Source organism: Callospermophilus lateralis, chromosome 6, assembly GCF_048772815.1.
Source record: "Callospermophilus lateralis isolate mCalLat2 chromosome 6, mCalLat2.hap1, whole genome shotgun sequence".
Lineage (NCBI taxonomy): Eukaryota > Metazoa > Chordata > Mammalia > Rodentia > Sciuridae > Callospermophilus > Callospermophilus lateralis.
The window spans coordinates 118578713-118633729 of record NC_135310.1 but is presented as its reverse complement, the minus strand read 5'-3'; the positions used below and the strand labels follow the sequence as shown (position 1 = coordinate 118633729).

General features: G+C 45.2%; 2 protein-coding genes across 13 annotated transcripts; one reads left to right on the top strand and one right to left on the bottom strand.

Moving 5' to 3' along the window:
* Positions 1 to 21823: 21823 nt before the first annotated feature.
* Positions 21824 to 30490, bottom strand: LOC143401407 (uncharacterized). 8 transcript variants are annotated; one of them, XM_076858850.1, is made up of 5 exons: positions 27388 to 27764; positions 26838 to 26912; positions 26629 to 26740; positions 25706 to 25841; positions 21832 to 22872 (listed from the first exon to the last, which is right to left on the bottom strand). In XM_076858850.1, the coding sequence occupies exons 1-4, from the start codon at positions 27432 to 27434 to the stop codon at positions 25746 to 25748; spliced, it is 330 nt and encodes a 109-aa protein (XP_076714965.1). In that variant the 5' UTR covers positions 27435 to 27764; the 3' UTR covers positions 21832 to 22872; positions 25706 to 25745. The 8 variants fall into 8 exon arrangements, 2 of the variants coding, with proteins under 2 accessions (XP_076714963.1, XP_076714965.1); XM_076858848.1 differs by lacking the exon at positions 25706 to 25841 and having other exon boundaries at positions 21831 to 22872; XR_013091642.1 differs by lacking the exons at positions 26629 to 26740; positions 26838 to 26912; positions 27388 to 27764 and adding exons at positions 29565 to 29721; positions 30407 to 30490 and having other exon boundaries at positions 21835 to 22872.
* Armc12 (armadillo repeat containing 12) lies at positions 28883 to 53376 on the top strand. Of its 5 annotated transcripts, none has more exons than XM_076858846.1 (9): positions 32934 to 33084; positions 35783 to 35830; positions 36414 to 37327; positions 38078 to 38223; positions 38444 to 38578; positions 51152 to 51325; positions 51456 to 51527; positions 52516 to 52575; positions 52931 to 53376. In XM_076858846.1, the coding sequence occupies exons 3-9, from the start codon at positions 37165 to 37167 to the stop codon at positions 53051 to 53053; spliced, it is 873 nt and encodes a 290-aa protein (XP_076714961.1). In that variant the 5' UTR covers positions 32934 to 33084; positions 35783 to 35830; positions 36414 to 37164; the 3' UTR covers positions 53054 to 53376. The 5 variants fall into 5 exon arrangements, with proteins under 5 accessions (XP_076714959.1, XP_076714958.1, XP_076714962.1 ...); XM_076858845.1 differs by lacking the exon at positions 52931 to 53376 and having other exon boundaries at positions 36414 to 36531; positions 37053 to 37327; positions 52516 to 52884; XM_076858844.1 differs by lacking the exons at positions 32934 to 33084; positions 52931 to 53376 and adding an exon at positions 28883 to 29329 and having other exon boundaries at positions 52516 to 52884.
* Positions 53377 to 55017: the final 1641 nt, after the last annotated feature.

The window sequence follows — 55017 nt, the reverse complement described above, 5'->3', positions numbered from 1 at the left end:
GTGTGTGTGTGTGTGTGTGTGTGTATGTGTGTTGTGGGGGGAGGGGGTTGTCGGGATTGAACCCAGGGCCTTGTGCATGCAAGGCAAGCACTCTACCAACTGAGCTATAGCCCCAGTCCCCAAAATCTGCTCTTTTTGCGCAGTCACATTCAAGAATTTGCGAAGAGTCTCTTCTACAAGTCACCATACTAGGTGGTACTGTAATCATTCATTCCCTGCTTGTAGGAGGTGATGTATATAAAAACAAACAAAAAAAGAAGTCAACGCTGAAACATCCTCATGGGCAGGTCCTGTTTCAGTCATTTGTCTATCCTTAGTGCCTAAAAGCTTTCCTTTTACAAGCTGCTAGGGAGAGTAATTGGAACAATTTATTTGTGCATTAATTCAACAACACAACGTTGATCGTAAGTGATCTACTAAGCTTACTAAGAGCAAGTATTAAACATTGTGCTGTGCAGGAAGTGAGAAGACACTGTGCCAGTCTTCCATGGCTTCAGCCTAAGAGATAGGGATATCCGCATCACATTTCAGTGCTCCTTGTGTTACAGGGGTTTTGACATGTCTGCACAGGGCACAGTGGAGGGCTGCATGGAGGGTGACACTAGAGTCAACTCTTAAAAGATGAAGTAGATATTTGCCCATCAGAGGGTGTGGGTGGTTTAGGAAAGGGACTCCCAGCAGGGAAGGATAGCTTGAGCAAAAAGCATGCAGACCCGGAAAAGCCTAGTAATTGAAGGAACATTGAGGAGCATTGTGGGCAAATCTGCAGGGTTGTGTGAACATGTTACATGCTCTGGGACCAGGCTCTTCCAGGAGGAAGACAGAAAAGCCCAGAAGGCTGCCAGGCTGTGTTGTAACATACCTTAGCAAACAACAACAGGCCCAGCTGCAACCTTTTTTCCCCCCTAGGCCAGAGTCTTTGGGGAACAGTCAGTTCTACAGTTTTGATGTCTGTTCTACAGCCTGGCTAGCTCCACCCACTCCCCCAGAAAACTACCCTGACCACGATACTTACCCTTCTCAGCATTTGGAAGTATGTGTGCTTGAATTTTCCCTAAACATCACTGCCTTTCAGAATTCAGAAATGACATGGGCTATGGCTGCAGACACCTGGATGTGGGATGAGCAGTTCTTTCCTAATGCATGGAACAGTTCTTTGCAGGGCCTGTCACCAAGGCTGGCTTCATGGGTATGTGACCTTTGCACTGACACAAAGCCCCAGTTTTGGAGGGGTCCTGTTTGGGGTTTAATTCTCTACTCTTGCCATCTTGAAATACTTAATAATTTTTTCAAGAAGGGGCCCTGAAAATTATATAGTCCTGTCTGTCATTTACTACCCCGGGCATGCTTGTGATATCACTCAAACCACATCTCATTTTTAAAGCCCTTGGCATTCACTAGGTTTGTTCACATGCCTTGTGCTACTTGAGTCTCAAAAAGGTGATGTGGGATGGGCTGGCATTACTTTTTATTCTTATTTATTAAATGAGAAAACTAAAGTTTGGCAACTCTCTCCAGATGGCCCAACTAGAAAGAGGCAGAGCTTACGCTGAACTCAGCATACCCAAGTCCTATTTCACACACTATGGAGCTACCTCTAGCTTGGTTTCAGAATCCTTTCAACAACAGCTTTGCAGCCTAAGGATATATGGTTTTAAGAGTCAGAACACAAGCCAGGTGCAGTGGCGCACACCTGTAGTCCCAGTGGTTTGGGAAGCTGAAGCAGGAGGATCACAAGTTCAAAGCCAGCCTCAGTGATGGTGAGGCACTAAGCAACTCATTGAGACCCTGTCTCTAAACAAATACAAAATAGAGCTGTGGCTCAGTAATTGAGTGACCCTGAGTTCAATCCCTGCTACCAAAAATAAATTTTTTAAAAAAGAACACATTTGGGGCTGGGGAGGTGGCTCAAGCGGTAACACGCTTGCCTGGCATGTATGGGGTGCTGGGTTCGATCCTCAGCACCACATTAAAAAATAAAATAAAATAAAGTTGTTGTATCCACCAAAAACTGAAAAATAAATGTTAAAAAAAAGTTATCTCTCTTCTCTCTCTCTCTCTTTTAAAAAAAAGAGAACACATGTTAAAGTAGATATCTGTAATATCACAACTATTACCTTTTGAATATTTTTCATCAGTTTTGAATAATTTCAGCCATTATATGTTTAAATACTGTTTCTGTCCCTTTTTCCTCTTTCTTTCTGGGTCTCCAATTGAAACAATAGTTGACCTTCTTATTTTACCACTTTATTCTGCATCTTCTATCTTTTGTCCTTCATGATTTGTTCTAAGCATCTTCTATTTTTCAGCTCACAAATTCTCTTTTTCAGTTTTGTTTTTTAATATCCTCTTAAACCCACTCATTAACTCCATTTGGTTTTTCTGTTTTAGTTCTAGAATTTCTGTTTGGTTCTTTAATATTTATTTTTTAGTTTTAAGTGGACACAATATCTTTATTTTATATTTATGTGGTGCTGAGGATCGAACTCAGTGCCTCAAGCATGCTAGGCGCGTACTCTACCACTGAGCCACAACCCCAGCACTGCCATCGCCCTCCCCCCCCCCCCCCCCCGCCCCCGCGAGGTTCTTTTTTTAATATATATATTTTTAGTTGTTGATGGACCTTTATTTTATTTATTTATTTATATGCAGTGCTGAGGATTGAACCCAGTGCCTCACACATGCTAGGCAAGCGCTCTACCCCGGAGCCACAACCCTAGCCCTGTTTGGTTCTTTTTTATATCTGCTATGCCACTTATGATATTTTCAAACTTAGCCTTTCTCTTCTTAAACATAGTAAACGTGGTTGTTTCATGATCTACATCTGATTCTCCACTGTCTATTTTGTTTGTTTTTTTGTTTGTTTCTTTGTTTGTTTTTTTGTTTGTTTTTGGTTTGGTTTTGGTACTGGGAATTGAACCCAGGGAACTCTACCACTGAGCTACATCCTCAACCCTTTTTAAAAGGTTTTTATTTTGAGACAGGGTCTTACTAAGTTGCTGAGGCTGGCCTCAAATTTGTGATCCTCCTGCCCCAGCCTCCTGAGTCACTGAGATCACCAGCATGCACCACCGTGCCTAACCATTGTCAGTTTTAACCACTGGTTCTTCCTTGTGTTTTTTTCTCCTTGTGTACCTTGGTTCTGTTTTGGGTATTGTATTTGAAAAAAAACATTCAAAGCAACGATATCTTCCTCTGGAAAAGATTTCCCTTTGTTTCTGCCTGGCATCTGAAGGTACTAACAGGGATCACCTTAACTCAATTTCAGGCCTCCAGATTTTCTGAGTCACCCAGAAGACTTGAAGCTGGGTTAGGGTCTGTGGGACTTTTTGTTTATTTATGTTTACCACTTACTTAGTGGTACAGCTCTTCAGGGTCCCAACCTTAAGATTGGGAGTTGTTTTAGTGACGTATTTCTCCATGGCAAACTATTCATAAATTTAGTGGTTTGAAAACAGATTTCAGCAGACTTTTTCTTAAAAAGCCAGATAGGACATATTTTAAGCTTACAAGCCAAATCACCTCTGTCACATTTACTCAACACTGGCATTATAGCACAAAGCAGCCATTACTATACATAAATGAATGACATGGCTGGGTTCCAATAAAACTTCATTAATAAAAAAAAAAAATAGGCAGCCATCCTCAGCCTTAGGGCATCTGTGGAAAATCCACAGCTACCATCATGCTTAATCATGAAAGGCTGGTGCCAGGAAACAAGACAAGGACAAAATTAAGTATGTCCACTGAAGAAGAAGAAGGAGGAGGAGGAGGAGGGGGAGAAGAAGAAGAAGAAGAAGAAGAAGAAGAGGAGGAGAAGGAGGAGGAGGAGGAGGAAGAATAGGAGGAAGAATAGGAGGAAGAAGGGGGAGGGGAGGGGGAGGGGAGGGGAGGGAGAGCGGGAGGGGGAGGAAGGGTGCCCATCTTAAAAAAAGTGTGCCCACTCTGACCACTTCTATTTAATATTACATTAAAGGATCTAACCAGGGCAATTGGGCAAGATATACAAATAAAAGGTACACAAATTGAAAAGGAAGAAGTAAAACTGTCTCTCCTCAGACATATGATCTTGTGTATAGAAAAGCCTAAGGAATCCATTAACCCACTATTAGAACTAAAAAGCAAATTCAATAAGACTACAGAATATAAGCTTAATAACATAAATCAAATGCATTTCTACATACCTATCAATTAATAATCCAGAATGAAATTAAAAGAACAATTTCTTTTATAATATCAACAAGAATAAAATATTTAAGAATACAAGGGCTGGGGTTGTGGCTCAGTGGTGGATCACTCTCCTACAATGTGTGAGGCACTGGGTTTGATCCTTGACAGCACATAAAAATAAATAAATAAAGGTATTTTGGGGCTGGGGTTGTGGCTCAGTGGTAGAGTGCTTGCCTAGCAAGCGTGAAGCACTGGGTTTGATTCTCAGCACCACATATAAACAAATCAATAAATAAAGGTCCATCAATAATAATAAAAAATTTTTTAAAAGGTATTGTGCCTACCTACAACTAAAAAAAATATTTTAAAAAGAATATATTTGGGTTGGGTTTGTGGCTCAGTGGTAGAGTGCTTGCCTAGCATGCATGAGGCACTGGGTTCAATCCCCAGCACCACATAAAAGAATATATTTAACAAAAGAAGTGCAAAATTATACTGAGAAAACTACAAAACATTGCTAAAATAATTAAGAGCTAAATAATTGGAAAAATAGCCTATGTCTATGCATTGACAGTCTTAGCATTGTTAGGACAACAATACTCTCCAGATTAACCTTCAGATTCAGTGCAATCTCCATGACAATCTCAGATGACTTCTTAAATAGAAATTGACAGGTGATTTTTAAATTCATATGGAATTACAAGGGACCAAGAAAGCCAAAACAACCTTTTAAAAGAAAAAACAAAATAGGAGGATGTATTTGTCAGCTTTCTGTTACCACAACAAATAATTGAGACAATTGGCTTCAAAAAGGTTTATTTTAGTGCATAGTTTTAGAGGTTCAGTTGACCCCATTGCTTTGGGCCTGGGCTGGGACATCATGGCAGAATGGCAGGAGCTCATGGACAAAACTAGTCATCTCATGACCAGGAAGAAAAAAGGGGTGTGGGGGGTGTGGGGTCTCACAATCCCCATTGAGGGCCCTCAGTGGGCTAAAACCTCCCAATAGGTGTCATTTCCTGAAGACTCCACCATGTCCCAATAACAGCATCCTGGGGAGAAACCAATACCACATGGACATTTGGGGAGAACTTAAGGTCCAAACTATAGCAGAGGACCCCCCCCCACACACACACACACACATACATATAAATGGAATAGAACTGAGAGTACAGAAATGATGCCACATATCTATAGTCAACTGATTTTCAACAAGCGTGACTAGTGAAGGTGCACATACAGAGAAATTGAAATTGAAATTCTCATCCATTGCTGGTGGGAACATAAAACAGCATGGCCTCTACGGAAAGTAGTTGGGTAGTTCTAAAATGTTAAGTATAGAATTACCATATTCTCAGCATTTTCATTGCTAGGTATATTTCAAAGAATTTAATACAGGGACTCAACAGATTCTTACACCCCCCCACACACTCACACACACACACTCCTCAGCATTATTCATAACAATAGACTAGAAAAAAACTAAATATCCATCTATCCATCTATCCATCAACTGGCTAATAGATAAGATATATTATATACACACAATGGAAATTATTCATACATGAAAAAGAATGAAGTGCTAATAGACGATACAATATGGAAGAACCTTGAAAATATTACACCAAATGAAAGAAGTCAGTCACTAAAGACTACATATTTTATGACTACATTTAAGTGAAATGTATACAATGGGAAATAGGACATAGGACTGGAGATGTGGGAGAAAGGGGACAGGAAGGTGACAGGTAAAGGATACCAAATTTATTTTTAAGTTGGTTAAAATGCTATCGAGTTGACTGTGGTAATGGTTGCACATAACAGTCAATATACCAAAAATCATTGAATTGTATACTTTAAGTACATAAATTGTATAGCATATGAATTGTATTGGGATGCTGCTGAAAAAATAAAAGCAGCCAGCGATGGGCCATACTTTGCTTACTGCTAACTTAAGAAAACAGTTACTGTATTTATTTGCTTCATGGTTTTGCAATTTGGACAGAATACAATGGAGACAGCTGGTCTCTAGTCTATGTGGCATCAGTTGGGTGGCTTGAACAGAGCTGAACAATTCCCTCCCAAGATAGCCTTACTCACATGGAAGGCGAGTGGGAACTCAAGCTATGATGTTGGCCACTGTCCTCAGTTCTTCTCACATGGTTTCTCCATGAAGCAAAGTTGGCTTTCTCAGAGAACGATTGACCAGCTTCTCCCAAATGGCAAATATGGAACCTTCCAGGTCCTCTTAAGGTTTAGGCCTGTAACTGACATAGCATCATTTCTACCAGGTGCTGTTGGTTAAAGCAGGTCACAGCCCAGTCTAGGTTCAAAGGAAGGGAACTACAGTGGTGTGATTTACTCAAATACATTAGGGGCCACAAAGTAGCTATCTGGGCTGGGGCTGAAGCTCAGGGGTAGAGCCCTTGAGGCACTGGGTTCAATCCTCAGCACCACATAAAAATAAAGACATAAAAAGATTCTGTATCCATTTACAATTAAAAAAAAATTAAAAAGTAACCATCTGTTAAAATCCCCCCCTCAGGTCTGCTAATGACTCACTTGCTTTCACAAGCAAACTGTGCTCCCTGACTCTTAAGACCCCTAAAGGCTCACCCCATAACTATACCATGATTGAACTTGAAGTCCATAATCTCCTCCACTAATCCCGTGCAGGCACAAATGAGTATCTCTAGTGATATGACTCTCAATCTGAAGACATTTTAGACTAAAGAGTCAAGATATCTGCTCACCACACACAATAGTGAGGCAGGGAAATAGATACCCCTATTAAAAAGGAAAAAATGGGTGACAGAGTATGTAACTCAGTGGTAGAGTGCTTTCCTAGCATGCACAAGGCCCTGAGTTCTATCCCCAGCACCAGAAAAGATAGTAATAAGTAAAAGGAGGAAATGACAGTTACATGGCAGCCGCTGATCCATAGCAATTCTGAAATCCAGTTGGGCACATGACACCAACTCCTTAGGTCCCAGTTCCCAGGCAAATCAGTTGGCCTTCTCACATGGCAATTGGTTTTCCCCACAGCCAAACTGCAGGAGCAGTCTTCTTCAGGCTCAAGCAGAAATGGTAGGATATCACTTCCACTACAGTATATTAATTAAAGCGGGTTAGAATCAAGGGGAGGACACAGGGCAAGAATTCCCACAGCCCATGACTCACTGGGGCCATGAAGTTAACAGCCTACCCCAGAGGTGGTTTATCAAGGTCTCCAACCTTGAAGGCCCTGAACTCTAATTTTGTAGTTTTAATCCCAAGATTAAGATTTTAGAAGCATAGCTCAGTCTCTCTGGTTGCCCCTTCAGGTTGGCAAATGTCCTCTGGCAAAAGTGATTCCAAGTGCTGGGCTCACCTCTGTGGTAAAGTTGCCAGATTTAACAAATAAAAATAGGGATATCCAGTTAATTTGAATTTCACGCAAGCAACACATAATTTCTTAGTAGAAGAATATCCCAAATGTACCATGATCATATATATGCTTAAAAAAAATTAGTTGTTCCTTTGAAATTTAAATTTTTTTGTGTGTATGTGATACTAGGGGTTAAATCCAGGGGTGCTCTACCACTGAGCTATACCCAAGCCCTTTCTAATTTTTAAAAACTATTTATTTATTTTATTTAGTTTTAGATAGACACAATATCTTCATTTTATTTTTATGTGGTGCGAGGATCGAACCCAGTGCCTCATGCATGCTAGGTGAATGCTCTATCTCTGAGCCACAACCCCAGCCCTTTAATTTTTATTTTGAGACAGAGTCTCACTTAGTTGGGATTCCTAAATCCTCTTGCCTCCGCCTTGGTAATTGCTGGGATGACAGGCATGTACAACCATGCCCACCATTGAAATTCAAATATAACTGGGACATATATATTAAATAAAATATTATATTTACTGGCTCATCTGAAATACAGCTAAGAATTTAACTGGAAATACTGCATTTTTTTTTTTTTCCTGGAAACTCTAACCTCTCTGGACTCTCGCACATTCCTGTATCTTGGTCTAATTATTTCCTACTCTCTCATTAGGTTTTTGAAGCTTTTTTTTTTTTTTTTTTTTTTTTAATATTTTTAGTTGTCAATGGACCTTTATTTATTTTATGTAGTGCTGAGAAACCAATCCAGTGCCTCATACATGCTAGGCAAGCACTCTACCACTGAGCCACAACCCCAGCCCCTAGGTCTTTGAAGCTTTTAAGGCTTAAAAAGATTTATCTAGTGTATATAGTTGTGGTTGACAGAAAGACCAGTCCAAATTCTAAATGGCTATTCTATACTAGTGAAAATTCCCTGATTAGGAGTTTTGCCCCTCTACTTAGAAGTCAGAACTCAAATTTCCAGCCTCTCTTGTAGCTAGGACATAGACATGTGTCCAGGCTCTACCAATCACATAATCCAAAGGAGACTTCAGTTCAGAAGAGCAAAACTAGAAGCTTGATGGTCACAATGGCAACAAGAGGTATTTTTTCAGGGAATATAAGGTCAAGTTTCTGAAGCAGAATTTGATTTTGGTGCTTAAGGCAGGAGTGGCTACTCTATTGTCAAGTTCTCAGCACTAGTTCAGCAATGGTACTAGCAGCCATTTTCTCTGCAGTACGGGTTTTAGCCATTGCCCCTGGACTCTTAGCATGTGGTCTGTTTCTTTTATCCTTTCCATGAGCCTGTGTGTTACCTAATAACTGGAAATAAGCCTTCTTTAAGCCCAGTCTAGTCATAAAGGATTCTATTGTTTGCAACTAAGATATGCTAATGATACCGCTGGGTTCTGGGTTCTAATCTTCCATTAAATAACCATGCAAACTTGGTAGAGGGGGTGGGGGGGTGGTCTAGAAAAGGTTCTCCAGGCTTGCAGAGTCTGAAGTTCAAGGACCAGTGATTGTAGGCTCAACAAGCCACTGTGGTTTCCCAGGTGACGGCTAGGTCTAAGCCACTTGTTCCTCTTCCTCACATGCTCAACTTCAGTGTAGCACAAGCTGCCTTCACTTACTTGGTTGTATTATTATTGACCATCCAGGAGAACCCCAAGAAGAAAGAATGATTTTTCACCCTTATTGCCCCCAAATCTAGCAGCATAGTTGAGCAGCTGGATTTCACTCCTGAGACAACCTCCCAATTGAAGAAGCTGCTTTGAGTTACCAAAAATCATTGAGAGCCTCAGGAGGGGGGCCCGGAGCTTGTCAGCATGTTTCAGGGATTTATAGATCTCATATGTCATTTCTAAGCCTTATTTAGAAAATGCTATATTTTTTTTTTTTATAGATTGAAGCATGAAAATATCTACTGCTTAAAATCCCAAGGCAATATGAGTTTTTTTGGTTTTTCTTTGCCTTGACAAAATCATTCTAAAATGCATTTGGAAAAATTAGCATGCAAAGATTAGAGGAAAACTGAAAAAGAAGAGCAATGTAGATCTACCAGATATTAAAACATACTACAAAGTTACTATCACTAAAATAGTTTAACTGGCATATGAAATATAATAAATATGTTTTAATGAAATTGGATAAATGAAATAACATCAAATAGAGAAATAGGACTGACTTCCTACAGGCATTTCAGAACAGTGTCAAAACATTTGAATACTCATTAACTTATATTGGGAAAATTGATTTTAGGAACTGGGGGAGGGAAGGATCCTTACCTCCTTTTTTTATGCTAAATGAATGAAAGATCTAAAAGTAAAAGATTAAACTATTAAGACAACATAAGAAAACATAGGTGAGTTTACTTGTAAAGGTTTGTAGTAGAAAAGGCTTTCATGAGCAAGACATCAGGGGTCAGAGAGGAAAAAATTGATAAATTTGGCTTCTAAAAATATAATATACCATAAATAAAATCAAAAGAAAAGTTAGTTATAACCTTAGAAATACAATAAATATGACAAAGGATCAAGTTCCTTAATATATAAAGTGCTGTCACAAATCAATTAGAAGAGCTGGGGTTGTGGCTCAGTGGCAGTATGCTTGCCTAGCACATGTGAAGCACTGGGTTCCATCCTCAGCACTACATAAAAATACATAAAGGTATGTGTTTATCTACAACTAAAAAAATTTCTAAAAAATCAATTAGAAAAGACCAATAACTCAAAGGAAAATGAGAATAAATGTGAATAGGCAGTTCCTACAAAGAAAAATAGGTGGTTTTAAAAATATAAAGGGAATCAGGCACAGTGGCACATGCCTGTAATCCCAGCAGTTTGGGAGGCTGAGGCAGGAGGATAACAAGTTCAAAGCTAGTCTCAGCAATTTAGTGAGGCCCTAAGCAACTTGGCAAGACCTGTCTCTAAATAAAATACAAAAAAGGACAGGGGATATGGCTCAGTGGTTAAGTGCCCATGGATTCAATCCCTAGTACAAAATATGTGTGTGTGTGTGTGTGTGTGTGTAATGTCCTGGGTTCAATCCCCAGTACTGCAAAACCAAAAACAAAAATAACAATAACAACAACAATAAAAATAAAGTGTACTTAACTGTCCTGCTTAAAAAATAACAACTGTGATTTAATACAATGATACACCATTTTCATCTACTGATTATTTGAAAGTTCAATATTACACAGAGCAGATGAGAATATGGGAAATAAGACAGTCATTTTTGTTTGTGGGAGTAAAGATCCTATAACCTCCTTAACAGGCAATTTATTATTTTATTTCATTTTTTGAAGTACTGGGAGGCACTCTGCCACTGAGTTACACCCCCAGCCCTTTTTTTTTTTTTTTTCTTTTTTGGGGGAGTACCAGGGATTGAACTCCCTTTTTTTTTTTTTTCTTTTTTGGGAGAGTACCAGGGATTGAACTCAGGGGCACTCAACAATTGATCCAGATCCCCAGCCCTATTTCAAATCTTAGTGCCTCACCGAGGCTGAGACTGGCTTTGAACTTTCGATCCTCCCATGTCAGCCTCCTATGCCGATGGGATTATTGGCGTGTACCACTGCGCCCTGTCCTTTTTAGTTTTTATTTTGAGACAAGGTCTAAGTTGCCCAGGCTGACCTCAAACTTGCAAACCTCTTGCCTTGCCTCCCAAGTAGCTGGGACTATAAGCACATACTGCCATGTCCAGCTTTTGGCAGACAGTTTAGAAGTTTATCAGATTTAAAATCCCAGGTGCTGGGATTGTGGCTCAGTGGCAGAGCGCTTGCCCAGCACATGGGAGGCACTGGGTTAGAGTCCCAGCACCACAAAAAAAATAAATAAAAGAAAGGTATTGTATCCATCTACAATACCTTTCTTTTATTTATTTTTATGCATGCTGGGGTTCTAACCCAGTGCCTCGCCCTGCTAAGTAAACACTCTGCTACTGAATCACAACCCCAGCCCTACAACTAAAAATTTTAAAAAAATAAATAAAAAATTAAAAGCCACATACTCAATGACCAAATAATCCACTTTATTTTAGTCTAGTTTAGTTTTGGTGGTGCTGGGAATTGAACCCGGGGGCACTTAACCACTGAGTCACATCCCCAGCCCCTTTTTGCATTTGATTAGAGATAGGTCTTGCTGAGTTGCTTGGGGCCTCACTAAGTTGCTGAGGCTGTGTTTGAATTCTCAATCCTCCTGCCTCAGCCTCCTGAGCCACTGGGATTACAGGTGTGCCCCACTGTGTCTGGCCAATAGACCCCTTTATTTTATTTATTTTTTAAAATATTTATTTTTTAGCTTTAGGTGGACACAGTATCTTTATTTTATTTATGTGGTGCTGAAGATTGAACCCAGTGCCTCATGCATGCCAGGCGAGCGCACTACTACTTGAGCCGTATCCCCAGCCCCAGCTGTATCCCCAACCTCCATTTTACTTTATTTTTTTTAAAATATTTATTCTTAAGTTTTAGGTGGACACAATATCTTTATTTTACATTTATGTGTTGCTGAGGATTGAACCCAGAGCCTCGTGTATGCTAGGCGAGTGCTCCTACCACTGAGCCACAAACCCAGCCCCAATAGACCACTTTATATCCTAGGAATTTATTCTGTGACTACACTCCTACATATTGGCAAATATATATGTGTACACATATATATTTATATTTATAAATATATATTGCTCTTTATATGTAGCTATATATCCATATATATACCAGTGTATATATATATGTGTGTGTGTGTGTGTGTGTGTGTGTGTGTGTGTATGTGTGTGTGTATATAACAGTATTGTCTTTAAAATTATGATTTTCCTTATAACATATGCAACTATTTAAAAGAATAAACTATATCTCTATGTGCTGACATGGAAAATACACAAAATATATTGGATGAAAAAGCAACTGGGCATGTAGCTTAGTGGTAGAGCATTTGCTTAAAATGCACAAGGTTTTGGCTCCATCTCCATCACTGCAAAGAAAAAATTATATATAAGCCAGGTACAGTGGCTTATTTCTATAATCCCAGTGACCTGAAAGAGGCTGAGGCAGGAGGATCATAAATCTGAGGCCAGCCTCAGCAACTTAGGAAGATCCTTTCTCAAAAAAAAAAAAAAAAAAAGTAAAAATAAAAGAGATGGGAGATGTTGCTCAGTGGTAAAGCACCCCAGGTACAATTCCCAGTACTAAATAAATAAATATACAATTTAAAATTACATATGTATATATATAAGTGGAAATTTATGGAAAGATATCCAAGAAAGTCTGGTTTTCTTTTCCAATATTGGTGATTGAGTATAGAGGTTCTCTACCACTGAGCTATACCATCAGACTGATCTCAAACTTGTGATCCTTCTTCTTCAGCCTTCTGAGTATCTGTAATTAAAGGCATGCACCACTACACCTATGTTATATTTCAGTTTTGATGATATGTATGCTCTTTAATTCCCAGGACCCCAAAAAGCAATACACTGAATGTACCCTTTGGATTTGCATTCAATATATATTGAGCACCTACTATCTATTCAGGCACTACTCTAGGTAAGCAAAACAGAGAAGATGATTTTGTTCCTGGAGCTGATCCTTGTGGGGCAGACAAGATAATGTGATAAAGGGTTGAAGATGGCATTAAAGATGGTACAGAGAGGAGACCACTGTACAGAGGTGGTGACACTCACACAGAGCTCTGAATGAAGAGAATTCCAGGAAATGATGTCAGAGAATAAGGACACTGGGGGACAATCAGAGGGGTTGGAGAAAGGTGTGGGGCAGGGAAAGTAACCCCAGAAACGTTGAAGACCTGTGTTAATCTGTTTTGTATTGCTATAATTAAATACCTGAGACTGGTCCTTTATTCTAAGAAAAGTCTTAATCTGCTAACAGTTCAGGAGATCCAAAGCGTGGCAAGGGCACCCTGGTTGTGCCACAATGTGGCAGAGAAGGGAACTAGCCACATGTAGAGAATGTAGTACCTATAATGGCCTACCTGTGTAACAACCTGCTCTTAAGGGAACTAACTCAGTCCTGGGAGAATTACATAAATCCCTTCAGAAGGCTGAGCCCCCCACCCCATGACCTAATGACCTACCACTAGTCCCCACCCACTTCTTAAAGTTTCCACTCCCTCAACACAGCAGCACTGGGGATGGGGCTTCTAGCACATGAACCCTGGGGGGACAGGCTCAAACCACACTATTTTTGGAACAAATAACCAGGTGTTTTGCAAGCCCTAACCAAAAGTGCTAAAAATAAAAAGACCAAAATACCAAGAACTGGCCAAGATGTGGAACAGTCTTATAACTTTGCTCTTGGGCCCTATAGAGAGCCACTTTGGAACACAGTTTGGCAGGTTCTTTTGAAATAAAGCTTACATAGAGTTACCACACTCCTCAGCAATTCTTCTCTCAAGAGAAATAAAAATGTGTCTACCAAAAGGCTTGTGCCAAAACACTCATCAGTACTTTTTCATAATAGTCCCAAGTGACAAACAACCACAATGTCCCTCAACAGGAGAACGGATAAACAAATTGGCACACAGCCATACAGTAGGAAAAAATTCAGCAATAGAATGAACAAGCCACTAATAAGCACAAAAACACGGACACATCTTGAAAACATTATGTTGAGCAAAAGAAGACAGGTACAAAAGAATCTGTCCTGTGTGATCCCATTAATCTGAAATTTTATTTTTTATTTTTTATGTATTTGTTGTGGTGGTTGTTGTTTTGGTACTGGGGATCAAGCCAAGGGGTGTTTTACCATTGAGCCATATCCCCAGCCTTTTTTTACTATTTATTTTGAGATAAGTTCTCTTTAAGTTGCTGAGGGTTTCATGAAGTTGCTGAGGCTGGTTTTGAACTTCTCATCTTCCTGCCTTGGCCTCCCAAGCCTCTGGGATTACAGACATGGGCCACCCCTCCAGGCAATCTGAAATTTTAGAAATGCAGATCTAATCCATAGTGACAGAAAGTAGATTAGTGGTTGCTTGGGTCAAGTAAGAATTTATTGTAAAATGAATAAGGAAATTTTTGGAGTGAAGTAATGAATCTATGTTGTGGTAGAGGTTACATAGAAACATAGTCATCAAAACTCATCAAAATGTACCCTTAGCTGGAGGCTCTGTATTCTATGTAAATTATGCGTGTGAGCTTACCTGCTTGTCTGGTACAGTGTCTTTCTGTTTTTCTCTGTATTTTCTACGAAGTACCTTGTAAATAATCCTTTCTTTCTGTTTCGGTGGCGGGTACCAGAGATTGAATTTAGGGACCTTGACCACTGAGCCACGCCCCCAGCCTATTTTGTCATTTTATTTGGAGCCAGAGTCTCACTGAGTTGTTTAGTACCTTGCTTTTGCTGAGGCTGGCTTTAAACTCAAGATCCTCCTGCCTCAGTCTCCCGGGTCGCTGGGATTACAGGCATGCCAGCCTCAGCAATTTAGCTAGACCCTAACTCAATAAAAGGGGACTGGGGGTGTAGCTAGTGGTAAAGCACCGCGGTGGGGGGGGGTGTCAATTCCAAGTACCAACAACAACAACAAAAAGACCGTCTTACCTCCTCCCTTTTTTTCTCCCCTTAGTCCCTACCCCAAAGTAAATTAAGCCTTCTGCCCAGAGTTTAACTTTTTAAGCTGACTCCATCATCTCAGCTCTACCATAAAGATGTTTATCTTCATGTTCCAGGGATCTAGGAGAAGGCTGTGCAGGATGGGGGTGTTAGGAGAAAGCCCCAGAAATGAGTGAGAATGGCTAGATGGGGTGGGGGTAAATCTGGTTGTTGAAAGGGAATCATCCCAACCCTCACTGTTTCCTAGGAGCAGCTTATTGGGCCAGGCTCTGCTCTGTGTTTTTTGAAACGGGGTCTTACTCTATTGCCAAGACTGGCCCCAAACTCAGGGGACCAGGCCATCCTCCTGCCCCCGGCCTCCTGAATAGCTGGGACTGTAGGTACACACCACCACACCCAGCTCCCGGTTCTGTTTTATAAGCCACCGCCCCTTCTACCTGCCCCTTTACTGCAGGAGGCCCTATCTGTTCTACTCCAGTCTAGTTTGTAGCCATCTTGAGGCTTGCCATCGCATGGCCAGATGCTGAATTGCAACCAACAGGTATTTCCCAAGCTTGGCAACATGCAGGGGTGTAAGCTGCCCCCAGGGAGCTGCAGAGGCACCAGTGCCAGTCTTCTGGGACTCAGTTCTGATGTCAACAACCTGGTTGTCTTCCCACTGCACTGGCTGTGTGTCCCGTGCTCTCCCCAACACTGTTTGGTCAGACTTCCAGGTAGCTTGGCTTTCCTGTCCGGGCCCTGTGGGCACAGAGCAAAAGATCTTACCCCAGGAAGCCATTATCAGTACAGAGGGGCCCATGGAGAGGGTGACTGACTCAGGGAATTTGGTGAGCAAGGAGGTTACTACTCAGGTCACTTGTTGAGGGACTCTGAGACTAAGAGAGGGATAGTGGCAACCATATAACCCTGTGGCCTAGAAGTAGGAGAGTCTGGTGAAATTTTGCCTTGGTTTGAAGACCTTTGGGGACAGTGACAGGGTTCGCTCATATCTCCCAGGTCTAACTGGAAGTTAGACCACGTTCTAGATGCTTTAACTGCTTTAATGAATTTAATCTTCAGCAATGAACTTATGTGGGAAATGGAGGCCCAGAGAGACATACCTAGCTAGCAAGCGCCAGAGCTGGGACACATCCTCCAAGCGACACCAGCTGGCAGAAGAGAGTGCAGGTTGGTAGGAGGGGTGAGGAGCTCAGCCTCTTGGGTTGAAGAGTCAACCCAAGCTCCCCCAGGCTCAAGTGCTCAGTTTATAAAAAAGGTAGCAGAGAAGGTGAAATGTCAGCCACTGTCCAAAACTCTGTGGCTACCCAGGGTGGAAGTTTAGGAGATTTTAGTCCCTGACACTTCACTGTGTGACTGTTCCCTGGACCCCTGGCCTCACAGGCCCTCACATCATCCCTTTGACTCCCGCCTTCCCGCACTGCCCTTCCTACTACCAAATATTTAGGGGTGCAAACACTTTCTGAACTTGCCTGAAAACTTCCCTTCGGTGATTCAGATCTTTTAAGATTCAGTTCACCCCCTCCAGACAGCCCTCACAGGCATCCCTGGTTAGAATGACTCTGTCCCCAGCTCAGGAATTGAGATGTGATGCTCTTTCGACATCTGTCACAATTCATCTTGGATTAGGTCACTTCTCAGTGGGTCTGTCTCCCTGGGGGTGTATCCACAGCTATGCTCAGTACATAGCTGACATCTACCCCAGGGTAAGCAAGTCATTAGGGGGTCATGGGGACGACTCTCTTGACTAACTAGAAAAAACATAGACTTGGAGATTCTAGGAATTCCATTTTAAAAGACAGAAGATGTATGGGATTTTACTCTCAGGTCTTGTTTTCCCTAAATAGTCTTGTTGGAGTGGGTACTGGGAATTAAACTCAGATGCCCTCTACCACTGAGATACATCCCCAGCCCTTTTTTATTTTTTGAGACAGAGTCTGGATAAATTGTGTAGGCTGATCTCAAACTTGCCTGCCTCAGTCCCCCAAATCACTGGGATTACAGGTTTAAAATATTCTATGTTCTATTAAAAAATAAAATGGCTTTGGTATGACAGACATCTTACATAAATGAAGATGAGACTTATTTCTTCATCTGATTAAATTTTTTTCTGTATAAATATTTATTGTAACTTAAAGCATACAAAGTTCTTGAACCTCTCTTTAATTTTGCTACTTACAATAAAAAAATAGTAGAAATATACTTACAATGAATGCATTTGTGCTATTAGAATAAAAAGCTTTAACACTCCACACTTTGAAACATAACTAGAGTAGTGTACCATTTTTTGTTTGTTTTTGTAACCCCATATTCTCTTTTGCCCCATCTGAAGTACTTTTTATTTCTTTGTTTTATTTTTATTTTTATTTTTTTTTATTGGTTGTTCAAAACATTACAAAGCTCATGATATATCATCTTTCATACATTTGACTCAATTGGGTTATGAACTCCCATTTTTACCCCAAATATAAATTGCTGAATCACATCGGTTACACACTCACGTTTTTACATAATGGCATATTAGTGACTGTTGTATTCTGCTACCTTTCCTATCCCCTACTATCCCCCCACCCCTGAATTTTTTTAAAAATAGATTTATTTAATTAATTTATTTTTATGTGCTGAGGATTGAACTCAGTGCCTCACACATGCTAGGCAAGCGCTCTACCACTGAGCCACAACCCCAGCCCCCATGAAATGTTAATGAATTTGTTCATTCATCACCTCAGTGGACGTTGGTTGCTCAAAGCTATTCAAGTTGGCAAACTACCCCTAACAGTGAATGAAGAGGCACAGCACGGTGCTGGGTTTAACTGCATAGATCCTTCTGCAGAACTGGCTGTGGAGAGATCCCACTTTATCACTTACTTGGCATGTCCCTCTAGGTAGTCACTTAAACTCTCTGAGTATCAGTTTTCCCATCTATAAGAAGGAGACAGTAATGATAGCACCTATCAAGGTTGTTATGAGGATTAAACAAGTTGAACTATATGTATACATACACACACACACACACATACACACACACACAGCATCACAACAGCAGAATGGTGTCTGGTGTGTGCCTGTAGAAACACTGGCTTTTAAATAATGACGGTGAGCATTATTACAAAATGTGCTCTCACAGAGGCCAAGAAGGATGTCTTCGATCTGGAGAGATGAGAAGGTCCTTGCTAGGTCACGGAGGGAAGGCAGCCTGGGAATAGCACACACAAGGCTTGGGGATGAACACAGCATGGTGAGCTGCGGGGGGAGGTACTGAGTGAGGCTGTAACAAAACATGAGTCGGGGACAGGCTGAGAGTTGCTTGTTCTGCATATGGCTGGCTGTGCCATGCCAGGAATTTGGGGCTCCATTTGAGCCAGTGAAGGATCCTAAGTTGCAGATGAGCTGTGTGTTTGAGGTTGACCATTCTGGCAGCTGTGTGGAGGATGCAGGAGGATGGGATAAGCCTGGGGGATTTCCTGCCCTCCCTCTGCCATTAGAAGCCCTGGGAGGGAGGTTTTGACCCACAGGAAGGCAGTGATAATGAGGCCTGAGGAGGGTCTAGATGGGACAAGAAGACCCCATGGGATTGGTGGGATGGTATAGGAGAGTGGAGAATCTGCAGTGGCCCCCAGGTATCTGCCCTAAGCCACCATGCCATGTGGTGTTAGTGACCAAAACATGGCACACAGCAAGAAGATCAGACAGGTAGTACTCCTCTGCCCGTGTGGTATTCCCCAGGCTCCACCCAAGATTCACGCAGGGCATTCGCAGGAGTCACTGTGTCTTACTCCTTTCTGAACGCACCCTCGCCCTCCCTGCCCAGCCCAGCACCACCCCAGGCACCAGCCCCAGGCTCAGGGACCTTAGATGGAAGGAACTGAATGGAGTCCAAGGTTCCTCTTTGCTCAAATTCGGATGGCCTTCAACCTGGTGGTCTCTGGGTTACTGCTATGCTGCCATGGGGGAGTCTGAGAGAAGTCACCCTTCCATTTGAGGGTGGCTCTGCTGTCAGCCCCAGAGCTGCCACTTCAACCTTGGGACTGGGCCCTCTTCAAACCTTCCCACCTCCCCACAGCAGAGAACCTTGGGGAAAGTGGGTGGAACCTGGTGAGGAGTGTGGCAGGGAGAGCAAAGTGACCAACCTCGTGTTACTGGTCCCACAAAACCACAGCACCAAGTAGTCAACCATGCACAAAAACGATACAATGCTTATCAGGATCCCCCTTCCCATCCTCCATTCCTGTAATTCACTCAAGCAGGGCGCTGTCCCCAGAGTGAACCTACAGCTCTTGAGGCCTTCTCTAATTCCCATGGGGCCACCAGAAAGGACAGTTAATAGAAAAGATCCCAGTTTGACATAAATCAAGAGATGGTCGGAAGCCAGCAAACTGAGCACCCAGGCCCTCTCCCTTGGAGCAACCTCAACTTAACAGGTATGAGCCGGGATGCCCTGAGAGCTGCGGGGGAGGAGCCCACATGGTGTGTAGAGTGTGCATGCATGTGTGATCGTGTGTGTACCCGAGTGTCCGTGTGCCCATGTGATCACATCTGGGTAAGCGTGTGCTCAGTGTGCGTGTGTGTGGGGGGCTGCATGCTCATACTTGAAAACAGATGCTTATTTTCCACGTCTGTGCCGCCCATTATGTGTGTCTGTGTGTGTCCCTGGGTATCTGTGCAACACATGCACATGTGTGGGTGAGGCCCAGCTACGGGTAGGGTAAGGTTGTCGGGGTACATTTTTGCAAACTTGCTGGTCTGTTTGTGGGCAGGCAGGTGGGAGTGGGCTTGAGCCTGGTGGGGGCGGAAGCCCTGTACTTGTTGAGGAATTTCTGTCCAGGTGTTCGAGAATGAGGACAGGACAGGTGAGGTGGGGCAGCCATCTTTCTGTCTACGGCCCTGCCTGTCTTTCTTGTCCTTTCTGGGGTCAACTCCCAAGGCAGTTACTTGTGCCCAAAGCACTGTAGTCTGACACTCAGGCCTGGGCTGGCCTGCCCAGCACGAAGGCATAGTGTCCTTGGAGGCCCTCAGGGAGGATGAGACCAATTTCTTGAAGTTGAAAAGGGGCCTGTGGAAGTGTGGGGTGGGAGCAGGAATTCACTTCAGTTGTTCCAGCAGTGACTGACACAACTGGGAAGGCCGTGCACAGCGAGGAGGCTCTGTTCTGGGAGTGGGGATCTGGATGACACACTCACAGATCCCTAAAGGCTGGGGGTCTCCAGGAGCAGCACCTTAACTAGGTCATACGTGATGAAGAGACTGTCAGAAGAAGGAAGCGGGAGGGAAGGGGCTTTCAGTGGCAGAAACGACCTGAGCAAAGGCACTGAGGCAGAAAAATGCAGGGTACACTCAGGTAAGGCAGAGTTGGAGGCACCCTTTGAAGGCCTCTGGAGACTGCCTTCTTCATGTTCACGGGAAAAGACTGGGGCCCAGAAAGAGGAAGTGCTTCTAAGACCTAGAAGCAGAAATGAGGTCTTCTGACTTCGGGTCAGTACTCTTTCCACTGCCCCAGAAAATGTGCAAGGGAGAAAGCCCAGAGAAGGACATAGGTTTTATTTCCTTTGCTTTCTTATTCCTGGCTAGGGCTGAATCAGGGGGCACCATTCTTTGCCTCCCTGTTCCAACAGATTGTTATTCCTGAATAAGTCACCTGTTTGGGCCATCATCTCCACTATGAAGGAGGTAGAGGCCTTGCCTCACCTGGAGCCAATTCTGACTCCTTAGCGAGCTAAAACATGTCTGTCATTCTCCGATCCCCAGCAGCTGGCAGGAGCTGCCACACAATGTAGGCGCTCAAATCGGTGTTTTGGAAAAAAGGCAGGCAGGCAGAACTCTGTCTCTCTCCTTCTAAGTCCCTTTGAGAGCCTTGGCCTCTCCCCTCCCCAGGCAGGACTAAGTGTGAAGGAGGCACAAAATCAGACAGACCTTGAAAGGGAAGGCAGGAAAGACAAATAACCTCACTGCCCAGGGGCCCTAACTTCTCCCTGTCTCTGGGCAGATGCCCTTGAGAGCGTCCTTCCTCCTGGCCTTGGCCTTGCTCAAAACTCAGGCAGTTGCTGGGCAGGGGAGGAACCTTTTATCAGAATACAGAGGAGTCTGGCTGGTCATCTTCCCCACCCCACGCCACTCACAGCCTCTGCTCCAAGAAGTGTCCCAAGCCCTCTGTCCCAATGCTAAGGCATTGGGTTGACTCCAAAACCTCCTGTTTCTCTGGCCAATGATTCCTTAGGTTTTTGTTTTGTTTTGTTTTTAGTTCAAATAACCTTCTTTGTACAGTAAGAATTTTTTGTCCACTTCCTCCTTAAAAGATGTATTTCTTTTAAATTTGTAAAGCTCATATGCATGCTCAGGAAACTAACCTATGGTGACAGAAATCAGTACCATGGTCGCCTCTGGGGTGGGGACTGTGAGGGAGCCCAAGGAAATTTAGGGCTGGTGGAAATATCTGAAATCTTGCTCTAGGTGATGGTTACTGGGATCTATAATCTATACGTTGGTCAAAATTCTTCATTATGCACGATTAATATTTATGGATCTGACTGTATATAGAATATATGTTTATACCTCCATAAAAACTTCTAGCATCTAGCCAGGCTTGGTGCCTGTAATCCCAACGGTTTGGGAGGTTGAGATGGGAGGATCAAAAGTTCAAGGCCAGCCTCAGCAACTTAACAAGGCCCTGAGCAATTTAAGGAGACCTTGTTTCAAAAGTTAAAAAAAAAAAAAAAAAAAAAAAAAAAAAAAAAAATCTAGCTTCTAAAAAACACAAATAAAAAAAAAAAATGTATAGGCCAGACAGCAGTTTAATGAATTAACAAGCCAGCATCTGTGAGACCCCTCCCCCACAAAGCCGGGCACTGCATGCAGTTTATAGTGCCTGGCTGTAACCATGCGGCTGCCCCAGGACCCCAACACCCGCAGCCTGGGCGACCTGCCTCTAGACACAACGTACCTCTTGCTCCTCAAATTTGTAGCGACACAGAGACCAGGGATGGCGGGGGAAACCATGGGCTTTGGAACCTAGAATTTCCCATCAGAGCAGCCCCTAGCTTGACTTCGAGGCCTGATGAATTGAAAGAACAGAAAACCCACCAGCTTCCCCTTCCTAGGAGGGGGGTTTCCGAACCTGCCTCCCCAGGCAAGTCTTGGCTGGGGGGTGAGGGTTGTCCCTGGTGAAAGTCAAGGAGAAATGTGCCTTCCTCGCATCCCTGCTAAAAATAACCCTCAGGCAGCTCCGCTGCCACTGAGCAGCAGGAAAGACAGTCATGTTTTGCTTTAAACCTCCAAGCAGCTCAGCAGTAGGGGGCGAGGATGGGGGGAGGCTGTGGATCTGAGGACCTGGCAGCACTCAGTGCACCCCACAGCTGCAGCTGGTCCTCTCAGGGGTGCCTGGGAGGGGCGCGTGTGTGTCTGAGTGCGTGCTCGCGCATGTGTGGTGACAGGGCCTCCCAGCAGCCAGAGCAGGAAGCAGGGGAAGGCTGGGGACGCGTGGGGAGGGGTCTCTGTCCTGGTAACTGGAGCGTGCAGCCAGAGGGGCAGGAGTCACGTACTCCACGGGGGCTCCTCCTCGTTTGAGAAGCGCTCTGTCCCTGCAGTCCACTCCTGGCTCCTGAGTGTTGGGGGGCAGCTAACCTCCTGCAGCGTGGGCCCCTGCCCCTGGGGGCTCCTGGCACACACAGGGCTGGGATTGTCGCCTTGGAGTCCGGTCTCTGTCTGGCTTCCTCTCTGCCCAGACAGCTCTGGAGGTCCTCAAGAGCGGGTGTGGTCCAGCGGGTGAGGAATTTCCCTGGAAACGGGAAGTACAAGATGTGTCAGTGTGGGATCCCAGCAGAGGCGAGTGAGGGGAAAGGAAGAGGCCATTGTGGCTGCCCTCTCCTCCACCACTCTCCCCGGTCTCCCAACTCAGAGGCCCCACAACAGTTTTTTTTCTCTCTCTCTCTCCAGGTCTTGGGTCCCCAGCTTCTTGAGGGCAGGACCATTCTGCAGTTGGCCTCCATTTTCCAAAGTCACAAGAAGCACTATTAATTGGATGGTGCACCAGTGCAACCAGCATTCGGCCTCACACCAATGATCTCCTTTTACCTCCCAGCCAGAAGATGATATGGAAACTATTACTTTCCCCATTTACAGATGAGAAAACTGAGGCTTACAAGGGTGAAGTGGTAGTCTGTGCTTGCATTGGTAGTGCCTGACAAAGACAGGGCTCAAGGTCATGGTTTGGAACAGAGAGAATGTCCAAGATGACTGTCCAGGGGAAAATGAGAAAGGATTTTAGAAACTGGAACTTCCTGGATAATTTGGGACACAAGGTTGCTGAACTCCATAATTTGGTAGAAAAAAAAAAGAGCAGTGGCTTTGGAGTAAAAATTTGTACTATAGTTGTGATTTGGGCCAAGGAACTTTACCATTTTGAGCCTCAGTTTCCATCTCTCTAAAATGGATCTGATAATCCTTGCATAGCATTGCTGGGAACTGACAGATTTGATCCAGTCATTTTTTCTAAACCTGAAAAACCCCCAAGCTCCTTCATGCCTTGGGGCACATGTCTTGCATGTGATTTTCCTGTACCTGGAACCCTCAGCCTTCAGATGTTCACAGGAAGGCTTGTTTGTGTCCTCTAGGTCTCAGCTCAAACATGGCTTTCCTCGGGGCAACCTTCTCTGACCACCTAGGAGACCTGGCTTCTCTGGGGGCATCACTATTTGATTTTTCTCCTTTGCATTTATCGTGATCTGAAATTATCTTAATAATTTGTTTCACTTGTTTATTTATGGCCTGTCCCCTGCCCCCAGCTACTGAGGATGCAAGTTTCTTGAGAGATGGGACTTTGTGGGGCTCACTGACCGGTCCTGGTTCTCGGAGCAGCACCTGGCAGGCATCAGAGCCTACTAAACATTTATGAATGAATGAATGACTGTGCTTTGGAAATAGCAGTATATTTAAGTGACTCTCCCACAGGCTTTTCAAAGCCAAAGGGCAATAAAATGTGCGTTAATGGAGGCTCGGAGAACACTTAGGGTCTGGCCCACACCCAGCCCTGGAGCTCCCCGGCTGCAGGGAGCCATGAGGCTGCCTGGGCTTCCGGCTGCTCCAGGATAAAGGTCAATCCTTTTGCTGGAACACGAGGTACTGCACCATCTGGGCCTGCCTGCCTCTGGCCTCATCTCCCTGGGCTCCCAACCTGCACTCCATGTCCAGCCAGACCAAACAATTCTGAGTGCCCGCCGGAGAACATGGGGCTGCTTCACGCCTGTGTGCCTTTATACACACTGTTCCTGCTACCTGGAACACTGTGCACCCTTGCTCTGCCTGGCTAGCTCCCCTCAGACACGAAGAAGACTCTTCTACTCAGGGGAGCCTTTCACACTGGTCCCCAACTTCCCAAAACATTCCCAAAATCAGAAGTTTTTTTTTATTATTATTATTTTATTTTTAGTTTTGTCAATGGACCTTTATTTTACTAATTTATATATGGTGCTGAGAATCAAACCCAGTGCCTCACACATGCTAGGTAAGCGCTCTACCATTGGGCCACAACCCCAACCCTACAAAATCTGTTTTTATGCATTTTCCCAAGTAGTCCAGGGGTCTTGAATGCAGCAACCAGTTTTTACGTCTTTAGGTTAAAGTACAATGCCCACTGCACAAACACAGTAGGTGCTTAATTAAATGCACAGGCATAGCTTTTGAACTTTGGGTCCTAGAGCATGAACAAAATTCCTGAGGCAGACAGTAGATACTCGATAAGTGCCTACTGAATACATGATCCTGAACAATCTGATGCTAGCAATAGTTTGGGGCAAGGTGTGGTGTTGGGGGTGGAGTACGAATGGAAATTACTTCCTGGGAAACAAGATGGTGGCAGAGGAACTAAGAGGAAGAGACCTTGGGAAACTTCTCAGGAGACTAGAAATACAAAAAGCAAAAATAAAAGTAAACACAGTTGGATGGAGGCATGTAAACAGAATTCGGAGAAAGGAGGAAGAATAAAAGAGGAAGAAGTACTCAGAGGAAGAAGCAGCAGCTCAGAGAGAACACAGTGTGCCCAGGAAAGCAATTGAGGACCAGAAGCCAGTGCTCAGGACAGGCTGACCAAATACAGGATGTCTGGTGTCAGCCCCAGGGTGGAGGATGGTGGCATGGGCAGTGGGGTGCTATGGTCCCCTCCTTGGTGATAGAGCTGGGCAAAAGGCCAGTCAGCTTCAGGACATCTTGAGAAATTCTTCCTCTCCCAACTCAGAAGAGGCCCTGTGGCAGGAAGCAAAGCACCCAGACAGCAATCACAAACCTAGTTTCTTGCCCTTGGGTGAGCACCCTAGCTGCTCTGAACCCAGTTTTCCCAGCAAGACAGTGGGGTGCTAGTTCCCTTACTTTAGAGGAACACTAGGCTCACCCTGAGTTAGGACAGGGAAATGAAAAGTCTAATACACAATCTAATACAAATGGCAAGGATTGACATCAGGTTGATTATTCCCCAAACTCGGCCATTTTAAGTCCCAAGAAAGGCCATGTAAGTGAGCCTCCTCACCACCAACAGAGCTGACTTCACAGCCTGGAATCCAGTCTCAGCTTCTGGTTTTTGGATCTCAGTGCTAAATCAGTACAACCAGACAGTTTACCTCTGGGTAGAAGGTGAGGGGCAGCAGGCAGGCCAGCTGGCTAAGAATCAAGCTGAGCCCATGAAGAGCAATCCTGACCATCCAATTCCACTGCTGAGAGTGTGTTCCAGGGTCTTGCTAGCCTCCAGGTTTCAGGCTGTCAAATGGGTGAATAGTATCACATTATTCCTCTAGGAAGAAGGCCAGATCAAAAATGCATTATCCTGAATATCCAAGCCACTTTGAAGAGACAAACTGATCACAACTCAGAAAATCAGTAAGAAATCACCAAGTGTCACCAGGTACCGTGGTGTACACCTGCAATCCTAGTGACTTGGGAGGGTGAGGGTGGAGGATCACAAGTTTGAGGCCAGCCTCAACAAATTAGGGAGGCCCTAAACAACTTAGTGAGATCTTGTCTCAAAATAAAAATTAAAAAGGGCTAAAGATGGGCTGGGGATATAGCTCAGTTGCTAGAGTGCTTGCCTTGAATTCACAAGGCCCTGGGTTCAATCCCTACCACCACACAAACACACACACACACACACACAAAAAAAAAAGGGGGGGTGCAAAAAGGGTTAAAGATGTAGTTCCATAGTAATGCACTTCTGGGTTCAATCCCCAGTACCAAAAAAAAAAAAAAAAAAAGGAAGAGAAAGAAATCCCCTAGTGTCAAATTCCATTTTGTTACATGGTGTAGTGGTGTCCTAGCTATTTGAAAGACTAAAGCAGGAGGAGTGCTATTGTCCAGAAGGTGGAGGACCAGCCTGAGCAACATGGCTTGACTCCAGTCTCAAAAAAGAGAAGAAAAGAAAAAAAAAATGCAATTTATTTTAGGAATATGTGACTCTTGGAGGTAAGAGGGTAGGATATTCCTGGCCAGTGCCAGGCCTCCACTCTGCCCCTGTGTTCTCTGTGACTGGTGGGGGAGATTCAGCGATTACCAGGTTTCGGGAGGCACCTGATATAGACACGTCCAGCTGGACCCAGGAATATTGCTGAAGTGCCAGGGAAACCAGGGTGGCAAGGAGAAGAGGACCCACCTCAGAGAGATTCCTGTGGTGGGAGGAAGAAAGGAAACTGGGGCTCTGCAAGGTTCTTTCTGCATCCTAACTTCCCATCCCCCCATGGACCGTGGGGGCAGGAGACTCACTTCAAGATCCTTGGTGGGTAACTCAGGGGAGGTGGGCAGATGAGAGCAGGGTTGACGGACAGCAGGATGCCCCAGCTGGAGAAGGAAGTGTAAACATAAAGTGACCAGTGTAGGACTGGACAGAGGCCATATGAAACACACGGTACATTCCGGCCCCAGTGTAACAAACTGTACCAGCCTTTTTGAGAGCTGGGAGCACTGAGGAGGGGAGGGAAGAGAGTAGAAGTTCCTTGGAGGTTGGCCCTGCCTCCTCCTCCTCCCCCACTTCTCCCACAGCTTGGGTACAGCAGGGAAAGTCCCGCTGTTCCTTTTGCAACCACAGGAAACCTACCATCCCTTCTCACACTCTGTACCCAGTGTTCCTCTCAGCAGCTCCAGACTGGGAGGGAGCAAAGTATGTGTGTGTGGTGGCGGCGGGGAGGGCAGGCACCACAGCAGCCCAGGTAACATCAGGGGAGGTGGCAAGCATCATTTGGACACTGACTCACAAAGCCACAGCCTGTTAAGGGCTGCAAAGGAGGGACAGATGACAGGTGAGGAAGTGCCTTACCCAAGGTCACACAGCCATTTGTTCACCAGGGCAGGACCAGAGTGCATCCATCCAGAACTGGGCAGTGCCGGGTGCTCTTGGGTGTAGTATGTAGGAGTGGCAGGCCAGGGAACAGGCAGTGCCCAGGGACTGAGGGCGGGGAGCCCACATTCAAGGTTGCTCCTACACTTTCACTGGCTCTGGGCAGGCCAGGATTGGGCACTATCCCTTACAACCCTCCCAACCCCCTCCCCCATCCTTAAATTTGAAAGATAATGCATGTAAAGTGCCTAGCACGAAGACTGTTTTGTGGTGATGTCAACCAGAATGAGTCACCTTCACTCCACCCTCCCCTCTCCTCCTCCTCCTCCACACACACACACACACACACACACACACACACATACACTCAGGGCTCAAGATCTAGAACCTCTTAAGAGCTTTCTCCCATACCACTATCTTCTTGCTTTGAGTCCCTTTATCTGTTATGCACATTTGGTACTTACCACCTGCTGGCTTCAGTTATTATTTAACCTCACACACCGGGTGTTTGTCTCTACAACTGGCCTACAAACTGCCCAAGGGCAGGAAATCATTTCAATACACCCAGTATTTATTGAACACCACCTCCCGTGCCAGGCTGGGCCTGGGAGGGATGAGTTGGGGGGATGGGGGAGGCTTCAAAGAACCAGATTTAGTTTCTGCCTCAAGGACTTTCTAATCTGGTTAGAACAGGATTAGTAAACAGATCACCAGAACAGGAGACAGGCCGCTGGCCATGCCTGGGAAAGGCACAAACCAAGCGTGTTGGGCTTGGGGAGGAGAGGGGATTCAGATTTGGTTGGTGGCCCCTATGAGCTGAAGCCAAGGGATGGCTGGACACGGAGGACAAGCACTCCTGTCAGGGACATGGCACAGCAAATGTGGATGTTGGAAGGAGGAAGAATAAAGGATTTTAGGAATTGTGTCAAACTTTTCATGACATCCTTAGCAGGACCCAACACAGAACCTTCCTCTGGTAGGTGCTCAGCATATAAATCCTTTGTCCCCTCCTCAGTTCGGAGGGGGTGGAACCTTCTGGACCAGCACTCAGCACTCAGTTGTCTTTCTGCAGAAACATGAGTAAGGAGAAATCCCGGTTCTGAATAAACCAGGGTTTGGAACTGGACAAACGGAAGGGTCACGTTTCAGGGCCAGTTTGGGGTCTTCGTGTTAATCCCTGCCATTCCTCCACCACTCCCACCCTATAGGGTCTGGACTCTCCTGACTCCCAGAGCCCTGCCAGGGAGTTCCCAAGCTGTCCCAAAGGGCCAGCCTTGGTTTGCCAGTGCCGGGAACTCTAGGACTCTCCGTGCTCCCGGCTTGTGTGGAGGATCAGGGAAGTGGGGGCGAGGGAAGGGGAGGCTCTTCCTGGGGATCGCTTGAATTGGCCCCCTCAACACAGGCTTCCGTTGTCACGTGACTGCATCCCAGGTCTGACAAGCCTGGGGCTGGCGTGCTCCCAGCTGTCCTCCAGACTGCTGGACCGAGCGCTCGGGGGGCACGGGCGGCAGCTCCGGGGGCCCCTCTCCGGTGGACTCTCCAACACCTGCCCCCCGACTATGCTAACCCAGAGCCCTCACAGGCCTAGGCATCCGACCCGTGGGGCAGTTGGGCACGGAGATGTCTGGGTGCTCTGGGGCTGGTGAGTGCGCGGGGCTGCGGGGCCCACCCGGCGAGGGCGCACGTCCCAGAGGTTGCGCGCCAGCCCCGGCCCCAGCGCGCGCTCCCAGGGCCGCCGCGGCCAGGAGGCTGTGACCGCGGCGGGACTGCGCGCCGAGCGTAAGCCGCGAGCACAAACAAGGCGAGGAGGCTGGTGTGAGCGCCTGGGCCCGCTGCCAGCGCGCCGGGGCTGGAACACAATGTCCCGAGCCGGCGGGCGGGCGGGCGAGCGCGAGCGAGAACAGCCTGACTCAGCAGCTGGGTAAGTGGGTGTGCTCGCTCACCAGATCAACCGCTCCTGCAGCCTGCGGTCAGCGGCCGCGACACCCGGCGGCTCCCGCGAGCGGGAGTGGCGAGCGCACCCCCGGCTCCCCGCCGCGCGCCCCAGCCCCCCGCGGCCGGCCTCCACGTGGCCCGTTTGCGCTGCCCTCTGCCTTCTCTCCCCGCCAGGACAGCGTCTCCCAGTGCCCCGCCCGAGCACCGCAGGGTCTATCCACCTGGGAGGGGCGCTCTCCTCTCCGCATCCGACAGGTGTGGCTCGGCACACAGCGGCTGATAAACGTCCCGTTGGGTACGTGTCCCGTTTCCCTTAGTTGTAGACAGAGATGAGTTTGTTCTGGGGTGATGGGGGGTAGGAAGCAGAGGAAGAGAATCCTAGAAGAAATAAGATATAGGGCAAGTGCTCTTTGTCCTCAGTTGACCCAGAGTTCAGAGTCTTTTCCTGTCCCCTCCCCTCAAAACCACTAGGCCCCTGAAGGTTTCCTCCTGGGAGGGAGGGAGAAGCAGGTGGTGTGACGCTCTGAAGCCTGTGACTCTGCTTTTCTGCCATCCCCACCCTCCCATCTGAAGCCACAGCAAAGACCCAGGAAGCCAAAAAAAGTTTTCCTTCTTCCCCTGTGCCTGCCTGCTGTGTCTTCTGGCCTGGTGGGGACATTGGGAGAATGGCAGCATCCCAGGGCAAAGGTTCTTGGAAAGGGGGGCTGTCTCAGCTCCAGCCTCCTGGGGTGTCTGTAAGGTGCCTAGAGGGACACCCTGTGCCTGGAGAGTGCCAGGGCAGGCAGGGAGGGGCTCTGTCCTCTGCTGAGTTCCAGGAAAGACCTTGGCAGGCAGTACAGGCCTGGGCTCCAGGGCCTTTGAGGGTGGGGTTAGGGGAGGGACCCTAAGCTGCAGAAGTGCCTCACCTGGGCCTCGTGCCCCCAGGCCCATCTGATGGAATCACTGGCTAGTTCTTTAGCCAAAAATTAACAGATGGATGCCAACATGGTCCTGGGCCATATGGACCACCTTCCAACACATACAACACACTTCCCACACATGCTGTCACCCAGCCAGAACTCACCAACCCCCCTAGAAGGGAGGCAGCTTTGCTGTCATCTATTCCAAACTTCAACTTGATGCAACTTGATGCATGAATCTGTCCATGGCATCCCAGGTCAGTGATTGCTCTGAAGCCAGGACTGGGACACTGCCCCAGTCTCACTCCCCTTCTGGAATTTCCCATCTCCAAATCCAGTCATATATGGGTCACTTGCCTTAATGTGGCCTAGAAGTGACTAAACTCACTCATGCCCCTTGCACCAACTCCTCCCCATTGTCCCTTGTGACACTCCTAGTCCCCCCAAATCATTGTGAAGGTGGGTTGATGTTTAACTGCTTTCTCTCCTTCACCATCCTATGGCTGATCTGTTACCAGATTCTGCTTTCTTCTTTTTGTTTGCTGTTATTTTAAAATGCATTGTTTAGTCATTACCTTTCTCATTCACTCTTTCCTCTCCAGCCCTATAGATATCACCTTTGATCCAAAGTGCTGCAGTCTTTCTGATCCAGGTTGTTTCTTAACTCCTACACACCCTGCTGGAATAATCTTTCTCAAACACCATTTGTCGTATCTGTTATCAGCATAGACGTCTCAGCCAAGCATACTGGGTGTGCCAGCTGCTATGTGATCTGTATGTGTTCAGATTCATTCATGGCCTTTCCAGATCACTGAAGTGGAATCTACCTAGCACAGTGCCTGCTGCACAGTGAGAGGGCAGCAAATATTTCTCAATTGTCCAATTCATTTATTTGTACCCGCTTCTCATCCCTCTACCTCTCTCTCCTGACTCCATCTCCCCATTCTCAGCAAGCTTATTGGCTTCCTGAGGCAAACTCAGGTTCATTTCCCCCAAATCTTCAGAGGGGGATCTGAAAGGGAGAAGCTGATATCCAAAGTCACATCAGGGAATTTGTGCCAAATACCAAACGTAGAGACCTTGGGTTTAAAGTAGAATGGGTGCAGCTGACAGCTGGGAGTATCTGCTCCCATAAGAGATTAGGCCACAGAGAGAGCAGAAGGCAGAACACAGAAGTAAACACCAATGACTTTGGGGTTTACAGAGAGATCTTGCCACTTCACTCTGGGTCCCTGCTCTGATTCTCATAGTCTTTCTGTTTCTTGGAACCACATCTCATACACACCTCTAGTGATTCCACCTATGGATGCAACTCAAAATCCATCTCCCACAGGAAGTCTCTGATAGTATCCACACCATTTTGATTGGTTTGTCATCAACTTCAACTTCCCTCTGAGCCTTATGAGCAGTCTTCTATATTTTATTAATTCTGTCTTGTAATATTTTCAGCCCTTTCCTCCAAATATTATAAACTCCTTCATGAAAAGGATAAGTATCTTTTGTTTATTGTATATGATCTATTTATTTTAAGAAAGAAGCAGGAGGTAGGACACTCAGGTTCACATAGAGTTGTTGGGCCTTGAGTTAGACCTCTCTGAGTCAGTTTCTTCATCTGTAAAAGGCACGAGGGATGCCTGTCCTGCAGAATGAGGGACAAAACTCACAGAGATTATAAAATGCCAGGAAAGTAATTGTTGAATGGTGAGCATACAGTAGTTTGTCTTCCTTTTTTTTCCCAGCATGGTTGAAACTTTCCCTTAATTAGGGGACCAAGTCTTTCTTAACCCTTACCCATTCTTGGATACTTTACACGTAAAAAGGGACAATATTAATAATTATACTGGTTCCAGGGACAGAGCCTGGGATGCACGGCCACCATAATCGGTGAGGGCAGGCTTCGGATGGAGTGCAATATCCCAGTGCTTAAGCATTGCACCAAGCATGTTTGTTGAATGAAAGAGAGGTGGGGGGGACCTAGCTGTGCCTCACTTACTTTCTCGGACAACAACGAGCGAAGCTGCAAAGATTGAAAAGCCCGCCCCTGCCGCGCCCCCACCTCTACCCGCAACTCCGCCCTGCCCCAAAGCCTGGATTCCCTGAGGTCTGCCCTCCTCTAGTCTGCCCCGGTTGCCTAGGAAGCAGTGACGTAACTCGAGGGGCGTGGCCTCTCCATCCTCTTCTGCCACCCTCGGTCGCTGCTTGGCGGTTCCTTTGGGGGGGAGGGGGTTATTAGAGTCCTTAGACCCTCTCAGCCCGCGCCCGGCCCCAGCTGACTACGCCCACTCCCACTCCGAGGTCCCTTCCGACGCGCCGCTAGCTCGGGGCGCGCACCCCACCTAAACCTGGCGAGCTAGCAGGGGATGCCGGCCCCTGTCCTTGGAGGCCTTTCCACCTTTCACCCAGGACTGGCCAGAGGAGCCTGAAAGGGGCCAGGCGCTCAGCTCGTCGTTGCTGGGCCTGCTACGGGGCGGGCGGGAAGTGGGACTGCTACCCGGCGCGCGGACGCCCCAGAGCCCGGGAGAGAAGGAGTTAAGCAAGGTGCCGGCGCCGGGCGCGGCGGGAGTGGAGGAGGGGAGCGGAGAGAAAGTGAGAGCGGGGGCGGGGAGGGGGGAGGACGGGAGCGAAAGAACATCCTGTGCCCGCTGCCGGATGCGCTCGGGGGAGGAGGGAGTCGGGGGAGGGAGAGTGAGGTGGGGGGGAGGCCCGGGTGGAGGAGGCGCGGCCTCCGCCCCCACCCGGTCCTCCTCCTCCGGGGGCGCCGCCCCCACCCGCTGCTTTTGCCGATTTCTCCGGGGTCTCCATGCCTTTGCCGGAGTTCCACGACTCTAGTTCCTGGGCCGGGGTAAGCTTTAGCTGGGGAGGGGATGGTCTTGGAGAGTGGCATCCAGGAAGGGCACGGGCGCCCCCAACCTTGGGCCAGGAAGCTGGCGTATTGAGCGTCGCCTGTGCACCGAGAGGAGCACGTTCTGTCGGTCGGTGCCGATGGCAGCACTTCCAGGTAGTAAATTCCTCTAGAGGAGGAAACTAAGACTCAGATGATGGGATACGTCCAGATCCCACACAGCTGGGATTTGAACCCATGGCAATCGGACTCCAAAGGGTTTTTCATTGGAGTGTGGAGCAGACCAATCTTCTCTTGTCTTTTAAGTGCACAAGTGCGGGGTCTCCACAAGGTAAAAAGGTCACCCTCGGTAATGACCTAGGACTGACTTTCCTAATAGGCCCCCCAATAGCACCTGGAGCATTATAGTTTAGGAGGATTGCAAGAGCATCGTGAAGAGCATGAGGCAGTGGCCTTAGGGGTGGGTGGCTTAGGAACAAAGTGGTTAGGGGAATGGACTGGGGGCTACCGCTCCTAAATTGGGGATTTGTGGGCTTCAAAGAGGACTCCGAAGTCGCTCAAGGTAGTTAAATAATTTTCATGAGTTGAGATTGATCAGTCTTAAGAAGACCACTGCGACCAGGGCGAGTGGCAGAGGCTGAAGGGGCGAGTAGTGGGCTTTTTCAGGGCGGGACGCCATTAGGCTTGCTTTGGGCCTTACCACACTCAAACATTTTGTCCAGGTGAAACCTCATAATTATTATAGTCAACATTGGTTGAACTCTGTGTGCAGGGCAGTGTTCCAAGTACTTTACTTAATCCTCACAAACAAGTCCATGAAGTAGGTCAGATTAGTCCCGTTTTACAGGACGGGAAAATGAGGCACAAAGATCACAGAGCTACCTCTGTGGCTGCACTGGTTTGGAGCCATGGCAGTCTGGCTACAGCCCATTCCCATTCCCTACACGAAGCTGCACTGAACACGTGGGAACAACGGCCCTGGAGGTGAAGAGCTGGTACCAATGGCACAGAGGTGCAAGCCAAGGCAGCCTGGGTCTTTTTCTTGGTGAAGGCAGGTAAGGAGCTCATGGCTGCCTCTGTGTATATTGACCCTTAGACTTCTTTCTGGCCACCTAATCCAGATGTGACATTCTAGATGTGATGGAAAAACAAGAAAATAAACCAAGCCAAGTTCCCAGAAGGAGTCGCAGCTTTTAATACATTTCCTAAGAACATTTAAAACACACCTACCACCTGGTACAGTGGCACAGGCTTTTGACCCCAGCAACTCAGGAGGCTGAGGTAGGAGAATCTCAAGTTCAAAGCCAGACTCAGCAATTTAACGAGACCCTGTTTCTACATAAAATATAAAAAGGGGTTGGGGATGTGGCTCAGTGGTTAGGTGTCCCTGGGTTGAACCCCCAGCACCACACACACACAAAAAAAATTATAAAAAAAAAAAAATTAAAAAAGGGGGCTGGGATTGTGGCTTAGTGGTAGAGCACTTGCCTAGCATGTGTGAGGCACTGAGTTTGATTCCCAGCACCGCATATAAAATAAAATAAAACAAAGGTCCATCAACAACTAAAAATAATAATAATATATATATATTTTAAAATTTAAAAACCACCTACCGGGCTGGGGATGTGGCTTAAGTGGTAGCGCGCTCTCCTGGCATGCATGTGGGTTCGATCCTCAGCACCACATACAAACAAAGATGTTGTGTCCGCGGAAAACTAAAAAATAAATATTAAAAAATTCTCTCTCTCTCACTAAAATAATAATAATAAAAAAATAAAAACCACCTACCATCGATTATCTCCATTTCATTAAAGAAAATATGTATGAATTATCATTAAAAAAGGATCATTATCTAAATCAAAACCAGACACTCTTTCCGGGCACCCATGGTCACAGCTACTCGGGAGATTTGAGGTAGGAGGGCCTCTTGAGGTTAGTTGAGACAGCCTAGGCCATATAGCAAAACCCCATCTCTGAAAAAAAAACAACAAAACATTAACAAAAATCTACCAGTCATTCCCAAGAAAGGAGTCATTGACTTTACACTGACTAATAGATGCTCCTCTGTCTTTATTTTTTTCATTGTACTGGGGACTAGTGAAAATGTCACCCCGGGTATGACTGTTCCTCTCTGCTCCCTCTGAATCATTTGAGGGCAGAACCAGAAGAAATGGTCTTTAGTATGGCAGGAGGGAATCAGGTTACAGCCAAGAAAGAACTCTCTTGGGAGGTCTTTAAAGAACAGATGACAAATCTGCTTCAGATGTGTGAGCTGCAGAATCAGCTCCATAGCATTGAGGGGACAGCAACCGTGACCAGAGCAGGGACCTTGTTCTGAAGGATCTGTTCAGATCCACCAAGGGAGCTTTGGAACCAGAAGTGACAGTTGCCTATCAGGCAGCTATTTCCTGCCTGCAGATTATAGGGTGTGATGGGTGGTTCCCTAGCAGTGAGCCTGTGTTTACCCACCCCTCATTGCAGACAGTCCATGTAGTCGCCCACCTTGGGGCGAAGTGCTAGGAATGACCCTAGAGGGGAGGTGGGGATAAAAGAGAGGATAGGAAGAGCTGACTGCCTAGGAGTGTGGCCTGTTTCCTGCCTGCAGCTGGGGTGTGATGGGCAGAGGTTCTGAGTGGCCATGCCTGGCCGGCTGCAGCATCCTTCAGAATGCTATTTCCCACTCCCGCCTCCCATCCAGGTGCAGCCCAGGACCCAGAGCCTTCTGCCCCAGTTCTCCTGGGATGAGGTGGGTAAAACCCTGTTGTGGTACAACCATGCTCAACACTGGCTTTGGGTCTGACCCTAACTGGGAGCTTGTCATCTCCCTGTTCTGTACCAGAGAGAGGCCAGAAGGTGTAGGGAGACTGATGGAGAGAAGAGAAGGATTTGTTTGCACATGGCCCATCTAGTGGTAGAGATCAAAGCCTGTAAAGATGTCTCCCATCCTCTGGGGTGGTAGAATTTTCTGTTTACAGGTCTCAAGCCTCATCCCCTGCGTGGGGAGGCTGGAGCAGGGGTCACACCACCACCGTTTCATGGCTGAAAGGCACAGATTTGCTCGCATTGTAATCCTGGAGTTTCAGAATAGAAGATCTGGGATCCCCTGGGGTTTTAAGTGCAGAAACAGATCCAGGAAAGGATGGCTTCTTTCCCCTCCAGGGTCACTCAAGTTAGATTGGCCTGGAACCACACTTTCCAGACTGTCATTATTCTGTCCCCAAACTTTCCAAGAGTGATGAGGTATGACAGGTACCTGTGAAGTGCAGAAATCTATGCTGGGTGCTGGGATGCAAAGATGGTTGTCCTCACAAGCTTTCCTCACACTCCAGGTCCACGTGCAGAAGCTGGAAAATGACGGCTGTACCCAAGGCTGCAAAACTTGATAAGATGTCCACTTCATTTCACCTTCCAGGGTTGAGGAAGCTCTGTCTGAAGAAACACACCAAGGTCCAGGGATAGATCTACCTTAGAAAGATCAAAGACAGGAGGAAAGCAAAAGAAGGGGGTCAATGGGCACACCCCAGACTCCCAGAAATGCCCAAAGGCCCCAGCCAGAAATGGGTGTCTGCTGCCCTCTAGTGGAGGAAAGGGCAGCCCCTGGAGCGACCTGCCAGGCCCCTCCAACCTGGCTCCCCTCAAGACAAGGAGATGCCCATCTGCCCCTGCCTCCTTGCTTTTCTTTTTCTTTCTTTTTTCTTCCTTTCCTTTCCTTTTAAAATTTCCTTTACTTTCTCCTCTCTTTCTCCCTCCCTCCCTTTCCGATGCTGGGCATGGAACCCAGGGCCTGACCTGTGCTAGCTTTAGTGTTCTACCACTGAGCTACCCCGCCACTGGCCCCAGAGACTCCAGCTTCTTCTCTGCAGCCTTGAAAGCTGAACCTTCTCTCTCCTTTCAAGCACCCCTAGTCATGCCACTTCCCAACTAAGTTCCTCCATCCCATCATCTCCCTGTTTTCCTTTGTTGCCTAGGTTTCAATTCTGGTACCCTGGTTCCTGGCCCTGCCAGAGTTCTGGTTCCGGAAGGCCTTTCCCAGGTGCCTTGGGCATAGCTCCCACCCGGGTACAAGGCAGCGCTAAAGATATGGGCAAGAGCATCCCCGAGTACCTGGGGCAACTGGACATCCGCAAAAGTATAGTGGGCCTGGCCACAGGTGCCGCAGCCATCTACCTGCTCTACAAGGCCATCAGGGCTGGCCTAAAATGCCAGCCACCTCTCTGCTCCAATTCGCCCATCTGCATCGCCCGTGAGTGTCCAGTCCCTGGGGAGAGGGCTCTGCCCCAGGAGGCACCTGCTTCTGAGGCCTCCCCTGTAGAAAGGCCCAAAGGTGACTCCTTCAAGTTCCGCTCTCCTTCCTCTTTCTCCTCTTCATCTTTCTCAGGAGCCCCATAGCACCCTAGGCAAGGCCCTGCTAGAGATGTTAGTTTGGGGACTCTGGGCAGCGGATCTCACCAAGGTGTGTCCCCAGGACTAATCTGGCAAGTCTCCAAATCCTACATTCACTTTGGCTTCCAGGCGTACACGTCTTGGAAACTCGACATCAGCAGCTCCCCCCACTTCCTTTCTTGTCTAGGAACTTGAGGCTCCAAGGAAAGGGAAAATCGGGGCACCTCCATGCCCAGAGTTTCCACCAGCCTGTATGGCACTTTTGTGCAAAGTCAGAAAAGAGGCACTTTCTGTGAGATCCCTTAATTGCCACCTGCTGGAATATCATTGCCATATGTTGATTACAATGAATCATTACTTGTTAATTGCCACATGCTAAAAAATTAGATAGTAAAATTCACAAATATGTGAGATAATGACATAGACAACACAGCATCAGGTAGGGTGCCCTTGTGCAGTACACTCCCTGTTCAGCTGTACGTGTAGTCCTGCATATAGAAAAAAATCTAAAGAAGCAAGGCAGCTTTGTCCCCAGGTCCTTCTCCTCTGTGTCCCTATTCTTTCATTACTACCGAGTCCACATCCTAAATCGGGCTGGGTGGCTGTCTAGGCCTGGCCATCGAGCGAGAGCGCCATGGGCGGGACTCAGGTGAGCTCCGGAGACTCCTCAACTCTTTGGAGTGCAAGCACGACGAGTACACCAGGAGCATGATCCTGCACAGCATCACTCGCTGTGTGTACTTGCTGGAGGCTGAGGTGAGGAAAGGGAGCCAGGAGGTCCCTCCTCCGCAACCTGACTGCTAGGGTTATGCTCTCCCTGCCCTTTGACCTGCCAGAGGGCCTCTTGGGACCAGTGACTACATGATTGTGGGAGGGGTGTGCTGGGAGGGTGGTCTTTGGTGACATGGGGGGGGTGGGCAGTGGGCCCTGGACACCCGCTTCTCCTGCCTCTTCTGTCTCTCCCCACACACTCCAGGCCTCTGCTTGTACGAATGATGATATCAAGTTGGTGGCTGACATGCTGGAAGACAAGGACACCAGTGTCAAAATCCAAGCTCTGAATGCACTTAAAGCTTTCTCTGGCATCCGGAAATTCAGGCTTAAAATCCAGGTGAGCCGCTGGGTTGTGGCTCAGCCGTAGAGCGCTCACCGAGCATGCACAAGGCTCTGGGTTCGATCCTCAGCACCATGCACAAATAAATAAATAAATAAAGGTATTGTGTCCAGCTACAACTAAAAGATAAATATTTTAAAAAGGATATCCAGGTGAGCCCAGGGGCAGGGAGTGAGATAGCGGACAGGGGAGGCTCATGGTTGCCGGGTCCTTTCATTGGCATGAGATCAATGGTCACGTTCAGTTCCAGAAGTTTGTTTGGATCTGAGTTCGTAACCCAGAAATAAGTGGGAAGAAGTGGTCATGTTCCCAGCAGGTTATGAAAGCCTTCCAATCTCAGGATGAAACCAAACAGAGGCACTAGTGATATCTCTGAACCTCAAAATAGCAGAATGCCCCCTGAGATTCTTTGACTCCAGCCAATTCTCCAGTCACCAGCTGGGTATCCCACAATTCCATTAAATTCTGACTAATGCAAAATTAGCGCAGACTCTACCAATGAAGGGTTCAGCCCCATTCGCATAAGTCTGACTTCTGATCAGCAATTTGGCTATGAATTTGGAATTTCACACAATCCCCTTTCCATCCTTGAAAATTTGCTAAAATGACTTGCAGAACTTGGGAATAGCATTATTGTAAAATGCATAACTCTGGAAAAGCCAAATGAGAGAAATAAGACAGGATGGAGGCGTGGGGAGGAGCTCCTTGTCCTCTCTGGGCAGCCCTACCTCCACCCCAGCATCTCCATAAATTCAGCATCTTGGAAGCTCTCGGTTAGGAATTTTGCTGAAGGTTCATTATGGGGTTGTGATTAAACACTGCCATTGGCAGTTGAACTCAACCTCCAACCCTGGAACCCAGTGTGGGGCTGGAAATCCCAGGTGACTAAGCTGGTTTGTTCTTTATGGTGACCAGCCCCATCCTGAAGGACTCAGAGTGGTAGAAGTCAAGGCTATGAACTCTAATCCTTCTCATCTTTTTTTTTTTTTTTTTTACATAAATATATACTTATTTAAAATTAAAAAAAATTTTTTTTTGCATTACAATTCTTAATAGACTTTACCACAATTTTTCGTATCTCTGTACACAAAATATGTTGACACCCAATTTGTGTCTTCATACATGTACTTTGGATAATGATGTCTATCACATTCCACCATCCTTGCTAATCCTCTGCCCCCTCCCTTTCCCTGCCACCCCTCTTCCCTATCTAGAATTAATCTATTCCTCCCATGCTTCCCCTCCCTACCCCACTATGAGTCAATTTCCTTATATAAGAGAAAACATTCAGCATTTGTTTTTTTGGGGACTGGCTAACTTCACTTTGCATTATCTTCTCCAATGCCATCATTTAGCTGCAAATGCTATGATTTTGTTCTTTTTTAATGCTGAGTAAAATTTCGTTGTGTATATTTACCACATTTTTTTTTTTTTATCCATTCATCCACTGAAGGACATCTAGGTTGGCTCCACAGTTTAGCTATTGTGAATTGTGCTGCTATAAACATCGATGTGGCTGTGTTCCTGTAGTATGCTGTTTTTATAGTATAGTATATACTACACTATAAAATATATATAGTATAGTCTGAGGAGAGGAATAGCTGGGTCAAATTGTGGTTTCATTCCAGATTCCAAGAAATCTCCATACTGCTTTCCATATTGGCTGTACCATAAACAGTGTATAAGTTGCCTTTTCCCCCACATCCTCGCCAACACTTGTTTTTGAATCTTTCCCATCTTAAAAGGCAAAACCAGAGCTGGGATGGTGGCTCAGTGGTAGAGCACTCACCTAGCATGTGTGAGGCACTGGGTTCCATCCTCAGCACCACATAAAAATAAATTTTAAAAAATTTGTGTCCATTTACAACTAAAAAAAAAAAATTTTTTTTTAAAGTAAAATAAAAAACTCCTTTCCTTTCATCTTCAAATTTCCCTCTAGCAAAAGGTCTCTTTCTCTCAAATTAAAAATAAATTAAATTGAATATTTAAAACTTATAAAGATTTATGGGTTTCATGATTGCTTTTTCTGTTTCTATCGGAATGTCATTGGGATTTTGATTGGGATTGCATTGAATCTGTATAGTGCTTTTGGTAGTATGGCCATTTGGACAATATTAATTCTGTCTATCCAAGAACAAGGTAGATCTTGCCATCTTCTAAGTTTTTCTTTATTTCTTTTTTTAGCATGCTGTAGTTTTCATTGTAGAGGTCTTTCACCTCTTTGGTTAAGTTTATTTATTTATTTATGGTGCTGGGGGATTGAACCCAAGACCTTGTGCATGCAAGACAAGCACTCTACCAACTGAGCTGTGTCCCCAGCTCTTCATTAAGTTTATTCCCAAGTATCTTATTTTTTTGAGGCTATTGTAAATGGGGTGGTTTTCCTAATTTCTCTTTCAGAGGATTTTTCACTGATGTACAGAAATGTCTTTGATTTATGGATGTTGATTTTATATCCAGCTACTTTGCTGAATTCATTTATTAGTTCTAGGAGATTTCTGGTAGAATGTTTTGTGTCTTCTAGGTATAAAATCATATCATCTGCAAATAGTGATAATTTGAGTTCTTCTTTTTCTATCCACATCCTTTTAATTTCTTTCATCTGTCTATTGCTCTGCTAGAATTTCAAGAACTGTGTTAAATAGAAGTGGTACAAGAAGGTATCCCTGTCTTGTTCCAGTTTTTAGAGGGAATGCTTTTAATTTTTCTCCATTTAGAATGATGTTGACCTGGGGCTTAGTATAGATTGCCTTTACAATGTTGAGGTATATTCCTGATAATCCCTGGTTTCATCTAGAAAAATAAGAGACCCAGAATAGCCAAAGCAATCCTTAGCAAGAAGAGTGAAGTTGGTGGCATTACTATTCCAGACCTTAAACTATACTACAGAGCAATAGTAACAAAAACAACATGGTATGGGCACCAAAATAGCCCTGTAGACCAATGGTACAGAATAGAGGATACAGAGACTAACCCATATAACTACAGTTATCTTGTATTAGACAAAGTCTCCAAAAATGTACATTGGAGAAAAGATAGCTTCTTCAACAAATGGTGCTGGGAAAACTAGAAATCCACATGTAACAAAATGAAATTAAACCCCTATCTCTCACCATGGACAAAACTCAACTCAAAGTGAATCAAGGACCTAGGAATTAAACCAGAGACCTTGTACCTAATGGAAGAAAAAGTAGGCCCAAATCATGTGGGTTTAGGCCTCAACTTCCTTAATATGACTCCTAAAGCATAAGAATTAAAACCAAGAATCAATAAATGGGATGGATTCAAACTAAAAAGCTTCTTAGCAAAAGAAACAATCAGTGAGGTGAATAGAGAGCCTACAGAATGGGAGCAAATCTTAACCCCTCACTCATCAGATTAGAGCACTAATCTCTAGGATATATAAAGCACTCAAAAACCTTAACACCAAAAAATGGGCCAATCAATAAATGGGCCAAGGAACTGAACAGACACTGTTCAGAAATCTCAGAAGAGCATATACAAATGTTGAAAAAAATGTTCATCATCTCTAGCAATTAGAGAGATGCAAATCAAAACTACTGTAAGATTTCATCTTACTCCAGTCAGAATGGCAGCTTTCAAGAATACAAAAAACAATAAGTGTTGGTGAGGATGTAAGGGAAAAGGCACAGTCATACACTGCTGGTGGGACTGCAAATTGGAGCAGCCAATATGGAAAGAAGTATGAAGATTTCTTGGAAAACTGAGAATTTGACCCAGCTGTCCCACTCCTCGGTTCATACCCAAAGGACTTAAAAACAGCCATATCAATGTTTTATAGCAGCACAATTTACAATAGTGAAATTGTGGAACCCACCTAGATGCCCTTCAGTAGATGAATGGATAAAGAAAATGTGGTATATATACACAGTGGAATATTACTCAGCATTAAAAGAGAATAAAATCATGGCATTTGCAGGTAAATGGATGGAGTTGGAGAATATCATGCTAAGTGAATTTTGCCAATTCCAAAAACCAAAGGCCGATTTTTTTTTTTATATAAGGATGCTGATCCATAATGGGGATGTTGGGGAGCATGGGAGGAATGGAGGAACTTTAGATAGGGCAAAAGGAATGAAAGGGAAGGGAGGAGGATAGGGGGTAGGAATGATGGTGGAATGAGTTAGCCATCATTACCCTAAGTACATGTATGAAGACACAAATGGTGTTTAAATACTTTATATACAATCAGTGACTTGAATATTGTGCTCTATATGTATAATATGAAATAAATTGCATTCTGCCATCATGTGTCACAAATTAGAATAAATAAATAATTCAATTTTTTTAAAAAGGGGAAAAAGATTTATGGATAAGGTAGAAAGAACGATAATAGCATCAGGAGTGGTGGCACATGCCTATAATCCCAATAGCTTGGGAGGCTGAGGCAGGAGGATTGCAAGTTCAAGGCCAGCCTCAGTAATTTAGCAAACCCTAAGCAACCCAGGGGCTGGGGTTGTGGCTCAGTGGCAGAGCTCACCTAGCATGCATGAGGCCCTGGGTTCAATCCTCAGCACCACATAAATGTAAAATAAAGATATTGTGTCCACCTAAAACTAAAAAATAAACATAAAAAAAAACCCCAGACCTAGGCCAAGAATTAAAACATGACCACCACGGCACTCTCCCTCCTCCCTGCCCCCACCTGCCTGGCTGAGCCCCCGTTGGCCTTGCCCTGCATTTTATTAATTTCAGGATTTTCTTCATAGTTTGATCACACATGCACATGGCCCTGCATATCTGCCTACAGGGCAAGGCAGAGAAATTGGTAAAACAGTTTGGAATGTTGTTAAGCTTTATGTTTGTGGAAATATATGGTATGTATTCTTCCGTTTTGCCCCCAATGAACATTGAAAGATTTAAACTCATTGGGCAGCCTCGTTTCCCTCTTTAGGTAGTGGGAAACTGTTTCCTCTTTTTTTTTTTTTTTTTTTAGTGTTGGGGATTGAACTCAGGGCCTCGTGCCTGCCAGTCAAGCCCTCTACCACAGAGCCCTGTCCTTTGTTTCCCTTTTCTCTGCTGTGTAGTATTCTGTTTTGTGAATACCCTACTATTTGCCCATTGGTAGGCATTTGTTCCCAGGTGTTTGCACCCATGCTTGTCATGAGCCTGCTGGTTCCCTTCCCTTGCATCCCTGGGGACATTTCCCTGAGTGTGTATGCAGGAGTGGAAGGGCTTGGATAGAAGGTGTGCCCAACCTTTCCAGAAGGGTTGTATGAATGTACACCTCCACCAGCCCCACCCAAGCATCCCGATTGTGTTATAATTTCATCAACATTTGATGATTTCACACTTGTTAATTATGTGCATCAAACATTTTTTTGGGGGGAAAATTAGGTCTCCACTTTCTGGCCGCCCCTACTTCATCCCCCAGTCTCTTTGTTTCCTAAAGTGGTGATTCTCAAGCACATTAGAATCCTCTGGAAACCTGGTGAAAAGCAGATGTTTTGGGGCCCCACACCTAGAGCACAGTTCAGCAAAAGAGCTGTGCTTCTCTCAATCCCTGGGAAGTGCCTGGGGCAGGTGAGGACCTGTCCCTCCTTCCCTGGCATCTGGGTTCTGAAGACCTGACTCCTCTCCTCTCTGCAGGTGACAATAGTTATTAACTGGTCTCATTTTCCAACTAGATGTGTTCTCCTGGGGCCCTGCAGCCTGGGGGCTCCCCGAGTGCTTCCCCATGGCCAGCTGCTACTGGACTTGCCCACTTAGATGTCCCTGAGGCCCCCTAATCCAACACATCCAATGTCCGCCGTCCTCTCAGTCAGACCACCCGCTACATCCAGGTGGGTTGTATCCAGTCAGCCCCCCCCTTTGGTCTTCCTCCAAGCTCTCAGCACAAAGTGCACCATTGGTGATGGGCTCCACATCCTTGTCCCCACCCCAGCCATTTACACCATAGACTCCATGCTTTCCCACTCCCTGGCCCTTGCACCTGCTAGTCCCTCTTTCTGAAAGCTTCCCCCCGACTTTCTAACTCCTACTGTCCTTCAGGTCTCAGCGGAGAGTGACAGTGGGGCAGGGAAGAGCAGGGTGCAAAGGGAATTCTTGCTTCCGCTTCAGGGTTCTCATTCCCTCTCCAAGGCTCAGCCTCAGTGTCCGGGGCTACTGTCGTTGGTACTTGCTTCTGCTTCTCAGAACTCAAGATCTCTCTCTGTCTTTTTTTTTTTTTTTTTTAATTCAACAAATGTCTACGGAGCCCTTACTTTGTGCCAAGGCACTGCTACAGGCGCCGGAGATAAAGCAGCAAACACAACAGGAAAGGTCCCTGTCCTCATATTCCAACAGGCACATCAAATACAGAGTGCTTCTTGTGATAAGTGCCGTGGAGGAAAATTAAAGAGACAGAGAGAGGGAGGGAGGGAGGGAGGGGCAGGGGATAAGGAAGGATGGGGGTGGTGTTGCCATTTGAAGGGAATTTGAAGTTCCTCAGTGGGGTAAAGAATCCATGAGACCAAAAACACCATCTATAAGAAAAAAAAAATTGTCAAGTCAAGGCTTCATTAAAATAAAAAACATTGGTTCTGTGAAAGACCTATTTTTTTAATATTTATTTTTTAGCTGGAAGCAATAGTTTTATTTTGTGTATTTTTATGTGGTGCTGAGGATCAAACCCAAGTCCTCGAACATGCTAGGCGAGTGCTCTACTGCCGAGCCACAACCCCACCCCGGTGAAAGACCTATTAAATAGATGAAAAGACAAATGGCAGACTGGGAGAAAATATTGGCAAACCCCATAGCCAACAAAGGACTCATCTCAAAACTCAATATTAAAAAAAGGACAAGAATCCAGCTAGAAAATGTGCAAAAGATCTGAAGACAGATGTCACTGAAGGGGTTTATGATTTGCACATAAGCACATGGAAAGATGTTTTTGTCAGCTTTTTTGTTGCTGTGACCAAAATACCCAACAAGAACAGCTTAGAGGAGGAGACGTTTATTTGAGGCTCACAGTTTCAGAGGTCTCTGTCCATAGATGGCGAGTCCATTTTTCGGTGGTGCGGAGGGGAGGCAGTAGGTCCTGGGGGGTGTGGAGGATGAAAGCAGCTCAGGACAGAGCAACCAGGAAGCAGGGACAGAAAGAGTGCCACCAACCAGGGTCAAAATATAAACCCCAGGGGCTGGGGTTGTGGCTCAGTGGTAGAGCACTTGCCTTGTGTGAGACACTGGTTTCGATTCTCAGCACCACGTATAAACAAATAAATAAATAAAGGTCCATCAATAACTAAAAAAAATTATATATATATATATATATATATAAACCCCAAAGGCACACCCCCAGTGACCCACCTCCTCTGGCCTACACCCCACCTGCCCACAGTTACCACTCCGTTCAGTCACATCAGGGGTTAAGGCTCTCATAAGCAAATCATTTCATCTCTGAAGTTTCTTACATTGTGTAACACATGAGCTTTTGGGGACAGACAGCTCAGATCTAAACCATAATACTAGCCCATTGGAAATGCAAATTAAGTCCATGGTGAGAGCTAGGGCTGGGGCTCAGTGGTAGAGCTCTTGCCTTGCATGTGTGAGGCCCTGGGTTCAATCCTCAGCACCACATAAAAATAAATAAAATAAAGGCATTGTGTCCATCCACAACTAAAAATATATTTTTTAAAAAAGACAGTGGTGAGATGTTAATATATTAGAAGACGTAAAATCAAGATTAGTGACAATTCCAAATGATGGTAGAAATATAAAGAAACTGGATTTCTCGTATATTGCTGATAGGAATGTAAAGTGAAATATGCACCAGGTATGGTGGCACAGGCCTGTAATCCTAGTGACTCAGGAGGCTGAGGCAGGAGGATCTCAAGTTTGAAGCCAGCCTTAGCAACTCAGTGAGACCCTGTCTCAAAAAATAAAAAGGACTGGGGCTGTAGCTTGGGGGTAAAGCCTCTCTGAGATCAGTCTCACTTTTAAAAAAGAAAAACAGGGCTGGGGATATGGCTTAGTTGGTAGAGTGCTTGCCTCACATGCACAAGGCCCTGGGTTCAATCCCCAGCAACATACACACTCAAAAAACAAAACAAAACAAAAAAACCTGCATTTTTCCAACCACTGGTTACATTCCTGGGCTTATATCCTAGAGGAATGAAAGCTTATATCTGCAGAAAAGCCTACATACACACAGTTATCCATGGCAGCTTTATTTGGGTTTTTTTTATTCATATATGACAGCAGAATGCATTATAATTCTTACAACACACATAGAGCACAATTTTTCATATCTCTGGTTGTATAAAAAGTATATTCACAGGAATTCATATATTCATACATGTACTTTGGATAATAATGACCATCACATTCCACCATCGTTTATAACCCCCTGCCCCCTCCCTTCCCCTGCAACCCTCTGCCCTATCTAGAGTTCACCGATTCCTCCCATACTCCTGCTCCCTATCCCATTATGAATCAGACTTCTTATATCAAAGAAAACATTTGGCCTTTGGTTTTTTGGAATTGGCTAACTTCACTTGGCATTATCTTCTCTAACTCCATCCATTTACCTGCAAATGCCATGATTTTATTCTCTTTTATTGCTGAGTAATATTCCATTGTATATATATATATGCCACACTTTTTTTATCCATTCATCTATTGAAGGGCATCTAGGTTGGTTCCATAGTTTAGCTATTGTGAATTGTGCTGCTATAAACATTGATATGGCTGTGTCCCTGTAGTTTGCTGTTTTTAAGTCCTTTGGGTATATACCAAGGAGAGGAATAGCTGGGTCAAATGGTGCTTCCATTCCCAGTTTTCCAAGAAATCTCCATACTGCTTTCCATATTGGCTGCACCAATTTGCAGTCCCATCGGCAGTGTATGAGTTACCTTTCCCCTACATCCTTGCCAACACTTATTGTTTGTATTCTTGAAAGCTGCCATTCTGACAGGAGTGAGATGAAATCTTAGAGTAGTTTTGATTTGCATTTCTCTAATTGCTAGTGATGATGAACATTTTTTCATATATTTGTTGATTTACTGTACATCATCTTCTGAGAAGTGTCTGTTCAGTTCTTTGGCCCATTTATTGATTGGGTTATTTGGGTTTTTTTTTTTTGGTGCTTAGCTTTTTGAGTTCTTTATATACCCTAGAGATTAGTGCTCTATCTGTGTGTGAGGGGTAAAGATTTATTCCCATAATGTAGGCTCTTTATTTACCTCACGGATTGTTTCTTTTGCTGAAAAGAAACTTTTTAGTTTGAATTGATCCCATTTATTGATTCTTGGCTTTAATTCTTGTGCCACAGGAGTCTTATTAAGGAAGTTGGGGCCTAATCCCACAAGATGGAGATTAGGGTCTACTTTTTCTTCTATTAGAAGCAGGGTCTCTGGTTTTATTCCTAAGTCTTTGATCCATTTTGAATTTGTTTGTTTGTTTTTGTGCATGGTGAGAGATAGGGGTTTAATTTCATTTTGTTGCATATGGATTTCCCGTTTTCCCAGCACCATTTGGTGAAGATGCTATCTTTTTCTCCAATGCATGTTTTTGGCACCTTTGACTCATATAAGATAATTGTAATTTTGTGGGTTAGTCTCTGTGTCCTCTCTTCTGTACCATTGGTCTACAAGTCTGTTTTGGTGCCAATACCATGCTGTTTTTGTTACGATTGCTTTGTAGTATAGTTTAAGGTCTGGTATAGTGATGCCTCCTGCTTCACTCTTCCTAAGAATTGCTTTAGCTATTCTGGGTCTCTTATTTTTCCAGATGAATTTTATGACTGCTTTTTTCTATTTCCATGAGGAATGTCATTGGGATTTTGATTGGAATTGCATTAAATCTGTATAGTGCTTTTGGAAATATGGTCATTTTGATAATATTAATTCTGCCTATCCAAGAGCAAGGTAGATCTTTCCATTTTCTAAGGTCTTCTTTGATTTCTTTCTTTAGGGTTCTGTAATTTTCATTATATAGATCTTTCACCTCTTCATTAAGTTAATTCCCAATATTTTTTTGAGGCTATTTTAAATGGGGTAGTTTTCCTCATTTTCCTTTCTGAGGATTTGTCACTGATATACAGAAATGCCTTTGATTTATGGGTGTTGATTTTATATCCTGCTACTTTGCTGAATTCATTTACTAGTTCTAGAAGTTTTCTGGTGGAACTTTTAGGGTCTTCTAGGAATATAATCATATTGTCAGCAAATAGTGCTAATTTAAGTTCATCTTTTCCTATACATATCTCTTTAATTTTTTTCATCTGTCTAATTGCTCTGGCCAGTGTTTCAATAACCATGTTAAATAGAAGTGGTGAAAGAGGCCATCCCTGTCTTATTCCAGTTTTTAGAGGAATGCTTTCAATTTTTTCTTCATTTAGATTGTTGTTGGCCTGAGACTTGGCATAGATAGCCTTTATGATGTTGAGATATATTCCTGTTGTCCCTAGTTTTTCTAGTTGTTTTGAACATAAAGGGGTGCTATATTTTGTCAAATGCTTTTTCTGCATCTACTGAGATGATCATATGATTCTTATCTTTAAGTTTATTGATGTGATGAATTACATTTATTGATTTCTGTATGTTGAACCAAGCTTGCATCCCTGGGATGAATTCCACCTGATCGTGGTGCACAATATTTTTTATATGTTTTTGTATTCTATTTGCCAGAATATTATTGAGAATTTTTGCATCTATGTTCATTAGAGATATTGGTCTGAAGTTTTCTTTTTTTGATGTGTCTTTGCCTGGTTTTGGAATCAGAGTGATATTGGCTTCATAGGATGAGTTTGGAAGTGCCTAGCAGGTTTATTTGTAATGTCCTCAAACTAAAAGCAGCTAAATGTGTTGAGTAGTTGAATGGCTAAACAAACCGATTTATCCATACCATGGAATACTACTCAGTAAATGTAAAGGAATGAACTACTGCTACACAGAACTTGGGTAGATCTCGGGGCATTATACTGATTGAAAAAGGGTCCATTTCAAAAGGTCACATACAGTAAGATTCCATTTATACAATCTCAAAATAGTTATAGAGATGGAAAACAGATTAGTGTTTGCCAGGGGTTTGGATTGGGAAAGTGGGTGACAGAGGGCCCCACGAGGCACAGCATTGTGGTGACAGGATGGTTCTGACCAGATAATCTGTGGGCCACAGGTGGCTATCACACAGATGTGTTCATGTGATAAAATGACACAGAGCTAAGCAGGCACATTAGACCAATACCAATTTCCTAGTTCTGCGCGGCACTAGCATTGTGTGAGATGTGACCATTGAGAGACCTGGTGAGGAACACAGAAGGCCTCTCATTATTTTGAAATAGTTCTTAATTATAAATAACTTGGAATTATTTAAGAATAAGAAGTGATTATGTGACGGAGAAAAATGAAGATGGAGGGTGAGGGAAGGCAGGATGGGGGTGGTCAGTTCATCTCCTTGAGAAGGTGACATTTAAGCAGAGTCTTGAAGGAGGGAGGGGCATGAGTTCTGAGTGGCTGGGGGGAGCTTTCTAAGCAGAGGGAAGAGTGTCTCCAAATACTCTTAGAAAGGTGTGTGCCTGGCGCATCCGAGGAATAGCCAAGAGGCCATTATGGTGGGAACTGCGGGAGCAAAGGAGAAAACGGAAGGTGAAATCAAAGAAATAATGGGGAGAGAGGAGCAGATCACATGGGACTTCATGTCACTGTGAGCGCTTTTGCCCTGAATGAATGGGGGCTCTTTTTTTTTTGTACCAGGATTAAATCCAGGAGTGCTTAGCCACTGAGCCACCCCCCCTTTTTTTTTTTTACATTTTATTTAGAGACAGGGTCTCACTGAATTGCTTAGGGCCTCTCTAAGTTGCTGAGGGATCCTCCTGCCTCAGCCTCCCAAACCACTGGGATTATAGGCATGCATCAGAGTGCCCAGTGAAATGGGGACTCTTGAGGAGAGAAGAGACCTGTGTAACATGCCTGCTGCTCTGAAAACAGATGCAGGGGTGCAGGGATGGAAGTAGGGAGAGGAGAAGCTATTACAGAAATCCAGGTGATAGAGGATGGTGGCTTGGGAGGGGGTGGTAGAAGTGGGGGTGGTAAGTGACTTGATTTTTGACAGATTCTGATGGTAGATTCCACAGGATTTTCTGAAGGATTGGAAAGGTGTGTGAGAGAGAAAGGAGTCAAGGGTTGATCTGCTGGAAAGTGCAGCCAGGTGTTGACTCAGAGAGGTCGGCTAGTCATCCAGGGAGAAAAGGGAAATTGGCAGCTGGATGTGTGTCTGGACCTCAGGTGAAAGGTCTGAGCTGGAGGTGCGACCTTGACCTAAGTCACTGGCTGCACTGAATACGGAGCCTGGATGATCTCACTAAGCGCGGGACAGAGCTAGAAGAGAGGAGATGGAGCAGAAGAACTAGGAACGAAGAGTGAAATAAAGCCAGATGAAGAGAGAGTTCCAAGGAGGCGAGAGTGTTCGACTAAGTCAACTGAAGTTTGGGGGTGAAGTGGGAGAGAGAATCGACTCTTTGGTTTGGCGCAGGGGTCCTGGTTGGGAGCAGTGATAAATGAGGTCGAGCTGGGCTGGCGGTGGGAGGCACCAGGTATAAGCAGATCCGTTTCTTCCCTCCCATTTCAGGAACACTCCATCAAAGTGCTAGAACTGGTCTCCACCATCTGGGACTCGGAGCTTCACATTTCTGGCCTCAGACTCCTCAACAACCTTCCGCTGCCTGACTATGTGCATCCCCAGCTGCGGCGGGTGATGCCTGCCCTGATGGAAATCCTGCAGTCAGACTGTAACATGGCACAGGTGCCTGCGGATCATGACTGAGGCCCTGCCCTCTTGACCAGCACCTGGAGGGAAGAGCAGAGCTTTAGGTCTCCCCTCCTGAGGCCCAGACTCATCCCCCTTCTCGTGCTTTACTCTTTTCTTTATTCAGGTACAAGCCCTGCGACTGATGAGCTACCTGGCACAGAAGAATGACCTTCTGTATGACATTCTCAACTGCCAGGTGAGAAAAGCAACTGAAGAGGGAGGGGCTGATGGATGCCAGCTCAGGTAGAAGGGAGGGAACAATTACGCTCTCCAGACAAACAGCCCTGATGAATTGTCTTGTCCCTCTTCCTGCCTCTGCACCAGAGGCACTAAAAACTTGCTCTTTTTTGTGTTCCCCCAATAGAATGAGAATCCATCCTATTGAGAAGGGTGTTCTCCTTTGAGGGGTTTTCTAAACTCTGTGAGGAACACAGAAAACAAAAATTAATGTAGATATCTTAATATCTACATTAATTATTTATGGAAAAAAGCATCATTAAGGATAGAAAGGGGTTACTACATAATAATCAGTGGTTCAGTTCACCAGAAGGATGAAGTAATTCTAAACTTGTATGAACCTAATAACATAATCTCAAAATATGTATGGCAAAACTAGATGGAATTCTAAGGAGAAGTTAATAAGTCTACCATCACAGTGAGAGATTTGGAAGATTTTAACAACTCTATCAGTAATCAGTAGATAAAAAACTAAATCAAGGGGCTGGGATTGTGGCTCAGAGAGAGAGCACTCGCCTAGCATGCATGAGGCACTGGGTTTGATCCTCATCCCCACATAAAAATAAAATAAAGATTAAAAAAAAACTAAAGCAAGTAAAGATATACTTATGTGAGTAACACAAATAAGTTTAAGCCATTAGACACACCTAGAACTCTACAGTTATTAACTCTACACAAGCATACAAAAATATTTAGGAAAATTAACCACATACTAAGCCTTAAAATTTTTCTGAACAAATTTCCTAGAATCCATATTATCATATCATTCATGTTTTATGACCACAATATAGTTAAATTAGAAGATGATAATTAAAGAAAAACTAAAAAATTCTTTTACAGTTGAGTCTAGGTATATTGGAGAGTTGAGATGATAGGAGGATGGAAGAATAAGAATTTTAGAATTTGCCTGAGATTTCACTCATCCTCTCTCCATTCCCATGTCACAGGTGCACTCCGACTTCCTGAACCTGTTCCAGTCCACACAGCCAGGAAATCTGCTGTTTGAGGTACTGGTGTTCGCTGAGCGGCTGAGTGAGGGCCGGAATGCATCCCACTACCGAGCTGTGAAATGGCATTACAATGAACAGTCCCTGCATGAAGCCCTCTTTGGGGATGAGTCACGACTGGCAGACCGGCTGCTTTCCCTGGTCATCCACCCTGAGGAAGAGGTTCAGATCCAGGCCTGCAAGGTCATAGTCAGCCTGCAGTGTCCCCAGGACGTGGCAGCCCGGCCCTCCTCCTTCCATCCCAGTCATTCCTTCTCTAAAAGTGGGGAATAGAATTAAGGAGAATCAATAAATGAGTATGGGAGAGAAGCGTGGGGGCTTCTTGGAGCTTGATTTTCTGTCTGTGGACTTCCAGGGCTGGGTGGAGATTTCACTCAGTGTGACCTCTGCTCCAGAGGATGGTACGACATGGGCAAATCTCTCCAAACACAGCTCCGCCATGTTTAGGAGACTGACTCTTGCTGCTTTTCAAATCTGAATATGGAGCCAAGTACTTTCAGGAAGTTGGGAGAAGGTGGGTGCTATGATTTGGGTCCATATGTTGGAGTTGGAGCCAGATTGATGGTATTGGGAGATGGTGTGGACCTTAAAGACATGGGATCTCATGGGAGGTTCTCAGGTCATTGAAGGTGTGCCCTCAGAAGGGGTTGGAGGACCCCAGTCTCTGTCTTCTTGTTTGGCAATGTGGTACTTCCTTACACATGCGCTTCCGCCATGATGTGACCCCCATCTATTGTTAGATCCTCCTCAGAGGCTGAATCAGGGGGACCTGACTTGATTTTGGACTTTGAATCTCTAAAACTGTGAGCTAATAAATCTCTTTTCTTCATAATGGCTACCTTTAGGTATTTTATTTTGATAATGAAAATCTGACTAATACAGCAGGCTGCAGGGTTAAGACCAAAGATAATCAACAGGAGACAATCTATGGAGCTCTAAATTGGTCAAGATGGGTGAGGCTACGCCACAATAACAACCTCCCAATGTTTTTTATTCATCACAGGCCAGCTGGGGATAGAAGGGCAGGGATCTGCTCCACATCACCATTACTTAGGAATACAGGCTGAGGGAGACTCCTTTGTGTACTTCTACAACTGTTAAAGAAGGAAAAGGGAGTGTAGTGGTAGTATCTGACTCAGAAATTCCACTAGAAATGATGCTTAAACACTTTTGCTCATTTGATTGGCCAAAGTGGGCAGGGAAGATCAATCTTACCACATGCCCAAGAAAGAACTGAAAATATTTGGTGACAATACTAATAACAGTGAACCTCAGGCATATTGGGTAAATGTGAGTTCTGGAATCAGACTGCTAGGTTTCAATTTGACTCTGTCCCTTACTGTGTGACCTGTTAACTGTGTGACCTGTTAACCCTATTTGAACCTCATTCCCTCATCTGTAAAATGAACAGGAAAACAGTGCCTATCTCATGAGGCTGTTGGGAGGAGATTATGTGAGTTACTGTAAGGCACAGTATTCTGCACACAGTCCCAAAGACTGACTCTGAGGAGCTATGACATCATCACTGAGAAAATGAAAGATTAGCCCTGAAGCTTCCTGGGTAGGTTGAGTTTCTCTCATCTCTTCAGGTTACAGGCACTGGTGGGCAAGGGGATGGGTCTCTTAGAGCTCTTTAGAAAGTATCCTGAAATGCTCCTGGAACTTTGCCTTGTGAACCAGAGCAACAGTGTGAATGGTATAAAAACCATCACCATGAAGCCTCCAGAAACAAGATTGTCCAACCAAGTGTCGACACCCGTCTTCAGGTTGCCCCGTTTGTTTGCGTTTCCCATGAGTCCTTGCTGGGTTGCTACTGTTTAACAAACTGTTACAGGAGAAAAACCTAGAATTGAAGCTATTCGCTGTCTGCTATTACTCAATTTAGGAAGCAGAACATGGAATCCCCTGATGTTCTGCAGAAGCAGGACTTAAAAACTACAACCTAGTCCAGGACCAACCATGGCATTTTACTGAGAGGAAAACAAATGCAAAAAGAGAGGGAGTGACTTGCTCTAGGTCTCGTACAGGTCTGGGGCAGAAATAAGGAATAGAACCTTCTATGGGCTTCTTGCCTTCCATATTCTTTGACCTGAACCCCATGAGAGTGGATCATGGATTCTAAACCAGGAGAAGGGGGACCTTGATATCTCTGATTTTTCGGGGTCAGTTTAAGATTGAACTGTATAAGGAAATTTGTCCCCACTTAACCCCTGACCCAGGCCCACATCCCCTGGGTGGGTGGGCTGAGGTGAGGGAGATGGTGGTGGTTGATGAGAATGGCTGGTCTGAGAGCCAATTCCTGCAGAAGAGCCAGCCTCGTCACCATTTCCCAAAGTTTGACTTGTCCTGAGTGGAAAGTCACTAAGATCAGAATCAGCGTCCCCGTGAGTTCAGGCCTGAGGCTGCAACTTCCTGCTACTAGGACACACTGTGGTCACCCCC

What these genes read in the sequence shown, in the direction of transcription:
- Armc12 (XM_076858847.1), top strand. Translation starts at nt 37,165, where the DNA reads ATGGGCAAGAGCATCCCCGAGTACCTGGGGCAACTGGACATCCGCAAA. An exon ending in CCCTGTAGAAAGGCCCAAAG is followed by an intron (nt 37,409 to 38,077) that starts GTGACTCCTTCA and finishes GTGGCTGTCTAG; the next exon opens with GCCTGGCCATCGAGCGAGAG. An exon ending in ATGACATTCTCAACTGCCAG is followed by an intron (nt 51,528 to 52,515) that starts GTGAGAAAAGCA and finishes CCCATGTCACAG; the next exon opens with GTGCACTCCGACTTCCTGAA.
- LOC143401407 (XM_076858848.1), bottom strand. Translation starts at nt 27,434, where the DNA reads ATGCACTCTGGTCCTGCCCTGGTGAACAAATGGCTGTGTGACCTTGG. An exon ending in AAATGGCTGTGTGACCTTGG is followed by an intron (nt 26,913 to 27,387) that starts GTAAGGCACTTC and finishes TTCCTTCTCCAG; the next exon opens with CTGGGGCATCCTGCTGTCCG. An exon ending in CAGGTGCCTCCCGAAACCTG is followed by an intron (nt 22,873 to 26,628) that starts GTAATCGCTGAA and finishes TCCCGTTTCCAG; the next exon opens with GGAAATTCCTCACCCGCTGG.